This window comes from Strongylocentrotus purpuratus, unplaced genomic scaffold (genome assembly GCF_000002235.5).
Source record: "Strongylocentrotus purpuratus isolate Spur 01 unplaced genomic scaffold, Spur_5.0 spur5_contig_816, whole genome shotgun sequence".
Lineage (NCBI taxonomy): Eukaryota > Metazoa > Echinodermata > Echinoidea > Camarodonta > Strongylocentrotidae > Strongylocentrotus > Strongylocentrotus purpuratus.
Genome location: NW_022145520.1, coordinates 1,445,518 through 1,517,606, shown reverse-complemented (window position 1 = coordinate 1,517,606; position 72,089 = coordinate 1,445,518). Strand labels below are relative to the sequence as shown.

General features: G+C 37.1%; 1 protein-coding gene across 1 annotated transcript; it reads right to left on the bottom strand.

The window, feature by feature from the left end:
- Positions 1–16,869: 16,869 nt before the first annotated feature.
- On the bottom strand, positions 16,870–38,096 carry LOC586019 (calsyntenin-1). The gene is made up of 4 exons (XM_030979556.1): positions 37,741–38,096; positions 36,202–36,412; positions 19,364–19,368; positions 16,870–16,906 (listed from the first exon to the last, which is right to left on the bottom strand). Exons 1-4 carry the CDS (start codon positions 37,986–37,988, stop codon positions 16,885–16,887), a joined length of 486 nt encoding a protein of 161 aa, XP_030835416.1. The 5' UTR covers positions 37,989–38,096; the 3' UTR covers positions 16,870–16,884.
- Positions 38,097–72,089: the final 33,993 nt, after the last annotated feature.

Sequence of the window (72,089 nt, the reverse complement as noted above, 5' to 3'; positions counted from 1 at the left end):
TGCGAGATAATTAAGTGATGGCCCCTTGCTTTATTTCAAATGTGTTTTCTAATCAATGCTTTGCTCTGTAACATAGGGCATGATGAATCGGTGCTCGTTAACCCTCGAGCTTGTTTTATGAAAACATTAGCAAGGAGGACACACTTACGTCTCTAGGAAGAGATATTTTGGTAGTTGAACGGTGGGGGGCCTATTTTTATCACTGATCCTAGATTTCTTTTTCAATATGCATCCAGGAAATAGAAAGAATATTATTCAAATTTTAAAATATGTTTTCAATGCTTTGCTCGGCAACATAGGGCACTGTGAATCGGTGCTCGTTAACCCTCGAGCTTGTTTTATGAAAACATTAGCAAGGAGGACACGCACCTCTCTAGGAAAAGATATTTTGGTAGTTGAACGGTGGGGGGCCTATATTTATTACTGATCTTAGGTTTTTTTTTCAATATACATCCAGGAAATAGAGAAAATGATTCAATTTTAAGATTCATCATTCATAAAAGTATGAGCGGGGCTCGAGGGGGTAAGGTGGTATCTCCTTAAAACATACAAAAATCCTTCTGCATTGATGTAATCATGCAAAGATGTTTTACTCTTCTTCGTCACTTTTGTGATTTGAATGTTGAAACGGGAGAGTGACCTGTATATTAATGATAAGTCTGTTTTAATGAATTATTAAGTTATAATGACATATTAAACAATATATACTGCCAAGCAAGTGATGTGAAACATACATTTACAAAATCAATTTCAAACGTTTAGGAAAACATTTAACATACAAAATACATAAAGATCAGAAAATACATGAAGATAAGAAAGTACATTCCCTAAAACTTTAAAATTCACTTAAAGGTAAAGACCAGTATTGGTAACGCCCCAATTTCAAAAATGAAATGGAAGCTCTCATTACCAATCATGTGAAAGAATATGTTTTGACTAATACATGATGATAACAAATTTGCCGGGAAACCGCCTACTAATTCATATATTTGGTAAATTTATTTCTCTCATGGTCGTGTGAGAGAGATAGGGTAGTCCCATATACATCTTTCTGTGTATAGTGCTTGTAACTTTACGAAGAATGGGCCAAATTTCTTATCATTTTGATGATTCCAGAACCTTGCAGATGCTAGATGCTAGATGATCAACCTTTTCTGATCGATTCCACAACGTTTCTTTCACAATGCAATCGCATGACCATTACTGGTCTTTACCTTTAATCAATTGCTATTTGTTCTGTTTTTAACTAATTATTATTTGATTTCTGTTTCTGTTTTAAAAAATGGACAACCAATGAATAACCACTAAAATCTTTTAATTTGTCCAATTTTTAATGACATAATTAGCACAGTGAAACAAAAATTCAGTTTGTACGAATGCCATATACATGGTACAGGTATATGCACAATGCACATTAACTCTATGTATTTTATTGTGTGTCCTTAATGGACCGTCGTTAATGCTCTCTTAATTACGGTACATAAAGTTACATGTAATGTATTGCGAGGTAAGTAAACAAATGTAGACAGAAAAGATCATAAATTCATCCTTTCATAATTGCTTTTCACGGCTGTCCCTGACATTTTAACTTACATTGGCCTCGAGTCGTTAAGTACTCTCCCACATACATACTGTATGTATTGTCAGTTTGGAACCAGAAGGTCGTTAACTCATATAATTTGAACAGAGTTAACGCCCTTCTGACTTTGCAAGAACAGACGATATTCAAACAGAGGCTATGTGGCATGATAATTCACTGATGAACCACATTAAAAACAAGGACACAACATTGATTTCATGATCTACTGAACGAATGAGTACCCCGGTATACATGATCGGGAGTAGAAAGGCTTAAAAATTAATGGGCAAACATTGGTCGCGTACATGTAAAAGCTGGCAGGGATATATATAGAGCATTATGAAATACGGCTCATGAACACCAAGGTTCAGGATGTATGAGAAAAATCAATAGGTGTGTTGAGCCTTGGAGCGTAGTGGGAAATGTTCAATGTCATTGTTCGATGCATCAATTTAATATTTATCTTTTTACTACTTTCTCCTATAAGGGCACCAGTTGAGTATACCTCATGTTTGACAAACTACTTGGGAAGCTAACATGGCAGCTACAGTACAGCTGCATTTGGCATCAGAAAGTATACACTATATTATTATACTATCCTAAAATGTCAAAACTTGATGGATTAATAATCCAAGCAACAAGAATGGATCATAAATATGCATCCCTTTCTCAAGACAAAAATCATGTTTGATGCATCTAGCGCTAAACAGGTCTGAATTTCAAAGGTAAAAGGTCACACACGTCTAAAACGCTGCTATTCAGCGACGGCCAACTGTACGCATCCAGAAGTGTCGTTTGGGGATTGCAAACACATTACGAGAGCAACCGAAAAGCGCTAGCCATCATCATCACAATAATTGTCAAACTGCGATCACGACCTATATCTCATACCAAGAAAGCTTTTTCTAATGTACAATTTTAAAGGGCACTCCAGCCCTTTGTAATAGGTTTATATGTATGAAAGCGGAAATAACAGAATGAAGAATGTTTGAAATAAATTGGACTAATGACAAGAAAGTAATGAATGTTTGAAATATGAGATCAAGTCTATGCGAATCTCAAATTGGCATTTTGGTCGGTGGATTGGGACGTAGTTGTGGATAACTCTGTTTTTTGTGTACAAAATTAACATTAATTTTTGTTCTTTCTCCTGTGTCTTAGCATATTTTATAATGGGTCCTCTACAGAGAAAAGAACCTCTGAGTCATACACTTTTGAATACATGAAATTTTAGACATGTTGTGTGTTGGAACAAAAGGGAAAGTTGTTCGCCGCCACATCACAGAGACATTACCGTTTCAGCCAATTTGAAGAGCTAATACCTATAGTGATTACAGCTTTCACAAATTCATAACTTTCTCCTTTTTTTGTCCAATTTCGTTCAAACTTTTACCAGTCTATACTTCTCCTATTTTTCTCCTTTTCTCCAGAGTAGTTTGCTACCAACCTTTGGGGTTCCCCTTTAATAAACAAATGCAGTGGATTGCAATTAGGTCTGAAAATTAGTAGTATTAGAGCATGACTGATTTCATTTATACTAAACTTTTCCAAGCAGACAATATTGATAACCTACAAAGTGAAGTACATGTACTTTGTGTAATGCAAGATGAAACAAACCGATCCCAAACCCACCATCATGTATCTAGATCATCTCTTTGCCTCGAGCAAACGGCATCATTATCGTGTGGTTTCCAAGACAACGGATGATTTTCTCCAGCGTAAAAGGGCTTAACAGCATGTTTGTTCAAAGACTAGATTCCTGACTATGTACTTGCAGTATATTGGTGATAGTTTTGATGGTAATCTCAATAATGTTGTTGCATCTAAAAGCTTTGTTTCTTGATGATTATCTTTCCTCATCTAAATGTCAAGCTCTTTTAAAAATTTGTGGAGAATTTCAAAGAAGTTTAAATAGACACACTTCTTTATTTTAAAACCTTTGTCAATTCCTATCTTACTTTCATCTTCCTTTTCCCTACAATGTATACATTGCCTATAAATCAATTGTATGAATGCATGTTGGGACTTTATTCATCTCTTTTTGCCTGTTAATCATTTTTTTAATAAATTTATATTTCTATCATGTTTTCCTCGTTCCAAGTTTGTATTTGTAGCATGCATTTGTACATATATTTCTCTATCATCTCTATCTCTTTTTAATATAGCATTCTCCAAGAACGTCACAAAATCTATCACTCTCTCTTAGTTTGCTGAACTTTCCAAGAGCATAGAAAAGGAAAATAACACTGATTCTCCTCTGTGAGTGTTTTAACATTTATATTTTTTTCAACCTACCACGATTAAAAATTAAATACATCTGTATTCATTATTTCTTCTTCTGTTTTCACCCTTCTATTCTTCATAAATATTGCCTGTCTCCTTGTCAAAATTTAAACAAAACAGCATGGTGTTTAGAGAGAAGTAGCAGAGAAAAACAAGCACAGGTTGAACATTGAAATCAACATCATCATGGTTGAATATTGAAATCAACACCACCCATGGTTGAATATTGAAATCTACATCAACCATGGTTGAATGTTGAAATCAACATCCCTCATCACAGGCTCTCCTGAGAGACGGCGCAATGCATATTTCTTGATCATGAAATGCAATATCACACGGAACGCCTCCACCGGGGCACACATCACATTTGCAGGCGGAAATGCAGTTCTCGGCAAACCAATTAAACTGCAAAATCAGTGTTTTCAATCTTCGCGTCGCTTCATGCCTGGCCCATCACCAAATAGAATGTGGTGTGAAATGGTCGGCTCGTCGATTCGCTAATCGGGCGGGAAAGAAAATGTGGTTTAGCACCTTCGATCTCTTCGTTCATACATGAATGTCTGACTTGATAAACAAACTCACATACCCAAGTTGCACATACCTCTTGATTTAATTTACACGCTGTGATATGGATATGACAGCTAGTATTCAAAACCTTAAATCGGGGTAGCTTCTAAAACAGAGATCCTTGCATTGACTTCTTTTCCAATTGATAACATGTACTTTTTCGTTCTCAGTCAACATAAATGATAACATGAAAATTATATTGTTATCAAAGTTCCTTTGTTTTGAATTTTCATTCTTCTGCAGTGTAGTTAAGAGTAGGCTATCAGAAATACAGCTTCATCTTTCTTATATTATAATTGAGAGAGAGAGAGAGAGAGATAGAGAGAGAGAGAGAGAGAGAGAGAGAGAGAGAGAGAGACACACACACACACACACACACACACACACACACACACAGGGAGAGAGAATCGATGGACAGCTACCGGTAACCACATTTTCTACTACTACTTCTCTTGAGGCCATTTTCCTATAATATCCATGATATGTCAATCACAGCCTTAGACAATTGTCATCACATCAAAAATAGAAAGTCAATTATGTTCACATTTGAACAATTCCTTTCGAATATCAGTATGCTCCAATGAGCTCTTAAAAACAAAAAAAGTAATAAATATATCTATATATATATGCCCACTACAATATTTTACATAATTCTTGCTTTATCCTATTGTCCTGTCCTGACAGAACACCTGCTTAATTGTCACTTCATCTCTGAAAAGAAATATTCCGCTTGAGAGGCAGCAAACTTTTGACAAAGGGAAAAAAAACTTTTAGTATAACCCTCTGATTCCCATGCACAACCTGCAAAGGCGCAGAGAGAACAATGCTGACTTCTCCATGACCGCTCTTGGTGATCAAATCACTCATTTGCGACTGGCGACATAATGATAATTTCACCACCAATGTTCCACACCGCTGGGGCCATTATACTTCATTCATGGTGGACTTGTTTAGGGTTTTCCACCGACATGAATTCGAGTTTCATGCGTATCGCGGTGGAACCTCCAAACTTGGTTTAAATCGGTCGAATGCATGCAGGTTGTCCTAGAACCAGTTCACAATTTGAATTCAGTTTTATAACAAAATGAGCATAGTGAATTTTAAGTAATTAAAACAAGTAGGAACAACCGATAGCCTTCATACACTTACAGAAGCCCTATTAAGCTCTATTAATGGATGGGCATGGAAAACATTTAAATCCCTTAAATATGTAATTTTTTAATAAATTGAGCAAGGAAAATCTGGTCAAGAGCTGGAAGAATTCCTCACTCACCCAGAGGTGTATAGATGCCCCTAGTTCATTTAATTTAGTCTATCCAGTGCATTTTATCAGTACTTGTATATTTATTCAAATACTTTGAGCCAAATTACCATGACATTACATTACATGTATGCCAAATACTTTGCATTCACAGTTTGAAATGCAAGGATTAAGGTATATCCAGTTTTACTTCATTTTGTGGCGTTCTTCAAAGTTGTCAGAGGTTCAGAACTTTTATATTTGGCACGTTCACAGGTAGTGTCCTTTTTAGCATTTCAGAGCTTTGTTGTAAAAAATTAAAAGGGCTCCAGGATTATTGTTGGCAGTTTTAGTTACATCCCCATGGGGGCTACCTCCACTAGCTTAACAAAATGAAATTTAGTTTGATCCCTGCTCAAAATGGTCGCAATTTACAAATAATAAAGTGTAGATCTTCTTGAAATGTTTTTGACTCCCTCTCCTGTTGGAAGTTCAAACTCTTCTGTAACATTCCCCGACTACTTCCACTTTCTATACTTTTAAGAGATGACGTTATCACAATTACCAATGGGGAATAACCACTACAGATGGTGCATAGAAAGCTAGAATATCACTCTCAATTCAAATTGAAACTAACATTTGTTTTCCCTGGCAAAGACAAGATAAAACAGGAAGAGTTCTGATGATCAAAGTTCGTATTTCAGGAAGTTACAGCCAGAGCAGATGTTCAAAACAAAAAACTAATTTGACACATTAGGGAAATCCGGGTTTTCGTCAGACAATCTCAAAGTTAACTTCATCAAAATCCCCACGGAGAAGATTTATGAGCTATTTTAGCCAAGTTTACAAGTACTTGTTGAATTACAAAAAAAATAGCATGATCTATTCTTTTAGCTGTCAATTAAGTATGGTTTGATTCTGGCTTTTCATTTCCTTCAATATTTTATTTCGTCAACTGTATAAATAGCATATTGAACCAAGTACCTTCTTCTGTAAACATCATATGAATTGAACAACTTGCACCTCTTCCCCCCCCCCCCCTCTCTCTCTCTCTCTCTCTCTCTCTCTCTCTCTCTCTATCTATCTCCTTCTCTCTCTCTCTCTTTCTTTCTGTCTTTCTTTCTTACTTTCTTTCTTTCTCTCTCTCTCTCTCTCTCCCTCTCAATCTCCTTCTCTCTCTTAATCTGCTATAATTCATCAACGTGTACATTTCAGTCTATGTAAAGTGATGACTTTAAATCAATCTTTGTCTACTGAAGGATTAGATATCCCATTTTCTGGAAAATTGCTGATGTATATCGGCCAAGAAGCTTAGCGTGTAAGACAATGTGGAGAGATATCTTGCTGAATTTCTCATTGCTGAAAGAGATGGAATATAGGCTCATCAGGAAAGTCTGCAATTTCCTTCCAATCAATTCTTGCACCAAAAGAACAAATAACGTACACTCTCTTCCTTCATACAAACTTGAGATCTACACTGTATGTCTCTGCCAATAAGTTTAATAGTTACAACATCTTTGAGAGATTCCTTGCTGAATCTTGCTGAAACCAAAAGAGCAGTTAACACAGTCTTCCTTCAGACACATTTGAGATCTTCACTGAATATCTCTGTCAATAAGTTATGACAGCTTTGAGAGATTTCTTGCTGAATCTTCAGGTTTTGTGGACGATCGAAGGCCAACGCGAGGGTGTGAATGTTCCACTCGTGATCACCCATGTCTAGTCACAACAGGATCTCTGCTCTAGGAGCTGCACCAAGGTGGAATAAGCTTTCAGAACAGTCTTTAATACTTCCACACCCATTTTCTGCAATCCCTGTATATTTACATCAATTGCAAGGAATATTTATCCATATTCTATTCATGTCTAGTAAGAACCTCTGCTCCTAATCTATGATCTGATATAACACAGGCCCGCCCCCTGAACACTACAAAATGATGAAAGACTAAATATGGTTAAGTCACTTTATTTCACAAAGTGAACAAATCAATCATTCAATCCAATGATTTTCCAATCTTCAACTACTTTGACATCATCTCCAAACTTCATAAGGGATGTACAATAAATCATATTTCCATAAAATAACCAAACAACATATCAACCTAAATAGTCAAATCTGACTGAACGCCATTAAAAACAACCAACGACCAAATCAACCTACATGTAGACGACATGAAAGAACAAAAAAACAAAACATGACTTCTTCTCGGGAAAACAAGGGTATTTACTATTGATGTCAGATGAAACCCTCACTGTCTAAGGGGATTCCCCCAGGGTCCCCTCCCTATCAAATCTCAGACAGATATCAGATTGTAATCTTAATCCTGTACTCAAGCAGATTTCAGGCTCAGTAAAACTGGTAAAATGCTTCTAATCCTATTAAGTCCCATCAGGGAGAGTATCACCAACCCCTCAAATCAAAGCTTTGCCTCCCAAGTGAGATCCAGTTCTTGGCTTAATATATATTTCTGCAGAATTGTAAGACCTGCATGAGATGTATGTTGTATTGACGGCCTGCACATAAAATTATTGTTTAAGTTTTGTTACTCATATTTTGTCTTATATGTATGTACGTATTTATGTATGTTTGTCTGTCTGTCTCTCCTTTTCATTCTCTCTTGAAGATTTCCCATTCATTGAATATTTGCATCCCCCCCCCCCATTTTTTGAACAAATATTTCCCTTATTATATACAAATGTACATCTCCCCACTCTCTTCTTTCTGCTTCTTTTGTTCCAATTCTTTTGTTCCAATTCAATATTGCTTAAAAATTAGGAGTCTATAGAATTACAACAACTAGTTCTGATTTCTGTTACAGCTCCAATGCTGAAAACATCCAATATAAATCAGTAATACATACAGTTATTCTTTCTTCATCTTCTTTAATCTAATTGATTATGTAATGCATACACTATTATAGCCTTACACAATTCATCCATCTTCAATGCACATATCTCATTTCTTGCCAAATTGAATCAGTAAAACAATATCAAGTTTTTTTTTATTCCCCCCACAATCCATCAAGAAATCGAACACAAAACTTCCTTCAGCAAAGCTTTTACCAACTCCGCAAAAAAATAAATCAATTTACCCTAAATGAAAGTGTATCAGTATCACAAATATTCCATACAGATCGACCCATTTTGGCAGTATGAACTATTAGATTAAGAGCAAAATTTCGAGAGTTTTTTCGTCCTCAAATGCTGTAAAAAATAAGATGACAGGTGAAAATATAGACCAAGCTTTCCATCTAAGAAGAGAAGATATGGAAATAAAATGATGTGAGAATAGAAGTGACTAATGTATAGAGGATGTTTATATACCGGAAGGATATGGTATTCAATGGACTGTCAATCATTTTCAAGAGATGAATGATATCAAAGTGGCAAGTTAAGATATATTTTTGTGGGGGGAGGGGAGTGGAGACAAGTGTCTGTCAATTTTTGTTGTTGACAAGCACCCCCGATTGTTATTGAGATGAGAGAGATGCTGAAAGCAATTAAAGAAGGAATAAAGACCCACAAAATGAAACAAACAAATACTGGGTAAACAGCTTGCTTCACTAAAGATGGAAAAGGACACAGCAGCATATATAATCATGTGCTCTGCATGATTTGAAAGTGACTTTTTTCAAATAAGGTGCTTTAGAAAAAAGTTAATCCCCAAATTAACCCTTTTAATTCTTTTGATATTGTAGGAAAATTGTTGCAATATAATCTAGAACACTAGAACACAATAATTACAGGAATATTATGATTGAATGTCTTCAAATGAAGACAACTTTAAGCTGCTTTATCCACTAACAAAGAGTCAGCTAGTGCAACCTTTCCAGCACAAAATTGTATTTTCCGCAACTATTGTGACAAAGGGTTTGTCAAACTTTATATATCTTAAGTTGCAACCAAGTGTGTCCCACTTAATGCAGAATGATAAAAAAGCCAACCTTCAAATATTACTAGCATTCATGTACATCTACCCATGCAGCATCCAATATCTCTCCACGGTCGGTCGACTGACGAGAGGGTCAATCAAAACGAATCGGTCTCGGCCTTGAAATGGGGTCTCCAAATTGGATCATAGAGTGCTGTGCCACAAGAATCGTAATGTCTTTATGTGTGCATAAGCAATACCCATTTTCAATTGTCGATTGAACATCGCTAGAGGTGGGTCTCCATTTAATAGACCGAGCAAACTGAAGCTTGGGATATCAGCCATAGAAGCGCTTCAAGTTCAAGATGAAGGTGTTAGTTTGTAGTTCCCTGTTTCCACTAGCCTGAGTCAAGCACATCCCACTCACTTGAGGAATATTGCCTCGAGTTTCAGAGCATGCTGTTTGTTTGGAGCCACAAGAACATCGTATACGTCATCATCTGGAGTTGACGCTTTTGTATACTATCTCCCAAAAAAAGTGTCATGGTCCAAGAGTGTGTCACATGGCAAGTTTGCCTGCTAATTGGTTAAAACTATGCACTAAAAACCATAGGCCAATAGACATGAACAAGCTCTCGTTTGTATCGGATAATAGTTCATAATTTGCATCTTCAAATTAAGCTTGAGCCAATCGTGATCATTTCCAATGCACGCAGTACTCAGAATCAGGAGGGCTAATGAGGACAGACATCTGAAAGGAACGTGGAGAGGCCGATTGCGTGTCGTCGGGCGTACAAGATGGCGTTTGGCACCATGGCACAATAAAAAACGAAATTTGATCGGTATTGCTATGGCACTCATAACCTACATGTAGCACCTGACACGCTGGAGTTTAATCGGGAAGGGGATGAAGCAGAGTTCAGGAGGGGGGGGGGGGCAGGATGATTTCCAACACTTGAACTCTTGACACTGTGATGTACTGAAGTGGACATGCATTGGTGCAAAACAAAATTGTATTCCCTCGTTTGATGCACCTTACCAAAGATTATGGATTTATGAACATCATGTGTCATCTAAAGAGAGGATATCTATGCGCTGGATGCAGCAAATGTATTTGACCTGGATGCCATAGCTACTTATGAGGTAATCTGATCTGTGGTAGGTACGCACCACACCTGGACACCTGAACTCATACAGGTTAATCAGATGCAAGGGATGATATCAACAAGAGCAATTGTAGTCTTCCATTACAGGCTGCAGTAGATCTTGGGACATGCAACCACCAACACATGAGATGAAGTCTGGTTGATCTACATGTATATGTTTGTTCCATAAAGCTTACTTCAAGACATAACCCCAACATTTTGTACCAGTTTGAGTCTGGATTGGAATCTTAAAGCCCCACTGCACTAGTTTGGCAAGGGGGATTAGACCTCCCTGCAAGGAGATGGTTATCTCATCAAATCAGCTCTCAATTAACATAAGAAAAAGAGGATCATGGGAGACCAACGGATACCGCTTAGGCATTAATTGTTTGCTTATAGAGGGCGCAAGTAGCTATAAGTAGTGCAGTGGGGCTTTAAAAGGTTTAGGTGCAGTGGTCCCTTTCATACACTTCAATTTTGGGGTGCTGAGAGAATTAAGAGGGGCTGTGTGAACCAGACCAACAAGCATTGATCTGCAGTAGGTACCACCACACACCTGGACATCTGAACTCATACAGGTTAATCAGATGCAAGGGATATCAGCAAGAGCAAATGTAGTCTTCCATAACAGGCTGCAGTAGAACTTGGACATAGACCAATATATTATAGGACTGGTTGGTCTTGAAGCTTGACCATGGCATGGGTTTGTCTGAAATGTATCTGTGACTGTACATGTACTATATTATCAAGTGGTATTCTGTCAGGGTGCATCAACTTTTTCTTCCAAATTCCAATTCGGTAAAGATATGTATTGAGAAAACGATTGAAGCAAGAAATCAGCCATATATAGAAACAAGAACACATTGGTCTTATAAATCCTGGTACTGTACTTGCATGTATCCGAAATCAAGAAAATGTGGACCGATAAATATCAAATCAAGATAAGAGAAGGTTACAATGAGCAGATGCTTAGATTAGAATCATGAATAATAACCGTCAAAGATTGAATAAAAATGTTAATGAATACAGAAAATTTTCACACCACAAACAAATTTGCACACAAGATTGATGGGCATATTCGTGTGCAACGACTTTCATTGTATTCATGAATTATTGCACTGAGAGTTTGATAAGCATCTCAGTTGAATTGCAGGCAATGGAACACATTACTTGTAAGAGAAGGAAGGAGATTTCAATCTTGCAGCAATATTGGAAATTCTGAAGTATAGAATGATATACTGAGTGAGAGATGATTTCATTACACATCTGCATTGAGATCAGGAAAATCTTCTTGTATTCCAGCTATTACTAAGCAACAAATCAATTAATTATTATTATTATTATCATTATTAATAACGACCACAACAACAACGATGATGTGATGATGATGATGACGATTATTATTATCAAGTCCTTTGGACAAATTATCCTGGCTGAACTATCTATCTATCTGATTTGCTAATCTCAAGTTTCTTACATTCACCATAAATCTTGTGGTATTATTTTAATGGTTTTGCATTTTCGTCAAAACCAGAATTTGAAGACTGCCGGTTCTTGTTTTCAAACTGGCTTTGCGCATGCATACATGAATTCAAAATCAGTACATCTACGCTGTTACTTTCGATTTTAATTTGGTAACATGGCTTGAGTATGTTAGTCACGCACATTCGATTTCACTTGGGGGAGAGATCCATCAACAACAAAAAACAGAGACATGAACGATGGCTGAAACCACATTCAAGTCTAGAGCTAATAATCATTCAGTGCCATCATAACAGAGACAATCATCTACATCATAATATATGGACAGTGCTAAGTTTAGAGAGCTCTAAACTAATGAAATAACAAAACAGGAAGAGGGAGGGAGGGAGACAGACAGACAGAGAAAAAAATAGAGAGAAAAGAGCTTAATTACGGACTATTTTGACGACAGAGATGGAAAATAATCAAATGCCATCAACTATGTGGCATTTCTGTCTAAAAGGTGGGCTTCGATCAGGTTCATCTTTTATTTTATACTATGGCTGAATTATTACGTCCCTATTTTCACGAAATAACGGTAGTGAATTAAAATCGCATACAATTTGTGTGCGAATTTTCCTCATTACCATCACTTCGTGAAAACAGGAACGATTATGATTAAATGAAGAAGAAGAAAAACAACAACGTATAACCATTTGAATTGTAACTGCAATGAGCAGCATCATTTCACCATTTACAAAACAATGGCTACCTCATTTTTGTCCCTGTCTACATATCTCCCTAAAATTGTTAAGAAAGAAGATTTTATCACAAAATAGAATTACCTGACTTTTCATGTCTTACTGTTGGCATGTCATACATTTTCTACTTGGTAATATTTTTGACTATCATGCAGATAGGTAATAATTCCTTGTAATCCCATTCCCCCCCCCCCCTAAAACAAAAAAATCATCCCTCATTATCTATGTGGCATTTCTGTCAAAGGCAGTACAAATACAACTCTGAAGTTGATGGAAAACCCAATAAAGCCAGAAGTGACTAACATAACCAGCCTTTTGTAAAAAGCGCAAACCAAATAAACCAAAAGAAACATCCCAAAAGGTCAAATAGAGACTAGAAACAGGTAAGATAGACGTCGGTTTTTCCAAGTGCTGTTGGTGGACGAATTTGCATATATATTAGCGCAGCGCAGATCAATTACAGCCCTGTATCACAGCAGTGCTGGGTTAATTTCGGTGCAGTGAATACGTTGTCGCGCTGGGCCAAAGCACTTCAATATCAAAGCGGCCTGGATGACGATGCCCTATCACAAATTGTACCTCAGATGTATATTATAGATGTTCATTCTACCTGTATGACATGTTGCCAAGTTGAAGATCACAGCTGGAGAACACACTCGACCCTTACATGTACATTGAAACATTCATCGATTCGATTGTCTCTTTATATAAATATTACAATTATCTGGTGAACTATAGATTGTTTGACACTGATTGCTCTGGTGACAATTACTCCATGATCAATACACGAGATTAACTGAATTCCGAACCTCAACTTAATCCTAACCCTAAAACTTTCTTAAATCCAATTGAAACCTTAATCCTAACCCTAAATCTTTGATGAAATAAAAGCCAGAGCATTGCCATTTGATCCTATATATGGAAGCATTGATCTCTTAATGTTGATACTTGCCTATCCAGGAGTTTATAATCTAAAAATAGGAGTATATAATCTAAAAATAGGAGTTTATAATCTAAAAATTGCAGTTTATTTGAACAACATACCCAACTATTTAGATGTGAGAAAAATACTATCAAAGACAAAAATTTATTTGAACGTTTGACCTATTTTTCGATGACAACCGTCATAATTCCGCATCCGCAAGTATCTGAGTCACTCCACAATTTAAAGGAGTAGAGTTTCTTATTTGATCTTCACAAGAACCACAGCCTGAGGACCCAACAAATAGAACTTTGCAAACAAGGGTTTTGAAATCATTATTCACCTGCGTCTTGCCGGCGGGGACATCTTTCTCGCTTCTCTTCCGCAAGAATTGTTTTCCATATTTCAGAAGGGCGGTTGTGGTGCTCAACGCAGAGCTACATCAAGTTTAGCTCTGTTTTTATGTTATTGGTTATTTAGAATTTTTTCTTATACATGTAGATCAAGACCTGAGATTGTGAATATTTTTCTTGCTTGACTCCTATCCATGGATCTAACATATCATCTCATTTATAATTAATGATTCACAGAAATGCTCACCTAAGGAACTCAGCAAGCTTATTTGCATTATATCATCGATCCTACACACACATTCAGAGATAAACTTCAGCAGATGTTTCTACATGCATACTATATTTAGAGAACATCTACATTAAAGCCCCTCTGCTCTAGTTTGGCCAAGAGAAATTAGACCTCCCTGCATTTCAATTAACATAAGAAAAAGGGGACCACGGGGGACCAAATGGTCACCGTTTAGGCATTGTTTGCTATATAGAGGGCGCAAGTAGCTACAAGGAGTATAGTGGGGCTTTAAGTGAAATATGTCAAGTTTTCAACACACCCCCTCTCAATATATCTGATTAATAAGTACAGAGATTACAGAAGTCAAACATCAGCAAATATTTCAAATCCAATTTAGATTAAGGTGGCTTATCCCTTCCATGTTCAATGAAGTTGTCTTCCTCTCAACTACTCACAGGGTCAAACAAAGCCCTCGATGGTGAAGGTCGTACAGGGGGACTGTGACTCACGACCGACGCACAAATCTATGGATGGTACTGTCAGGCTCAATTTCTAATCTAATTCAACTCAAATTAGATAAGAGAGGATCTCACTTTTCTCTCATCACACCCAATAATCCCATGTTCTTGCCAGGAGAACATCTAGCTAGCCGTAACTTTCAGCGTTGGCTGCATTCGCTTTAAAAGTGATGAGAAAAATAACCTTGTTGTCGGCAACATTCTAATTGGAGTTGGCAAGGCATCAGGCCGAAAAATCAAATTTGACTAGATTAAACGACTGAGGCAAAGTACATGTGCCTAATTTACAAGAAAGTTGGGGAAACTGGACAGGGGATAGATTAAATTAAAAATGATTGACATCTCGTAGAAGTATCAGGTTTAACAATTACTACTCTCAATATATCAAAAATTAATACTGCTATCTATGTCCAATGATTAACAGCATATATGTTATATATACCCCACAGTATATCTTGTTTCAAGTCGTATCATCTGAATTAAATATATATACTTAATTCTTTCAGCATGATTCAAGCTATCATATATAATTCTTACTCATGGCTGAGACCAAGCAGTTGAGGGGGAGGGGCACCGCAGGGGGGGGGGGGGTGCACAGGATAGGGTCGATAAACAGTCATGCTTTGTTGCAGTTTCGATGAAGATTCGCTGCGAAGCGCAACTCTCTGTACCGTCAAACCACCAGAGTACCGGCTTATTATCTATACGATCCTTTCTCCTATCCATCCTTAATTTCCTGCTCATCTACCTCAATTTTGCCAAGCAGAAGGCATTTGATCGATATCGCGATAGATAACCTGTTTAAATGCCCTTTCTAAAAGCCATTTCTAAAGGTACATGTATATGTACACGCATGTATATTGTGTGGACTGGGTAACCTACTCCTTTCGTTGTTTCTACTGTATCATGTAGACCTTTACATCAAGAATAATGTTAAAAACATTTATACAAGTGAGAAGTGGTGTTGTAATTTAATATCATATTCATATTTTAAATACTCCTACCAATTGTCAAACCTTAATTTTAAATCAGCAAAGTCTTGATGGAGGTGTTTCTTTAGAAAAAATAATGCACTTTGATATTTTTCAAGGCGCTAACTTTAAAACCTGGGCATTATTTCACAAAACAGTCATAAGTACAAGTTCACCGACATCCCATTGTGTGAATGATTGAATTTTAATAATGTGATGTCAGCGAACTTGTATTTACGATGGTTTTGTGAAACGATGCCCAGATTTCAAGTGATCCCATGAGTTGTCCAGACTTGCAAGTTTATATATGAACAACAACATCAGATTTCTGCACCTCACGAATGTTCCCTTTGCTATGAAAACAGCTGTCGGTTAACAAAATTCACGAAAGTTCCGGTTACACCACAGGGAATAGAGAGGATGTTACAAGAGAGGAAAAGAAGGGGAAGAAGAGAAACACATGCTTCTTTAATATTTCATAACATACTTGATCTTCGGATGCGAATATCCTCGGGCCGCAGTATAAATTGGATAACTATTGATCAAACTGATTAGTCTACTGACCCCAAACACGTTATGAAAATTTGGAATCCTAAGGGCAGGAGCGATAAAAAGAAACACCTGCAAATCGATACTTGTGGATAAAATGGAATTAAGAATCGACACTGTCATGTAAGAGGGACACATACTTGATGTAGTAGTTCTACATGTAAGACTTCTCATTTCATTTTTTTTCTTATTAAAGTAAGAGACTAACGTTGGGGAGTGGGTTCAGTGATGAAGGCTGCGATATATAAATCATTGATACAATATAAAGACAAAATTTCCACTGCAATTCCGAATGTTTGCTTGAGATGCTTTTGTTTTGACACAAACCGTGAAAGGGGAGAAATCTGTTATTGTTCTTTCTTCTCAGAATACTGTGTCTATATGCGTACTCATCATCTGCTAAGCAAACTGAGAATTTCATTTTCCTTTCCAGCATCATGTTTTTGTGACGGCAGAAGTAGAAATAAGAGATCGAGGAGGCAAAGAAAAAGAGATATATTTCCACTTTCCAATAACCATAAATGTATGAAATAGATATTTGTAATATGAAACAAATGTCTATACTACCATTTGGGACAATGGAAGGTTTCAACTACTTGAAGTAGTCTGCACCTTGACAATTTAACATAAGAGCTTTTTATTTTTATTTTGATAACAAAATGATCCAGATTCCCATATCCAAACCTGCAAATCGTCCTTGTTTTCACGAAGTGACGGTAGTGAGGAAAATCGTAACGCAACGTGAATGCAATTTTTTTCACTACCATCACTTCGTGAAAACAGCGACGAAATGTACAATTGCATTTGATAAGATTTAAGGGTACCTGAATGAAAAAAGTGTTGGTTTAACAATGCTAAGAAATAAAACATATTTTCACAAACAGCTTGAAATATGACTGAAATGATCGTATTGTACAATGTGCATCTAGAAACTACATGTAATACTTTAAGATCCTAAGTTTCTTGTTGAAACCTCATGGTTTATCATAAGGGAAATTTCTAAGTGGAAAACGTAATTCTATTACAATATTACACAATGTCAAAATATCATATTCTACTCTTCATACAATCGAAGGGTTTTGTTCACAAAGTTCAAAAGTTTATACAAAGAAGAAATAATCTTTCCATCATTTATACACGACTTTGTTTCTTCTGACAAACGTCACTTATCATCTCATGAGACAAATTCTCATATTATTTTTCTACGAATTATACTTGAGTCACTTAAGCACCCCTTCCTTGTTTAAGGTATCCTTTTCAGGTATCCTTTTCATCTTTCTACTAGGCGAGGCGATCCCCCGAACTGACCATCTAACTCTCCCATCTTTCGTCACGTCTTACGTTTCCCAAATCTGTATTTTCATGCCAGAAAATCCCTTTTAGAAACCTCAGAGGGCCATTCCGTTCGGCTAACAAGGGCTACAGGCCCCATTCACATGGCTAACAAGGGCTACAGCCCCCATTCACACTCAGAGATATTCTTCTATCACTGAGCTAAATAGATATCTGTTCAATTTAGATAGGGATGTACCGCCCGTGTTGACTTGCCAGCTACAAAGTACTTATTACTCAAGGCTTCATTCAAACAGTTTAACTTCTTCCAGATTGATACAAACCATGCTACAACATCATCTCTTTAAAATAATCAAAAAGTTTAAGAAAACTACACTAGGAATGCTGGCTAGAGATAAGGAACAATATTATGTCTCCTTAAAATCATAAAGATATGAAAGCTTTTGTTTAAGTCCTGAATTATAAGCAAAACTATTTACATATCTTGATAACCTTGATGTACTCCTTGTGTAAAAGTATATTAAAGGGGAATAATTACATATCAATGATCTATATTTTTGGTGCCCAGTTGGAACCCAAATTTCTTCACGTGAAGACAGCAGAACTATCTACATATGGCAATAATCTTAATATACTCCCTGTGTAAGTGGGATTTACAAGAAAATTATAACACATTATATTTTTCGCTCCCCAGTCTGAACACAGATTTCTTCTTGTGAAGGGTTATTATATATATCAGTGGTGTTCACATAGAGTATGATTTAAGATCGCCTCTGCTACGCATTCAGTGAATTCTTTACCCGATGTGAACCTCTTCTTCATGCACCCGACGCACATACCATGGCATGAATTTTTGAGGATTTTGAAGACGGTCATTCGATACACATCGAAAAAAGTGCAAGAGGGCAGGCTGACAAAGGATGAAATGTACTTCCCCCGTGGCAAGGGATTTTACATCGGTGGAAAAACAGGCGGAGTAAAAAGCTAGCTGGCAAACGTAACATTTAGAACGTTTGACTGCTTCTCAAAATATGGGCTGGTTTGTGGGCCGGCTGGCTTTGGATTTGAAAAGAATATATATCCACATTGGTTTGATAATCCTTTGTGTAAAGCGAACGGAAAGAGATGGAAGTGGATGGAGAGAGAAGGAGATGGAGGAGAGAGTTGGAAATGGAGGGGGAGGGAGGGATGGAGGGAGATGGAGGGATAGAGAGAGGGAGGAATGGAGAGCAAAAGAGACAGAGATAGAAAAGGAGGGATGTATGGAGGGATGTAGAGAGAGGGGGGGGGGGGACAGACAAATGTATAAGGTGTAGGTCACAATCAGACCATCAGTAGTCCCTTAATCACCATTTTGTTAAACCTATTTTGTTAAACCTAAAATGTACATTACTTAAATATACCTATAAAAATGAGAAGTAGGTCCATGTTTTGCAACTTTAAATAAAGCAGAAGAATGACTCTCATCTCTAGTCCTCTCCACAAAGTCAAATACAAGAACAAAGGGACATCCAGAGGCTGAATTTCAATGCCATCCTCTCTCTCACGACAGAATCTTATCATCGTCGTCTCCATCTTCTCCATTCTTGTTTTCCTCTCTGCCAGCTCTTTCATGCCCTAGATGCGAGTCCTCCATATTGTGACACCGATCAATATATGTACAGCGACCCTCCCGGAACAGCTTGTAATGATTTCCCTTACAGACTTTTATCGGCATGCGTGTACCCTTCAATACTGAAGAACACTTTTGTCTGGTAGTGAGAAAAAGAATAAAAGGGGGCTGATCGATCGAGGAGGATATGATCCGAAAATCTAAAGAAGTGCCCTGGTAAAATGATTGAGGAGCCCCTGAAATATTCCTTTAAAAAAAATGATTTGCATACTCTTACTGGAGAACACTTTGTCTAGCAGTGAGAAAAGTTATGGCAAGGACTGAGGATGATATGACCCTGAAAATCCAAAAAAATGTCGGAGTAAAATTTTGATATCATTCTATCGTTAACCAGGAATCTGTATATATTGTAGTTCACAATAAAAACTTCTCATTTTGAAAAAAAAGTACACATATTTTCAACTTGTTTTCAATGAAACTAAAGTTCCAAAGCTGTGTACTATGCTTGAACAAAATACAAAATATTTGATTTCTATCTGACAGCCAGTTCCAAATGTATCTGATCTAATCTCAAGTATGTTATTCCAGAACTTGCTTCTAATCTAAAGATCTCAAATAAATTATTCCAAAACTGTTATCTGAACATCGAAGTTCTTCTTTCTTGTAAGTGCGAATCTATTAAGCAAAACACCACCCTGAACATTAAAGCAGAACGATGTACATGTAATCTGTGCATCAATAAACAAGTACTAGAGATTCGGTAAGATATCATTTCAGTGAAGAATCTCCAGCGACAGCAGGTGATGACACCGCAGCTGACCGCTCGTCGCCATGGCGACCCATCCCTCTAAGATGAGGGCTCCGCAATGCATCCAGCAGTTGCCTATCTTGCTCGGTCTCGTTGAATAATTTCTTGTCGAGTGCGCCATTTTCTCCCTCTTGAGGTTGTCCATGATAGTTTATCGGGGAGAGCCGAGCTAGTACGCGACTCTGACGCACGCACTGCGCGGTGCAGCGAGTGGGATGAGGGGTTTAATGCACTGAGCTCTAGTTTTAGGAGTGGAGGAGAGAGAGAGAGAGAGAGTGAGAGAGAGTGAGAGAGAGAGAGAGAGAGAGAGAGAGAGAGAGTGAGTGAGAGAGAGAAAGAGAGTAAAAGAGAGAGGGGGAGAGAGAGAGGGTGAGAGAGAGAGAGAGAGAGAGAGAGAGGGCAATGGTGAGAAGAGACAGGGAGAAAAACAGATAGTAAAAGAGAGAGTAAAAGAAAAAGAGAGAGATGGAGGGTTGGAGGGTTAGAGAGAGAGAGAGAGAGAGAGAGAGAGAGAGAGATTTAGGGGGAAATAGCTCTTTTAGTAGTTATAAACCTGAAGTTGAATGTGTGGTGTTTTCGTAGTAGACGAGCGTCCGTTAAACACTACTCAATATGTAGACAAAAGACTCCTGCTAAAAGCTATTTTTTACTTCAAAAGGTTTGTTAAAATCCATTTGAGGCCTCGATTCATTTAAAATTTACATGACTTCCATTACAGAAGAATGGCACCACCAAAATAAAAATACAATTTAAATAATTTGCATTGTCTACATGAAAAAGTGTAAATTCAGATGATATTGTGCACACTTCCTGGTAACAGAAACTGTGACACTTAATTTTTTTTAAATACTTACAAATTTTAGTTTATCACTCGAAATGTTATAGAAGGAATTCAAATTAGCTCTAAGTATGACCTAGTTTTGACACTATTGGTGGAAATGTTCTGTACTTGTCTTCTGCAAATTTGCTAGAACATGACATCATTTTTTCATATCTAGAAGGAAATGAACGATTTAACAACTAAATTAGGTTGGTCATGTGACCCCGTACATTTTCCCAGTCTAAGTTGGATTTTTCCTTTATATTCTATGAAAATTTCAATTAATATTGAGAAGAAGTCACAAGCCCTTTGCCAAGAAGTTCAAATACTATTCAGATTAGAAAACTGGTACTGTGCCTACATCAGAATACTTTATCAATCAATATTCACACTAATATATGGCACATTTGACATTGTTTGCTACACAATATTACCACAATATGTGGAAAGAATAACGCAAAGTGCGGCAAGAATAACGCAATGTGCGGCAAGAATAATGCAATATACGGCAAGAATAACACAATGCATAAATCAATGAAAACAAACCTCAGACACCTGTTATTAAACAAACAAGTGATAATTGCATGCATTGCCTACTTGTGTAAGTATTTATAATTGCTATATGCAAAGGCCCGTTAGCTTTTTATCGCCTTTTATTATCTCCTATAAAGGTGTTTGCACGCAGCGATGGTTGATTAATCACAATTTAAAACAAATAATTTTCATTGTGCTGTACACACAAATGCCACCTGCCGTTTCTAATCAATGGAAATCAATGGAAAGAAATTCAAAGATACAATTCAAATATTGTCGGCTAATATAAGCCATAAAGATGTTAGCTCCTATTAAGTTAAAGCCCCTACAAATAGCTCTTTCAAAATTATATTAGAGTTATTATTCTTGATATTTTTATAGAGTAATACATGGGTGTATTGGTATAACTAGTGTTCAAACAATTTCTCATGTCCTTTTCACTAAAGGCCTACCTGTACCTGCAAAAAATAACACAGTCCTAATAATTTAACAAAGAAAACAATTCATGATGCATTTGTATTTGTCACCGATCTGCCACTCAAAAGAAAAGAAGAAAGACTATCAATGACAAGTTTTATTGATGGCTTGGAATATAGTTTGCTTAATAGCCGAGGTGATGCATCACTGTCATTCCCCACCCCCCCCCCCCCGTACCAGCCCTAAGTGTTTACCCCCCCCCCCTCCCCCAGTAAAGGCAGAATTTCATTCATGAGGGCACTTTCATGCCAAAATGTACTTATTTGATTCATTGATGGAAATTATTTTTAGTCCCCTCCCATGACAGTGGCTAAAAAAACCATAAAGGCAAGTGACACTCAGCCCCTGTATAGTTTTGCCCCTGTCCCTCACCCCCCCCCCCCCCCCATGACACCACGGCTCATAAATCAACATTCATTGCACTTTGACACTTGGCATAAGCTGTCATCCATTGTATCCAAGAGATAACGAATGGGCTCACTCTTCATGTCAAGTTATTAGCCATTTACCTACGATGCCAATATTACTAATAAAAAGGAAATTACCCATACAATTTTTCTGGAAAGCCCTTGCATTTTAATTCCAAACAATTTCCAATTTTAATGTGTAGTTGATTGATGTCACTTCACATCCAGTTTTTTTTTAATGAACTTTGTCACCTCATTTTGTTTTTCAAAATTAAATCTATGAATAATTAGGTGAATACTTCTATCACTAATTGTTGTTGATGATTTAATTCAGACCTATTCAGGACAATGGATCAAAATTAATCGTATCTGATCAAAACTGAGACTTATTCAACTAAATAATAATTAATTTGGGAATTTTCATAAATTAAAAATGCTTGCATTTGTATACATTCATATTTTGATTGATTTAATCTCTAGCCACAGAAGACACAAAGGGTATAACAAAAATACATAAATTCCGAACTAAAATAAGGAAAAAAGAATGAGAGGAAAATCAGGAAATCATAGCTGAACAAAGAAGTTAATACTTGAGGTTTGTCAAAGGAATCCTCAACATTTCCAATACATGTAAGTCTATGTGTTTCTGTTCTCATTTAAATACAATCATTTTATTCTTTTTTTTAAACATTAAAAATATCCATCTAATACAATAATACAATGCAATTCTGAAAAGATCAATGTAATTCATCTGCTGACCAGCATGCTTCCCGAAACTAAACGAGACATAAATACACCTTTAAGCTCAGGTATAAATCTCTTGGGAACTTCCTACACAGACAGGGATGACATCATATGACAAACATCTCAAGTTCACTGAGTTTCAGTCCTCGGTTTTGAAGACTGCCTCATTTCCTCTGTTTCTTTATTTCCCTTCTCACGAGGTCTCAACCCAAATTTGAGCCGAGACAAACGTCTTTCAAGGAGATACTGGTATAGATTTGTCTACTGATAGAGAAACGATGAGCAACATGATTCACCTGACTCTGCAGGTATCTCTCAATCTCTTCTGGCAAATTAGATAATAGTTGTCTTTCCCTTAATTTACAAAAGAGCTTAACAAGCCTCAATGTCATATACACTGAATTCTAAAACCAAATCTACTCAATTGTTATTTCTCAAAATTAAATCTGTTTATTTATAATCAAACCTTTTAAATTGACACGACATCGCAAAAACATAATTTCTAATACTTCAATGAACAAGTAGAATACATTGTTATTGTTCAATATATTTTGATCAGATGTAGATGGGACACTTTGCAAAGTCAATGACTTAAATTCCTAAAATCTGGAACTAAAAATATTTACTCTTAAAGTATGACAATATTCAACTAAAACATACTGCCTGTCTCACAGTCTGATGTATGTCTAAACTTCTGCATCAAAAGTGGTTGATTATGAAAACACGGTGACTCATAGCTTCTACGTCTGGATAATTTATTGAGATATAATAAATCTGATATCAAGACTAAACAATGGCTTACAATTTTCCCATAATTCCTGCTGCTTCCCAAGATGCAGCCTTTGTTTTCTCTTCGGGCGACCCCAGTGACCCTTCTGGGTTGCCACTGACAACTTTAGCAAACCCCTGCTGTCATAAAATTCATCACCTGCGCTCATATTTCCCTGACATCGCAACCATGGCAACCAATATCTGGCTGCTTTTCTAGGATAAACATGCATTTTATGATTTCCTTTAGACCTACATCCTTTACAAGGCCGTACAGGAGCAAGAGCGAGAGCATATTGAGATAAGCATAAGTTTGATGCTAGCTTTTCAAACATTCACATTTTCACCTGTTTGTGTAGTAGTAGGCTCTCCTTGAATACAAGGTTTTTTTCAAGTCAGGAAATCATCAAAAAGATATTTTGATCCAATGTATTTCAAGCTGGGGCATCTATGAAGGCAGATAGTTCGATGGCAAGTTTTTGAGTGTTTTCATAGAAGAAATTTTCCCCTCTAACTTCCCCTTGACCTATATAAATACATGAAAATGAAAAAGAAAATGATGCTCAACTACGCCCCCCCCCCCCCCCCTCCGCCCACCATACACACTATTGCCAACTATTCCCCTCTCCCTATTAGCATTTAACTGTTTTGATAGCCCAATATAGCACTAGCCTCAGGAGGGATCTATTTTGAGGACAACTTTTTGACCTCATTCATGTGCAATGAAATCAGAGAGATAAACTTGAATTAAAAAGGTCAAATTGAAGCCTAACGAGAGAATACATCGTCCTACTGCTTCTAGTGTACACACAGTTTGTTCCTACTATGTAGCTCATTTCCAACTGTTCATGATAAACAAATTTCCAAAAGGTTAAACGCATGTATTTCTTTTGAACAGTCAAATTTCCTAAAAGTTGACTGCTTATGAAAGCTTGTGACCTTATGCAGCTGTTACTCTAGCCCCTTAAAATTTGAATATCATAATTATAAATAGAAATCATTTATAATTTGTTATCAACATACAACTCGCAACACACAAGAGTTCTATAACAAGGATTTTTTTCTTTTCTTCAAATAGCATGATGACTGTAGGCCTACATGTATTCGAAAAAATAAGATTTTTCAGTGATGACACCCCCCCCCCCCTAAACAAACAAAATAAAAATCAATTAAACATAGTTTAAACATGGGCATGGCAGACTAATTCAGAGTTGGTCAATCACAAAAGATGAAAGGCAAGCATTCTGTGTTCAAGTCTGATCTACATTGATGCAGAGTCATAACTACATACAGTATATAGTGATGTGATATACATTATATAATGTTCATGTATTTATGGGTGGATTCAAACTAGCTCATTTACTGCTCCATGCCAAGAAGAAATCATATTTATAGCTCATCAAAATTTGATATATCCTCCTACATGAAATGTATGTGCACGTGCTCTGGCCTCAAAAAGAGAAAAAAAAACCTGATAATAAACACATGGTTTGAGGAGAGGCAGAAGGGCATTATCTCCTATGTAAAATCATGTGACTTATAATGTCCTTCTGGATTTCAAAATAGACATGAGAGGAAAAGAGCAATTATTTGTTTTTTCCCCAACTTGCTGGGACTGAATGTCTTTCTGAATCTTAAAATAAGACACATGATAGGGAAAGAGCAATAATTTGCTTGTCCCCCAACTACCTGGGGTGACATAATCATTCTTGGCACTAACTGTAAGATTTTATTCTAGGTCTAACAAGTTGAGGTTACTGGATAAATGGGCAATGACATAGTTTTTGTTGGACTAAACGGTCAATGCCCTAGAAACCATAGGCGACATTAGAGATATCTGCCAGCTAAATTGAGATGCAAACAAATTCCAAATAAGAAAAATAAAGATGTGTAGCATGTAATGATATGTAATTAAATTCTGATTCACAACACGTTTAACCATTCAGATGTTAATGTCTTGAACCCACTGAAAATAGTTGATGTACATGTATTACTATTTTAGAAAAAAGAGACAACAAATAATGGATGCGAGGCTGTTTGAGTTAGAAATCCCTTATGATACTCGTGGAAAATGGGAAGTCTACACGTACATCAAAAACTCAAATCCACTCTTAGCCACAAAGAGTCGGAAAGAAAACAAATGTCACTATATTCACTTTCTCAATCCTAATGCACAATATTCCCTCAAGCTGAAGTCTTGAAGATGTAAAAAAAAAAACTTTTGATGTTTCATCTCAAAATCAAAAATGTTCCTGCGCCCTTTCCTCCCACTCATCTATCCCCCGCCTCCCGAAACCGTCGACTGTAGCAGGTGTTTTACGCGTCAATTGCAAACGCAACGCTTCAATCCGATAAAAGACAAGATACGGATGATTTAGTCATCTGTGTGTGTGACTTTCCACCACATTTCCTGATCAAAGGTTTTACAAGAAGTGCTTCCATTATGCTACGGTAGGCACGCATAAAAAAAAAACTTTTCTATCTTTGAGTTTACACGGTCTGAGCGAGGGAAATCTCTTTTAATGTGTTATGCTTGGGAGCTAATGCATGTGGTTTTCCATCCGTAAATATACAGAAACAAGAAACTGTTGTGCTTGCTTTCACAAAGTGTTATTGTTCCCACAAAAACAACGGTTTGTGAAACCGTTAGCTGTAGCTAAATGGAGCATTTTTTCTTCTTGTCAGGCTCATTTTTATAATATAGGCCTATGAGTATGTTCAAAAATAGTTTGCTGTAAAATAAAAGTAAAGAGATGAAATTGACACCTTTTGACAGATTTATAAAAACAAGCTTAGCTTATGTGGCAATCCTTCTTGATGATTATTTTATGTTAGCATTACAATATAACATGAAGAGATATAAATAAATCAAATCAAATCAAATCAAAAGTATGAATTGAAATATCTTCAGTAGTGGGCTAGTACGTGAGCTGCCTCGAACCACTTGTTATTCTACACGCAATGTCTTTTTAGCTAGAGATGCACTATATTTCTTGGAATATCGGAGAGAGAGCAGTCTCTTGTACAAAACAGAAAACCAGGTATTACTGAAAGGCTAGCAAATGTAATTTAGCTTGACATTTTCGATGCAATTCAATTGCGCTAGACCAACAACTATCCTCATAAAATATGAATTCAATCAATACTCAATATCTCTGACCTCTCGCATTGGAAGTGCAACTCATGCTACATGTATAAAAAGGCAATACTTGGCAACGGATATCTGATGTATTTCAAGAGAAAGAAGAAAAATTAAAGGTAAAGACCAGTTATGACCATGCGATTGCATTGTGAAAGAAACGTTGTGGAATCGATCAGAAAAGGTTGATCATCTAGCATCTAGCATCTGCAAGGTTCTGGAATCATCAAAATGATAAGAAATTTGGCCCATTCTTCGTAAAGTTACAAGCACTATACACAGAAAGATGTATATGGGACTACCCTATATCTCTCACAGACCATGAGAGAAACAAATTTACCGAATATATGAATTAGTAGGCGGTTTTCCGGCAAATTTTTTATCATCATGTATTAGTCAAAACATATTCTTTCACATGATTGGTAATGAGAGCTTCCATTTCATTTTTTGAAATTGGGGCGTTTCCAATACTGGTCTTTACCTTTAAGCCTCTGAGTTGGTAGATATGATCTGAAAGAGAGTTGAGATGATGCTAGTTCAAACGTGTATAGGTATATCATGTACTGCACATGTACAGGTATGCCTGAAAATTTGGGATTTATCCTGCATTCTATAATAATAGTAGAATAATGTGTACGTAAAAAACAGAAGCGTTTGAGAACTGTTAATGATGCCCCATGTCAGAGGCGAGAAACATTGATGAAGTTTACATTTTTGGTGTCGTAATATGATCATTTTGTGGGTTCAGGAGCAAATCTATGAAGAAAAAGAAAATCATGAAATTTTCCTTCTGGCTTTACGGTTCATACATAAATGTAAATCAAGTCTAGACTACTATCAAGCTTGCATCTTGTACATTTTTTACTTCAGGACTCAGGAGCCTACCATTTACACGTCTTAATATTATGCCCCATGTTGTTCATGTGATGCCTGCATTTACAATTGCATATAGGTTTAGAAAGGCCCACATGTATGTAGTTTAGTATACCTATAATAGATAGAAATAGGGAAATGCTGAACACCGAATGTACAAACATATTTCCATTTCCGTATGAAAATTGGCACTAACATGTAATTTCAATTTCCAACTATCATCCTGACACTCCCCTACAGCAGAAAACAAATCAAATTCAATTAAAAACATCAAAGCCACAAAAAAATAAAAGGGTGCACCTCTGCAGTCAACTGATATCAAGTGTATTACTTTGGCCATACCTCCAGCAGTAGGAACATACATATGGCTCAGGATTTACGATGATATGATACCATTTTTGACATATGACATACTGCCAGCTGTCACTGCGCTGAATGACATCATTTCATGCTCAATGAAAACAAGAAATATGAATTTGTTTCATCTTCCTCATATATATATCCAATGCCAGATATATCTTGTTTATCAAGCAGAGCTTGATCTAAGATCGGCAAGATGCACGCATCCTGACTTATTTGTTTACTAGTTTGTTCAGCCAGTCTTGTCTTTTTGTTGTGATAGCTGTTGTTTACTTGCAGAGAAAGAGTGAGAGAGATTGCACTGATAATACTAAGAACAAGAGCTGCATCTTTTTAGAGGCTGTTTATAAGATCTACATGCACTGTATTTCATACCATCATTTACTGATACTTCGTTTAGCTCGCGGAATCGACTTATCAACTGTTATCCAACTGACAGGATTTCCTGTGTTGTGTAAATGATGTCATTGAAATTCACACAGAAATATTAATACAAAAATATTAATAATAATCTGGATTTATATAGCGCTTGATAATTAATATAAAATACCGGCTCTAAGCACTTCACAGATTATATTTCCCTGGCCATCGGATTAATTCACACAGAATGTGCACCATTTTCACATTAGTGCTGTGTCAGGGATATTACCCACAACCTTTGAATTTCAATTCAAGTACTTAAACCACCCGACAACAACACCTCTACAAATGATGCATTAATTTGCTTCAATTCCTAAAGAATACAATTATTTCTATATTTTTTGTTATTCCTAGTAAATATCAAAAACACACAAATTATTGTGTTCCCTGGGCTCTCCTCGAGTGAGAGTCCCGCTGCGCCAGACTGGAAATCTACCCCAAAGTTTCACCCTGTCTGAGTCCCGCTTGAGGGTCTGTAATGAGGGAGGTGGGACACAGTTGATTCCAAGGGTGCAACTTTTTCAGTTTTCTTGATCCCCTTCTATTTTATTGACATCTTGGAACTCTTGTGTTGGAAACCACAGAGATTTATTTGATTTTATAAATGTCCTCAGGAAAGATGGAAAATGTGAAGAAAAAAACAAAATAAATCCTCAGATATAATTATTCATGTGTCTTGTTAATTTGCCTTGATATTGATATAGAATATTTACATGGTGTGTAGTGTATACCTACATTTTAAAGTGGTGTATATGAGTTATGAGGTACTTATCTATCCAAAAAGGTTGTTTGCGATAGACTACATCAAATAATATCAATAACATTAAGTAATAGGCAGATGCCAAAGGCAGTCTTAAGATCACAATTTCATTTTACTTTTTTTTTAGTGCCACTGTGATTGTGAAGATGCAAAACGTATTTTCATTCGGGCAGGGTGAAGGGTTATGGGCACCATGTAGAGTTGTTTCTACAAAGGAGAGTTCACATATGAAATGAAATCACCCAAAGTTCTGTTGCTTATGTAACTTGGTCAGGACTTTGCAGAAGGATTGCCGGATACAGCAACCCTATCCAAAACAGTATCTTGACAAGGTAAATCCCCCCCCCCCAAAAAGAAAACCGCAATAACTAATGACATCTGGATTATTTTCATAAATGTAAGCACCTTTAGGGACCTTCTACATATGGTATACTAATGTTCCAGAGTGCATGTAGTCCTCTAGAACCTTTCTAAATATCATTGACATGATGTGCTGGATAATGAAATAATAACAAGTTAATAATCACGAATGAAATCAAATTTGAAACAATTATGACAACTGGATGCTTTTCGTGAAGATAGGCTTACGTGTAATCCCAATCAGTGGCCTTCCACATATGCTCACTAAAGTTCTACACCCTGTCTAGGTACCCCTAATCAAATAAGTGTTCCATGTCAATTCTACATCCTTGACATGTTGTCCTGAATAATGAAATAATAACAAATGAATAAAGTTTTGAAACAATTATGACAACTATAAAGATAGGCTTACAGCTAAGCCCAATCAGGGGCCTTCCACATATGGCTATACCAAAGTTGCTCTACGCCCTGTCTAGGTACCCCTAATCAAATAAGTGTTCCATGTCAAGTCTACATCCTTGACATGTTGTCCTGAATAATGAAATAATAACAGAACTAGGTCTCCCAACCACCAGGTGAGCCAGAGAACGCCCAGGGATATCTAGGTCGTTAAAATTAATGTTTCATGAATGCGTTCAAACAAACGTGTCTTGTGTTCAGCAGTAGCTAAAAGTACTACGTGAAAATGTCGAGAAATTAAGAAAAAATGACTGGTTCTTTTGTCTTTGCATTACGGTTAAGAAGAATGGGACAGTGAAGACCGAAACGGTCAAAGAAAGTTAAACAATGAACATACCTCATTAAAACTTTATAGATTTATTAGGCCACTATATTGGAGCTCGTTGCTTCTTTGGAAATTTCGGGAAGATGTCTGTTCGGAACTAGAAAGACATTAGAGTACATTTTTGATGAAATAAAGCCTAGACGTCACCAGAGCAAATGTTGGAAAACCTAAATTTCATGACACTGTTAATTCTTCAAAGGAAGCTACGAAGCTTATCACTCTTTCAACACCATATGACACACATCATTACAACCATTGCAATCGTTTCCGTTGGTTTGGGAGTCAATTGAAATTACGAGCAATCAGGCTGCAGAAAACTGGACAAACGCAAAAGGATGTCTCGATGCCTTTGGTAGCGACTTATTAAAAAAAATAATAGCCTTGTGAGTCACCTATTGAAATGTGCGAACTTAACAAAGACATATTATGCAATCGGAACATGATATCTATCGGGCATTATAACAATAGGGTACTGACTTTCGAAAATATTTGCGATTGTGTTTCATGAACTATGTTGGAAGCAAATAGACAAGATGCTGAACTTTCATCGCACTTGCAGGTAACTTCAAAAAGTTGCTGAAGTATACTTGCTTCCTTCTGCCAATAACGACTGCCTCTGTCAGTGGAAGTCATGCTTAACAGTGACAATTAAATTAATTTAGGGCAGGAAGGGATCAAGTAGAGTTCTGTCATCAAATCAACAAGTTCAGAGATTTGAAGTTTTTCAAAATTATTAAATGGACCAACCCTGCATGACCAATCCTAAAAGAAAATCCCAAGTTTCAAGTCAAGGAGCTCGGCTATTCTCAGGTCGGGCTCAATCGCAACTCTCCGGTCTGTAAGTAACGAGGTTTTCTCATTTCCTTTTATTAAAACGGTGGAATTGGGGCTAATTAGCAAAGCCTCAGGGGCTTTCCTCTGAGAAATTAAAGCTTTCTGCTCGACTGATTGACCCCATGTGGTTCTTACTCCTGCATGGTATTGTTGCGGAACGTTTCTGCGTGATTTGCATTTTCAAAGGCCATGACCAAACTTTCACACCGGTTGATCCAATATGCTCCAGGTATTTACTTCAAAGATAGGATTGACAATTTGACATACCTGACAACCTTTCAAAGCAAATATTAGGAATCCCTCATGGGAAAATTAGGAATACAGTAATTTTGTATACCAAAATAGGAATGGTTGGCAGCTATGGAATAATATTGAGAATTTAAAGACAGTCAAACCTACTTTAGTGACTACCTGTCTACAAAGGCCACATTTGTTGCTTCCCTCGAAAATGGTTTCTCATTGAATCGTGTACTAAAGGAACCTGTCTACAAAGGCCACTTTTTGTGTTTCCCTTGGGTGGTCGCTACAGACAAGTTTGACTGTATCTATGTATCAGACCAACAGGACACCAAATTTGTATAGAGTACATACGTTTTCTTTTCCATATTTACGCCTACGTCTTAAACTAATCTTGCAATATCACAAGAATGAAGAAACGTCTGAAAAATTATTTGAAAATTCATATCGACATGACATGAATATTTCAGAAGTCCTCTGGGTTACAATCCCTGAATCGATACGACAGCATCTGTCAATACTGATGCCGAGAGTTGACGTAACCATGGTTATTCGACGTTCCATTCATTCAAGATGAGAGATGAGCACCCGTGAAAATGCGGGGTCTTAATCAGTACGTGAGTGCGATAATCTATTCGAGTCGAGATCGGATTCACGGGGGAAGATTTATCGGACGGGAGCAGGACAGCAGTCGTAGGGGAAGGGTCTCAGTTTTAACTGCCACCCTAATCAGGTTGAATCTACGTCAAGAGACTTGACGTTACCAGGGGCCAGTTCACACACAAATGTAGTGGATTTTTGAAATGATTTGCAAATCTCACTAGAGTGTGTGTGAACAAAGCTGAAATGTGACTAATTTATGAGGTTCTAATCACGATTCTGATTGTACTCATGGTGCATTTGGGTGAATAGTTCAGATAACTTGCTGCATGATTTTTATTTTAAACAAGAGCAGGCAGAAGAGGGCCCTTGGTTATAACCATGCAAAGTCAGCAGAAAAGAGATAAGGAAATGTTCTTTAACTGGTACAAAAAAGATCATATTTGAATAATTGCTAAATTTAACTTCTTTTCTCATGTGTGAATGCTCAATTTATCTTTTCTTGTGTGTGAATGCTCAATTTAACTTCTTTTCTCATGTGTGAATGCTCAATTTAACTTCTTTTCTCATGTGTGAATGCTCAATTTAACTACCATTACTCTTCTTGAGTGTGAATGCTCAATATAACTACTGTTACTCTTCTTGTGTGTGCATGAATGCTCAATTTAACTTCGTTTCTTGAGTATGAATGGCACCTTTAGAAACATCCTTGTTCACACTGGGTATAGAGCAGGACATAGGATATTGGCAAAGGGATTGCACATGAATATTTGGTGGAAATGAGATGCAGGTCCACTGCAAGAGCCATCAGTATCAGTTTGGGGAAATCATCTTGCCAATATCCTATCTGCTAATATAAATAGTTATATGTCAGTCTTTGTTAGATCTATAATTACAAAAATAATTCTAAAATTATCCTTACCAAATGTAGTTCAAGGTTTTATGTCTGAGATGACACTTGATTTTAATTTACAATTTCAAAAAGAGAAGAGTGTAGGTGGAGATTGTGCACACAGTGTGTGTTGGCAAGTATTGAATCCAATGGCCTGGGTAATAGTATATCTGTAAAGTGCTTATAACTTAGAGACATTTGTTGAGTGCTATATAAATTTTAATGTAGGCAACACGATACAATATATAAATAGCAAAGTACATCAACAAACAAATATATATAGCACCCGCCTTAATTCCCTCTCAATTTCAACTTTACATCGCCTCTTAATTGCAGACACCCTACATGCAAGTTTATTCAGTTGAAGGTTTCCATACTTGTAGCTGCTTTGAGGGGGAAGGGGGGGGGGGAGATACGTGGAGCTGTTGATGATTTTTCTTCTGGATGGGCGAAGTGGAAGAAAGAGGTCAACAACTTGCTACAGTATCTACATGTGCAGACTACAGACTATCCAATCACATCTAACCACTACTCGTGCTCCAAATTTCCTTTGCCACCGTATCTCTCTCTCTTCCTTTCCCTTCCGTGTTCAACTGAAACTCTAACCCCGCGTTCAGACTATAGGAAATTTATACCCGAAATCGTAGAAAGAAACGTAAAGAGAAACATCAGAAATCAAAAAGGAGCATTCAGATTAGAAAACAATACCGGATAAAGAAATGTTGTATAAAGTAACTAACTTCATACAAAGAGGTTAATTGATATATTGTAGATCGCTAATCATCAGAGAGCGCTCAGAGTAAGCCCCGCCCAGTTATAACGATTATGGTACGATATGACGATAAGACCAGAACATGGCCATGATTCTTTAGCGAGTCTTTGTTTGAAATGATGCTCATCAAATAAGCGTTTCGCTAAACGATGTTTCTTTATACGATACATTCTGGTAGTCTAAATAGGGGCTAACTCCATCTCTCTCTTCCTCTCTCTTCAATTTTGAGCTCTAAATCTTGACATTCATGCTAAGTCAGCACTGTAATGGAAGCCCCCACGAGAGGCAACATGAGCGATATTAGATTTGCCCCGGTGTTCGTTACAACATGATTCGAAGAGCTCTGCAAGTGGATGGATGCTGTAGGCTAGAGATAACCGTGTACAGAATTCTGTCAAGCATTTAGGGTATAATTGGGGGTAATTCTAAGAGGAAAACCACGGCTAAACTTGTCTTTTTCGCCGAAAAAACACCTCGGCCGAATTTAGTATCCACCAAATCTGTCAGAAATACACTTTTCTTGAGGACATATTGAAATGCATGTGACTTGTTTTAATGCTCTTTTATCCCCATAGAACCAGAGCAACTTGCTTTCAATCTTGGTCACTCAGAGACTAAATGTGGATATCAAATAGAACGCAGCACTCATTTCCTGCAGAAAATCTTTGATTTGCAATAATCAATTCTAGATTAGGCTTATGTAATTGATTCTAAATTCACTAATCCCATATCGTCAGATACAGATACATAAGCCTTCATGTCAAATTGAGAGTTTTTTTAAAAAAATTCTAGAGATCCAGTCATATTCAGTATATCAATATGCTCTAAACCATGAAAGAGCATTTCTTTTTTACAAAAGTGCATTATCAACATTTCATTCTGATAATGGTCTCTAATTTCAGCATTACATGCCTACTTGTTTATGTACAACAAGACTGTGAATGTAGTAGCCAATTTCCCCCACTCCATTCAGCTTGAGTTCCAGCTTCCAACAACTGCACAGATTTACAAAAGACAGATGCTTTCATTCTGCACCCATACCCGACAATCAACATTAGCTTTGCCCCCTATGCCCGCTCACAAAGCTGCATGTTCCTGTAAAATTATGCACACTTTAAACTGTCGCAGACTTCCTTAACAATTCCAGACGTTTTTATCGTTTGAGCGAATTACAAATAGAATTTCTATACTATCCTTTTTTTATCGGAAAAACTAACCAAGTTTGGTGATTCATCACTGCACTGAAACATTTTCTCTCTTGATCTTTCTCATGAATTCAAAAGAAAAGGGAGTGTTTTTCAAAGCTTCAGAAGTTCAGATCTTTCTTGCAAATCTTTACTTTGAGAAAAGCAGGGCAAAAGACGTTTATTGTTATTTCTATGTGGGGGAAAGATTTAATCTTTTTGTGGATGAAACCCGACCCGGTTGAAGCCCAGTACTTTACTCAATAAATACTAGCACAATGGTTGAAATGTACATTTTGATTTCAAAGTGCCCCTACAAATAAAGTGAATGCACTGTAGACTCAAACACACTTACAAGTTCAATGCTGGCATAATCAAATAGGTGAAAACTGCAAGTGTTTGATACACCTTGAATGATGATTTCTTTTGACTTTTATCCTAAATTGTTAACTTTTAAATATTTTTTCTGGTTATTTCAAGTACAATAGAGGTGCTAAAATCTCATGAAACTTTCAGTGTAATTTATTGATGAGCTATATTACTTGACTTAAGACTTTAAGTAAAAGTAAGTATAATTGTAGATACGCAATTAGAGATACAGTATCTGTGACTGTAATGTCCTATCTGAGAGAAACATTTGAATACCTACAATTTTTATTTTGATGTCGATATTAAATTTCAATTGGCACCATGACCCCCTAAATGGAGAAAAAGGAAAAGGGATAACATATCAGGATCAGCTCATATTTTTATCAATTCCCAATTCCATTGACACATTCAATAACAACAATCAATCAACAAGACAATCACAAACAACACAAATGGAAAATGAAAGACATATTCCACATCGAACAGACAACCATCCAAAACACAAAATAATAATAATAATCTTTTCAAAATGAACAAATCTTTGAATTTCATCTCGACTATTTTGCAAATGAAAATAATGCCTAACAGACATGAACAGACACTTTTTTTACCAAAATAATGAACAAAGATTTGTTCATTTTGAAAAGATATCCTGTAATTTGAAATCGAATCTAAGATCTCTGGAAATGAAAAGAGGGTCCTCTTACCTTTGATGTCAATTTTAAAGGGCATTCCCGGGGTCATAATGTCGTAGCTGCAGATCGTGGAAAATCCAGGCGAGCAGTCGTCGTCGACCGCTTGAATCTGGAGAAATTTATGAGGCACCGTGCCTTCTTCTACCGTCGCTTCGTACGAATTTTGTAAGAAGCGTGGCTTGTTATTATTTGGGTCGCGCATGACGATATGAACTTGCGCTCTGTGGAAAATGAATGCATAGAGACACATTTGAAATATTAAAATTCAATCCCACTTTAACATTAAGAAGGATCAAACTTTCCTGCAAGTTGACCAGTTTTAGCGAAATTTCATGCATGTGTTTAAAAAAAAAACAGTATTATCCTGTCTTCTTTTATAATTGTTATCTCATTAGCATTGTAAAGATTTCTTGATAGCTGCACCTATATTTGGTATGATATTAATTGGATGTAGCGTTTTCTAGTCATAGTCATTTTTTGCTTTCTTTCATCTTTGTAGCAGGGTTGGTAATGTTTTATATTTAAGACAAAATTGTGAATAAAATAAGATATTCAAATTAAATTGATCAACAGAATGTTCTAAAATCACTGACTTCAAATCAGTAATTTCTGATTTCTCTTTTTGCCCAACCTTTGATTCTAGTCATAAACTTCAAAATGAAATCTGAACTTGTCATCGCTATTTGGAATCCCTTTGTTTATCTCATCTATGCATGCCAGAGTGACAAAGGACTAAAGGGGATAATATCGATGGGCCTTCTCAAAATGAATGAATAAGACGTCCTGGAAAACATGACCTCAGCATCGATTCATAATATTCTAGTAGCAGATCTTTGAAGTATCATTCTAATTTCTTTGGAGTTGTTAAACAGTTTTATTTCATGATTTCCTTTTTCTTGAATTGACAGGCTTGCGCCATCATAACTTTTCTTCCTACGTCAAGCTGGAAGACAAACGATAACAATTCATTTGAACAGCAGATTTATCAATTGTTCTGAAAGAAATGCTGACGAACGGAGCAAGGACAGATGATGCACTTAAAGGATTTAAGTGTTTACAGTTAAAAACGACATAACGTCAGTGACTATCTAGACGATAATATCCGCTACTTAAGAACAAGCTATGACGTGAGATCAGAAACAAAGAAGCACTTAAGGGAATATTTTCTTTCCGTTTAACTTTATATCTAAACAACATTGATATGATACTCTATCTCTCATAATTCTTTGAATTTGAAGCCTTTTTTTAAATTTCGGAAATACCATTTGTATAAAGTCATAAATTTGTGGTTTTATGTGGGCAACCTGAAAAGGACTGTTGGGTTTGAAAAGTGATACAAAAAAGAAGTGCCCGTAAAATGGCCACTGGCCGGAATGCTCCCCAGGGAGTGGAGAATGTGCATTCATTGTGTGCGGGTAAGCCTGAATCCGATGATCGAGGTAATAATATATCTGTAGAGCGCTTTAATAAACACATCACTGTATCAATGTATTGGGCGCTATATAAAAGCGGAATATTATTATTATAAAAATGAAAATTTTAGACTTACGTTGGGGAGGGGAGAGAGGGCGTGCCGCAGTCGGACGCCTGAATATGAAATTTCCACTCCCTATTTTCGTCGCAGTCTTTGACCGCCGCGTTGATGGCGCCGCTGACCGCCTCGATGGTCCCTGCCCCGCCCGTCGCTCCGGCCTGCACGCTGGCAGTAAATGGTACGCTTTCTAAGATGTTAAAATGACAGATTTTTCCATTGGCGCCCTCGTCATGATCGTGGGCGACCAGGGCTGGGGGAAGCATCTCCAGCCTCCCGTGTTCGTTGATCTCCCCTCTGAAGATCTCGTCCTCCCAGAATGGCGCATGATTTGATGTGTCTGTAAAGAGGAGAACAACAAGCAAAATGGAAATTAATTCATCATTTATTTTATTTATTTATTTATCATTTATTCGGCACTTTCAAGAAATATGACAATAAAACAATATAATCATGGTGATTACAAAATTAGAATGACAAAAATTTGCTTTGAACATGTATTTATGATCAACAAAACTTCAAAAACATGCATAGGTTGTTGTAATGCAGAAGAATGATGCTATTTTTATATTTGGAATGTGCTTAGGTCATAATGGCCGTTGAGTACAGTGTATCTTTCTGTTTGCTGATTTTAAGGGACTAATTCATGTCTGCAGATTAAAAAGTATAACTATATTTTTAAGGTCTATGCATTCAAAATATGTTCAAGACAAGTTACATCTAGGATGAATTCACTTCACAAAATAACAAAGACAACAACAACAACAAAACCTAATGCAGAAGCCAGAAATACTACAGGATAAAACGCACATCAGGAAAAAAAAATCTGATATATCACTTTAAAACCCTTTTTTGATTGTGTCATACATTTCATGAACAGATCCATGAAACATAACACTATGGACCTGTGGACTTCTAACAACATAAAATGTTATTTATATATAATTTAAGATGGGTGCAACTGCAAGGTATATTTCAGCACTTGACACCCTAGAACAGTACTGTTTCTATAACCTGATATTCAAGAATGTTTTCTAGAAATCACGCTAAATGTAAAAAAAATATGCTACCTACAGCACAGACATTTCAAACATCATCATGTTCTCTGCTCAATGTGACTTCTTATTAAAGAAGGTGGGTCTCGTTGGTAATCGAATTACTGTCAGTAAACCTATCACGAGTCTCATAAAGGGAGACATTCAATTCAAGGCATGATTGGCGCTCCATTCACACTACCAAATAAATTGTATGGCTATACGATAAGTAATTTAATACAATACAACTTGTTTTTGCGACTCTTGTTTTTTAACACTAATAGATACAAACTCTTTCAAATGGCCAAAATATAAATATTTAAATTTATTCAGGTTCAGGTTTCAGACCATCAGTTTAAATATCAAACCAAAACAGAGACACCAATGAATGTATGATGGACAATAAACCTATAAATAAGATCTTATCTTTCTAAGTTCCTATGAGAGGTATCATATTTAATACATAGGTATACATTCCAGATTTGTTCTCCACTTGTTGTGTAAACAGGTATCGTTGAAAGAAGGAAAAAAAAAATGAAAATTTTCGAGTGAATCATTGTGTATGAAATACAATCCTGCCGATCATTTTACACTGACAATTTGATAAAGTCATTGCAAAATTTCGTTTTGAACGGAAGATATAAAATCATAGTTCACGGCAATCGTAGAATAGAAAGTGCATGTTTTTAAAAGTCATTATTATAAATAGTGTACGTGTGTAGGGGTATAAACAGGTACAAATCACTGGGTTTGGTAATTTTGCATCAAACACCCAAGTTTATATCTTGAAACTAAACATAAAAACATATCCTACATGTCTTCAAATGTTAATTTTACTAAAGACACCAAACTGCAATAACAGCAAAAGGTGAAATGTACTGTACATCAATTAACCATATTTATATTTGAGGGATGACATTTAATACTCTACAATGTAATTAAAACAGGTTTGTCCTGCTAGTATCTCCCTGCCATTTTAACAAAAAAAGACACGCAAGAGAAGAATATGACAGGCAATATCACTTCAGGAGATGCAATTGATCTCTATTTTTAATACTTTATTTTTTCTTGTGGAAAGGAATAGAGAACTGAATAAAAGTCAATACACTGTTTCATTATCATGGATACCTCGTTTGTTTTTCCTGGTACGATGATGAATTGGATTTGATACCGCACGAAGAGTCAACAACTTGTTTCATCATCGTGAGGGCCTTGCAATAAGCGACCTCTTCATCAAATGAGAATATTGATTTTAACTGTGAGAAGAGCAACACCGACGGATTAATCACGGAGTATGAATCATCTTTTCATCCTCTTCTCCTAGCGACACTAATTCTCTCATCATCACCCCTCCCCCCCCCACACACACACACTCACCACCACCATCATCATCCCTAGCACCTCCATGACCATCATCATCTGCCCCCTCCCCACCCACACACACTCTGTTCCTACCAACACCACTTCTCTCACCATCATCTCTCCCAACACACACACTCACCACTACCAGCACCCCTCCCCCCCCCCCCCCCCCCCGCCACGACCATCATCATTTGCCGCCTCCCCTCCTCCCACCCACACACCAACATTACCATCATCACCCCCTATCCTCCCTACCCTTACCATCTCTCAAACACATAGAACATTCTCATCATCCCCTAACCCCCCCCCCCCCACTAGCAGTTACCATCACCACCACCACCATCCTCACCCCTTCTATGACCATCATCATCTGCCCCCTCCCTACCCACACACAACACCAAAATTACCATCATCACCCCCTATCCTCCCTACCCTAACCATCTCTCAAACACATAGAACATTCTCCTCATCCCCTGACCCCCCCCCAACCAGCAAAGTTACCATCACCACCAACATCATCAAACACTCTCCCGATCCCCCCCCCCCCCTTCCCCCTCCAGCACCACTACCATCATCACACAATCATAATACGATCTCTGCACGTCTTCATCTCATTCTCTCTCTCTCTCTCTCTCTCTCTCTCTCTCTCTCTCTCGCTCTCTCTCTCTCTCACCATCCACACAGTATCAGTATTGTGATTGCTCTGATACACAAAGGCATTATATGCATTTCGCACACTGGCGCAAGGGGCTCTGCATCGTCATTTGCATGCATAATGAGAATTTAGTGCGGCTCACATACGCATACACAGGTATTTATTAGTGCGCTCATCTCATGTTATGCTTATATACAGTGTATACACCTATGCGATGGTATTCTAATCTACTCTACTTCATTATCTTGTGTATGTATACATGTACATGTAAGTGAGGCATTGCGTTTGCGTGGCTCTCATGAAATCTTTTCTGACAACAGTAATTAATCCTATTTGTAAAATACCTACTGGATGTCTGGGTAATTTTGTAGTGATATCAACAGTATCATCACTTCAGACATTATTTTCATTCATTAAGTGAAACATTGTATTTATCCTTCTACCTTTTCACTGAAACATTATCTGTTGCCATTCAATGATATACAATCAAATCACTGTTAAAAAACAAAAACAGAAATGTGACATTCTTTCAATTATATCTGCAACTGCAATGATATTTTCCATGATTTAAGTAGAAAAAATGGTATATCAAAACATTGATAAATAATGTTGAAATTAAAGATTGGAGGAATGTGAATGATGTCTATGCTTCAAGGCAGTATAAATCTAGAGTCTCAGCAAAGACTAGTGAACCGGCCTCCATCTTTGTTTGAGATGAGTCATCTCATATTATCTCCATGGAGGCCACTCTCTCTCTCTAGTCGCTCGCTTCATCCTCTAGCCATCACGCAATATTACTTTCTCCTGTCTCTACTCTGGATCAATTCATTTTCATCCTCTATAAATAATTTCATCTCTTACTCTCATAGAGTACACAAAGGCATCTCTCTCTCTTCCTCTCTCTCTCTCTCTCTTAATCTCCTGCTACTGTCTCTTAAAAACAGATCCTATATCTATCTTGCTCTCTTTTTGTTTTTATCCATCTCAATAAATAACATCTCTTTCCTTCTCATTATGTACATTTCTCTTCTTCCGTCCATCTTCCTTTCCCTCTTTCTCTTTCTTTCTTTCCCTCCCCGTCTCACTGTCTATCCCTTCTCTCTTCTTCCACTCTCTCTTTCTCTCTCTCTTTCTCATTCCCCCTTCCTCTCCCTCCTCCTCCCTCACATTCCATACACATAGATCCAACATGTGGGAGCCACCAGCAGTATTCCTCCACTCTCTCCCCTTCTAACCACTGATGGATATCCACAACCTTGCATGCCTCCCCCACATACATTATCCAAGTATGACCTCATCAATTTCACCTACACAGCTCTCTACATGGTGTACATTGGCGTACTGATAATACAGAGCTTCATACAGTTCTGTCTACAGCTCCCATGCATTGGCCTTATGAGATGTGTGCAGATGTACATTTGAGAATGGATGATAAAAGTATACAGAATGTATGGAAATATTTTCAACCTTAACACAGTCAAACCTGTCAATAGCGACTGCCCAAGGGTAAACACAAAAGTGGTCTTTGTAGACAAATTCCTTTAGTACATGTTTCAATGAGAAACCATTTTCAAAGGGAACCAATAATGTGGCCTTTGTAGACAGGTGGTCACTAAAGCAGGTTTGACTGTAGCTATATTCATCCCCTGATTATACTTATTACAATGTGAAAAGGAGGATAATTTGAGTGCTGTATCAGTATGTCTACATCTACCATAGATCACCTTCTTATCATATTATATACAAAGTTTAGTGTCATAGTTTTACCAGAGGTGAATCGCGCTCTTAATTTTGAGATTTGAAAAGAATTGTTGATATTACAACGTGAATAGTTGCATATTTTACAATGGAACATCTACATCTACTATAGATAGTTTTCTAAACCATTCAACAAGGAAATGTTACAAATATCAACAAATTGTGTCGACAACTTTACCAAAGACAACTTAAAAATGTCAGTTTCTCAATTTGAAAAAAAAAGGTGTTTGAAATATGGATAACAGGGCAATCTAATTGAAAACCACAAAGGTATATCTTCATCTACCATTGATAATTCGCAATGTTAACTAAATTGTTAAGCATTATATGATGAATAAGTGTCGGTTCCATAATTCGACATACACACCGTAATTGATAACGATGTGAATGGAGATATCATAACAATGTGAAAAAGACTATAGATTTTAGACCCCAAAAAGGTACCAGAAAATATGACAATGACTTGTTTTCATTTTATTGGCGTTATTATGAACCAACGAATCAGTTTAAATATTACAGCACGGATTCATTGTTCATGAAAACGCTAAAGGCAATAGTACAGTAGTTAAACATTTTTGTATGTTTATTTTCTACTTTATTTATTGTATTTTGGGGAGGCTTATCAATGATTTGTCAGTGATTTGTTAGGTGTTTTTTTTACCAACCACAGCTCTGACAGGTTCACTTAATATACAATTCTCTACCTGCCTGTGCCATCCATCTCCCAATGTTTGAACAACATGACAGTACAGTTTTCATATCACGAACAAAAAAAAACATAACCAACATGAATTATCCACCGGTTATATTTCATGCATGTATGCCAGAATCCCTAACCACATGCAGACAAGGTATACAAGCCACACCTAGAAAACGGTTTGAACAACCTGCCAAGATACGGAAATCTCAAGCATGAGAAAGTCGAGGAGCGCTTGGCTCCTGCCATTATAAAGCTAACATGTAGCTACAGACTATGTTTACTGTAAAGGGGCAAGTGTGAGGTCCATGTACATGTCAACATTTTATCAATTATTATCAAATTATATCAAAGCCCCACTGCACTACTTATAGCTACTTGTGCCCTCTATATAGCAAACAATGCCTAATCAGTGACCGTTGGTTCCCCATGATCCCCTTTTTTTAATGTTAATTGAGAGCTGAGTTGATGAGATAACCCCCTGTCAGTGACTATGCACAGAGGTCTAATCCCTGCTGGCCAAACTAGTGAGGATAGGCTTTAATTTAACAAAAACAACATCATTTATTGTTTTGTTGTTTTGTCTTGATACAATCATCAGATGTTCAAGTATCCTGAACGTTTGGATGTGGTCTTTGACGTACATGTATGTAACACAATAGTACAGCAAAATGACTTCTTCGCAACAATCCAATAATTTTGAATTGCAGAGGATCAATACCTTTGGCACAGAACACACAACAGCGACTACAAACCCTTTGATCAATATATTCACAGCACGGCCAGCTGCACGTAGGCCACCCAACTAATTGAATTATCACCATGACGATACTCGATATCATTGCTAACGAGGTTCACCACTGACCCATAATTATCAAAGATAATGCAGGTATCTTCAACACAATGCCAGTGGTGCTTCAAACGTAATGTCCAATTTAAAGTCAATTGATACTGCCATTAAGATGACAAACAACGCAAACTCCTCTGCCTGTGACTTTCTACAAAAGGCTTTTAAGCATAGCTGCGGGCAAGTTTCTTGCCATGGTACACAACATGATATTTACTGGTGCCAACGTGCAAATTTGATGTCGAAATCTGACATTTCAGTCATCCTATTCATAAGGTCTAACTTAAGCTGGCTAAAATGCAGAAGAAAAAGGAAAGGAGAAGTAAAAAGAAAACAGTGAATTTAGTTACAACCAGTATAGAAACACTGCATGTCAATAAAGACCAATCTTTTTTGTTTCCCTTGAAACTGGTTTCAAATTGATACACACATGCTAAAGGAACCTGCACATTGAGACCACCTGTCTATAAAGACCACATTTCTTGTTTCCCTTGAACAGTCTTTATACACAGGATTCAGTGACTCTGAAATGAAGATCAACTATTCCTGTACATGCGGTTTTATGGGCAGGTTTGTTTCAATACGGGATTCATGCTTCAATTAGGTGCATTGCTTGAAAAGAAACAAGAAAATGTGATTCTCAGAGACCAGAGGTCTTTCTGTACAGGTGGTCACAAACACCAAGTTTGACTGTCATCTAATAAATGCCAATGACAAATTTGGCAAATGGAACATCTGGTGACTCCCTATATACAAACAGAGGGAGGGGAATTTTTGCTAAAAACCCCATTTATACCTGACCAGGTGTGAAGCCTTTATTAACCCACTTGGTGGGGGCTGACTTCCTTTTGAATAATTGGACATGAGCAAATTATACTCTTGTTTGCTCTCCACACGACAGAACACCTTGAATCTGTCACGCTATAACCCCTCCAAAGTTTAATTATGCAGGCGTCCCACTAGGATCAGCAGAAACATACAGCTACATGCCAAGAGTTTGCCGCCTTTAACCCTTACCTTCCATACTCCCCAAAATTACTAAATACATTTACATGAAGGTTCTACGACATAAATAAATGTAGAGGTGCTGTGGTCTAGTGGATAAGACTCAGGACTGTGAACCACAAGGTACGAGCTTCAAATCCTGCCAAGGCACCAATGTCCTTTGACATTAATCTACATTTGCCACACTCAACCCAGGTGCAGGAAGTGAGGAACCTGGTATGATTTATTCCTTAAATGCACCAAGTGATACATTTGCCAGAGTTAAAGCCAGGGAAATAATATCCAAAGCCCTTTGGAGGCGCTTAGAGACGTTACACCATAATGAGATATATGCGCTATACAAGAACGGCAAATTATTAGTGGTTGATTTCTTACACTAACCAAGCGCCTTACTTCAACACAGGACCCAACATCAAGTTTCCTCACACAGGTCTTGTTTAAGAAGTCAGTGGTTTAAAACAAACCAGGTGTTATCTTGCCCCCAAAACTGAAATCTTGGCAAGGTGTTCAATTGAATATTTGTGGGTTGTTCAAAGGATGAAATAATTAAGACCTCAAATCTTTAGGTTGCAGGCCCAAGTAAGGCTAATTACATGTGGTTCAAAATATGGTGCAGGTCTCCAAATTAATGCAGATTTTTGTTTATTTCCTGTCTTTTCCCAAAACAGAGATCATAATCGAATTCAAAGGCATTTGGCATGTATTTCTATCATGTGTGTACATGGCACAACCTCTGAAGATTTAAGATAAAGCATTTTCTCAGTTTAATCAAAGGTTTTCCTAGAATGAGGCCAGCAAACTGTTAAAAAAAAACCTCAGCAAATTCAAATGAGGTGCCTAGAACTCATTACTGAACTGCGTACTACAAGTCAGGGGGCTACTACCTCCTCTTTCTCTCTCTCCCTCGCTTTCCTCTCTCTCTCTCTCTCTTTCTGAAGTGTCTTAGTTGAGTGGTTTAAGCACTCGACTTGAAATTCAAAGGTCTTGGTTCGATCCCTGATACAGCACTAATGTCCTTCGACAAGGCATTAATCCTCATTTGTCACACTCGACCCAGGTGAGGTTAATAGGTACCTGGCAGGAATTAATTCCCTGAAATGCTAGAGCGCTGTAAAGACAGCTATAGGCTACAGCCGGGGTAACAATTAGTGCGCCTCAGAATAGAATTTCTAGATAGACGGCGCTACAGAAATGCCTGTAATAATAATATTAATAATTTCTCTGTCCCTCTCTCTTTCCCTCCTCAGCTTTAACCATCTCCCCCCTCTCTCTCTCTCTCTCTCTCTCTCTCTCTCTCTCTCTCTCTCTTTTCACAGACAGTAAATTAAATTATGATCATCATTTGCGGGAAAATCCATGGCTGAAATTCCTTTTAATCATCTGGCAGACAATGAGCTGATGATGGCCCTATTTCCAAGCATGTGGCTCAAGATTTAAGATTTGCATCCTCACGAAATAAAGATTGTTGGCCAAATTAGCCCATCCCTACTGTCCTCATCACATCCAGATATTTTATGTCTGAGCTCCCAAACTGTAATGAGAATTTGGAAATAGTTTCAGGGAGTCATATTGGCCGTTATTTCATATCAATATCATTTCGTTCAAATCCTTTTTGAGCCCCATAAGAGTGCAAGGAAAATTAAATTTTTTTCAAGCATTTATAGCCCATAAATTGATATTCTAATAAATGAAAAGATGATTAGTACTACAAAATCAGAGAATAGTGTTGAAGAGAGCCATAACTAAAGCTTTTTGACTTGCACTCATCAGAGTAAAACGCAAGAATGAAACAGAAAGCCGAAATTGATCAATATAAACGGAAACTAAAAGGAACAATATACAAATATATGAGCGCTGATTGGCTAAAAAGCCACCGTCTTGAACTGAAATAATGCATTAAGAATTGGAAGCTTATACATGTAAATATATATTGGACTCCTGTATGAAGTCAGATTTTTCATAAAGGTACCTGCAGAAAATACATTTATTTCCCAGTTTGTAAATTTTAACTGAAGCTCCTTCAACAGCCCAGGCCATAAATAATAGTGCCAACATATTGTCATAAATAACAGCTTTTCTTAGAAAAGCTAAAACAGCTTTCTCCGCCTACTTTCTACAGTGCACAGAATAGATACTGGTATATATCCGATACTTGCATACAGCCAACCATTAAAAAGATAACTACCTAATAACTTTCACTTCTTTCTGTTGTTGGTTAATGGCCCAGATAATTTCTCTTTTGTTGCCTGTACCTACATTTAGAAACAATAGCGCAACAAAAATGCACAACTTAAAATCTCTTTACTGAGTAGACCACTTAAGTGTACATTATAGAGTGTTATTGACCACTTTCTATTGTAAGTAAATTACGATGGATGACACAATAAAACCATTATGAATAAAGACACAATAAGAGGATTAGATGAGATTTGATGGGATTAGCGAAGCTATTATCTGATGTCTTATTGTGAATAAACTTGAGAATGGCACATATTCTGAAGGTGTAAAGTAGCATGTAGCTGAGGGTAATTAGTAGTTGTATGGTGTTAATAAGCCCTTAATAGTATTTCATTTTATTGGACCCTTAAGTGTGAAAGTCATACAATGGAGTAAATTCTCAGTGATCCTTTGAGTTTGAAGGCATGCAGTTTACAAAGTACATTGTACATGTACACTTGTAGGCCAGCAAGTGGGTTGTCGATACCAAACATGGGCTGTACAAACTCATTTAAAAGTTTACTTCAGATAGCAAACTCCAGCATTAGAGTGTAAACCATAAATAATGTACAGTTGTTCACATCTCCATTGCTTCTACGATTCCCAGTTTGGTCAATTGTCAATCAATTCAAAAAAAGAATTGACCGCTCAGTGCTTTCATATCAGAACAAGATAACCCCTTGATCATAAATATCCCCAAAACAAACTTAAAGCCCATCTGCACTAGTTTGGCCAGGGGGATTAGACCTCCCTGCAAGGTCACAGACACATGATTATCTCATCAAATCAGCTCTCAATTAACATAAGAAAAAGGGATAATTGGGGACCAACAGGCACCAATTAGGCATTTTTTGCTATATAGAGGGCGCAAGTAGCTATAAGTAGTGCAGTGGGGCTTTAACATGTAGCTCTGTTTGATTGGTAATACACACATGATAAGAGTAGGAGATAAATCAGAAAAAGGGACCATATTATGGGTCCATAAAATCCAGGATTCCCCATCTCTTTAATTATCCTAAACACGACCCATGTTGTCATCATCATCACTGTCACTCTCATTACTCACTGCATGTGCAGAGATTGACAAAGGAGAGTAATTAATTACCAAAAGTGTCATGTTGCCCAGAAAATCCTGGAATTTCTCCCACCTAACTTATGATAATTACCATCCATGTTTTGGCCATCACTGTCAAACTCATCATTCACTTAGCACTGTCACATTCAGGGGGCCAGATCCAAATCACAGTCCAACACTCATTAACTTGCCCCTTAAGCACTAGTCTCCCACTCTCAGACCCACTTCTCATGACATCTCCAACTCGAAACGAGGGAAAAAATACACAGGGGCTTGGGCAAATTAGCCTCAGAAATGCCCAAAAGAGCCCCCGAAAGTCATAAAATAGCCCCCCCCCCCCCCCCCCAAAAAAAAAAAAAAAAAAAAAAAAAAAAAATTGCATAGAGTTCAATGCAAAACAAATCAAGATTGATATTTTCATGCAAGCAAGCTCGAAAAGTAGCCCTCCATTTTTTTAAAATATTTTGTTTCTTGCTCAAAACTGCTACTGTTGGTTTGTTTGTTTAACCTGATTGCTAAGAAAGCATGGGTATGCTTGTAAGTAACCAACCAGAAGACTGAGGGCTTCAAGTCCTCTCAGAAGGACTTGGTAATGAAGATTAATGCCTTACCAAAGGGCATTACCGCATCAACTTGGTTTTGAACCCAGGACCTTCAAGCTACGAGAGAACAACTGCTCTACCACTGAGTCATCGCACCTCCTGCGCAAAACTTCCCTGTACTCTTTACATATCGTGTATAAAGAGTTGTGAATCACAAGCATGTTCATGTAGCCGCAAACTGGTACCAAGCATATCGTTAAAAGTATAGCTTCTGTTTTTGTCAGTATCCTTATTGCACGATTTCGAGGGATAGAAAAAAACAGGTGCCGATCAAACAGCAGTGACCAATAGTATTGGTGATCTCATCGCAGAATCCCCATCACATCATTTTCAAATATCGGATCACCATCATAGGGCCTACAGCATGTCTGACACTCTGTACCTCTCAACACCTCTAAGATCTCAAAATTCAATTAACAAAAGTTCTTATACATTTGTACACAATTCTCCAATTATATAACAGCAATTAAGAACAGAGGCCTACTCAGGAACCACTCAGAGATCAATACAGAATATTTCTGTTGTTTTGTTTTTCAAGCAAAATCGCATTGGGCATCATCCCTATGTATTTTAGTATTGTAGTATGTATGTGGAAAGCGAAATGTGTGTAACCATATATTGAAATATAAATATTTAGCATCTGTACACAACTTTCCAATTATATAAAGGCAATAAATAAAAGAAAGATACTCAGGGGCTATTTGGAAATCAATACAGAATATTTCTGTTGTGTTTTTTAAAGCAAAATCGCATTGGGCCCTATCCTCAAGTATTTTAGTATGATAGTACAAATGTGGAAAGCGAAACGTGTGTAACCATAATATTGAAATACATGTAGCTTGCGTGTGTAGCACACTCAAGTGTAAGATACAGATGGACATTTGCATGGAGGACCTCTCCCTCGAACGATGATGATGATGAGGAACTCGGTGAGTAAGAGATGGAGGAGAAGGAGAGGTTTAGTCATCAAGATGGAATACCCAAGATGCCACCGACGATGTGGGGAATCACTTTTGTTTGATTTCCCATCCTTACAGGTCTCAATGCATACCATCTTAAAGGGGTAAACCTTAAAGATAAAGACCAGTTATGGTCATGCGATTGCATTGTGAAAGAAACGTTGTAGAATCAATCAGTTCTAAAAGGTAGATCATCTAGCATATAAGTATTGGTGTGTACTGCAAGGTTCTGGAATCATCAAAATGATAAGAAATTTGGCCCATTTTTTGTAAAGTTACAAGCACTGTACACATAAAGATGGGACTACATGAACATGTGATGTTACATGCCATATTTAAAAATATGAAAGCATTTGAAGAGCCATGCTTTTCAGGGAACATGTTTTATCTGATGTTCTTCCACACTTGCATAATAACAATGATAACGCTCACAAATTATTTTTCACCTCTTCCCAGAACTCAACCTTCTCTTTAAAGGGATAAACCTTAAAATTCTCTGGAGTTTAACTATCGCGTTGAGAGATTTTGTGCAGCATTACAACTCATCAACAGAATGCTTTTAATCAATTTTTATTTTCAAAATAAAAAAACGAAGGATTTGCAATCCAGTGGCGTTTCTAGCAGACGATGAGGTGACTCACTTTTGATGTCCCATCCCTTCAGGTCTCAATGCAAACCCTCTTAAAGGAATAAATCATCTTACCAAGGTAAAAAAATTACCTTCTAGTCAAACTATATGATGTACAGGTATTTCGTTCAAAAATGTATGCATTATTACATGTAGCTGAATCTCTTTTTTCCCCCTCATTTGAAGAGGATTTTCTAAGGGTTCACAGAGTTTCTATTTTTCTCTGCATCTTACTGATTTTTATAAGATTTCAAAATGATGTCGATTAATATCAAGTGCGCACTGCAGAGTACGTAAACAAAACCCCTCTGAATGGACAGTTTTCTTGAAACTGTCACTTTCTAATATGTCAATCCAAATCAGAGACAAAAGAAAGACACTCACTTTATAGGTTAAAGTCAGGTATCAAATCTAAATTAAGACTGAAATATCCATTAGAGTCAATAGTTGATAGAAATCAGTGCAAAATTCTTCAAGGAATAATGTTAAACAATACACAGGTACAAGTATGTACATGTAAATCATATAATTAAAAAGACTCATTTTACTTCTAAACGTTTCCTTTGGATATGAGCAAAGCTTAATATTTTTAATGCTTTCATACTGATGGCACTACCCATAGGAAAATTCATCAAACACATAATGCTCAGCTTTACTGTAGATACCTGTAATTTGGCCCTTCAAAATGAATGAATTGATTACTATTCATTCGAAATGCGCTCTAAGTCGTAACTATGGCAACAATAATGAAAGCATTACTCAAGTACTGTACATCCCTAGCTGCTGAAAGGCACATGAATATTCCAATTGGTGCTTCATCGTTTCATAGAGAGTCCTTAGTATGATGGCATACTCCGCAATTGATGGTGGCATTGTTAAATCCCCTTCCGATTTGGGGGTGGATTCATCAATATTTCAAGGTTCATTAAGTATTTTTTGACTCTCTTTCAAAAAAGTAATAATGCTAGTGTAGTATCTCTGGTCAATTTGAAGCTATTTTTTCTTTGAGTGTAAAAAATTATCACTAAAATTCAATACAAATTCTCCTCCAAATATTGTAGGATACCACAAAATGTACCTAGGACTTACAACTTACACTTCACATACAACTGTATAATATGATGAAGCATTGGAATTCATAACTACAAAATGAAGAGATACATGTAACATATATTCTAAACCTTTGCCTAATTTCACTTTTGGAATCACTCTTGCCCCCTCCCAGCCCTGCAAGAACCCGGGCAAGAAGAATAAGGGGTATTATTTAGTCATTAGTACATGTAGGTTCATATTTGAGGTAACAATAATTAGAGTTGAAACAATCCTGAAAATAAATACATTGTACATGTAGGTTGAACCATATGCTATAATCACAGTACAGTACAGTGCTTGTTACTTTACCAAGACTGGGCCAAATTTCTTATTATTTTGATGATTCCAGAACCTTGCTGTACACACCAATACATATGCTATATGTACTGTAGATGATCAACCTTTTCTGATCGATTCCACAAAGTTTCATTCACAATGCAATCGCATGACCACTGAACTCAACTTTATCTTTTAGTGATGAACAATCAGCTCACAACAAAAGTCAAATTCATCTTCATTAGCCACGGTAATCTCTTGAATTAAATCATGGACTGACCTCAGCATCTAATACTTTCCTGGCGCTTAGAACGACCCCACCCACTACGAAGTGACAGGTCGGGTGTCCCCCGCCCAACTGACCAACTGTCATGGAAGGAAAAGTCATGGAGAACGGTTACGCCCAAGAGGTACTGTACATGTTGGCCCAAAAGTAGCTGTGGGAAATGGGGTTTCATTAGAGGTAGCAAGCTGCCAGCAGAATTCAAAATACACTACACAGGACCTAACTAAGGGTGGAACTGCCCAAAAATAATAAGAGTATTAGTGAGCATTTATAATGCATTATGACGTCAAAAATGACACTCCTGCCGCAGTTCTGTGAAAATTGTATAATTGTATAAAGATAATGAAGAAGAAAAAAGCCTATGTACATGTAGTCTTTAAGACATAATTTTCTTTGTACTGTATGGCACAAAGGTTCTTATTTAAATGCTAAAAGAGCCCCCAGTATATTCAATATTTTCAAGGGGACATTTGTTTCCTAATTCATTGAAGGAGGCTTTTCTAAGAGTTAAAAGGGTATATTATGCTTCAGCCATTTTTATTATTTTATTTCTGACATGATATAAGTGAAATTAGTGATTGATGGGACTAGGTAAATGTACATTGAGCATATGAAAGTGGGCGTTGTTGCATAAAAGTTTAAATCAAATGCCAGTAAAATTTCCAGATTTGCAAAATAGAAAATAGGCCAATAATCAGTTCTGTACATTATGTAAATGATTAATTGAAGGTCCAAATGTTGTGGTGTTGACATGTTCCAGCCCCTAAATCAAATTTTAATCTCCAAAATTAATGCAATAGGAATATTGTCAATTTGCCAAGCAGTGTTGACAAACGCAAATACTTTTCACAGTCCCACCCTATTAAAAGTAAGTTGGCATTAACAAAATGCCTTATCACCGTTCCTGCATGTTCATATACATCTGTGTTGGTTTCCCTTTCTAACCAGTGAAAAAAATACACGGAGGCTCAGGGCGAATTTGCCCCCTGAAAATCACAAAAGAGCCCCTGTAAATTTGGATAGAGTTCAATGCAAAACAAATTTTAGAGTGTTATTTTTACGCAGGCAAGCTTGAAAAGTAGCCCGCGAAAAATAAATAATAACTTTTTCCCTGTTTCGAACTGCGGCACAGCACGGCATTGCAAGACCGTTAATCATTTCCTCGCTGCGTCGTCAAAATTAAAATTTTGTTTACCCCGCTTCCTGTGAGGCGCTAATGATTGCCGTGACGACAAAGGGATGTGAAAGATGAGATTAATACACAATGATGGGTGAGATAAACGAGGAAGACAATGAGGCCTGTCTTCACCAGCTCGAGATCGCCAAATAACCCGCTATTTTAACAATCCCAATCGCAAATTATCCAGCTGATTTGCGTCTTCATCAGCCCACAGTTGCAATGAGCAGGATATTAGGTCGAGATAATCATCCCAAGATATCTTGGGCTAGTTTGCAAAATATCCCGCTATTTGTCCAGTGCAGCCTGAAGACTCGCACTATGCGCGAACGCTGAGCGAAATATGTTGAGCTCGAGTTTTGAGTTTCAAGGTCGAGTCTCGAGCTGATGAAGACGCTATGTGTAACTTCGGGCCTATTTCCTAAATCAGAAATAGTTGGCTATTTGGCAATCTCGAGCTGATGAAGACATACCCAATGAGGCTCCTTAGGAAGTGATTGCATACAGTACAGTACATCAGCAGAGAGCTTATTAGAGGAAAGTGTTAATTAGCAGTTACTATGGCATGGCCTTCTTATGCTACTGTTGAAGCAGTCGGATCTTATTTAGGGCACCCCAAGAAAATCTATTTTTGTGCCACGTTAAAAAGAGATTTGGTTCAATAATCAGTTTCATGTACATAAGGGGATATGTTTTACATGCACTAAGCCTGATATCTGGAGAAGTGATTACATGTAATGATTAAAAAAACATGGCAGTGCGATATCACTTTCTCACTACTGTAATTAAACAGGTCTGATCTTAAGACACAAAATTAATTAACCAAGCAATCTCCTCTCCCAAAGTGACTAAAATTATGTGAGATATGGATTAATGAGAAATATTCAAGATTCAAAGTCCCAAAATACTTAACAGATATAAAAAAAACACTGACTGAAGGCTGTCTATTATAATCCCAAACATAGGTTTATTTTAATGAAAACACATGCTGCAAGTGCAAGAAAGTCAGCAAATACACTAAAAATAAAATATCCTTTGTCATTTTGCCAAATATACAAGGGCAAATAATTAAGGAAGCCGAAATACCCTTTATATCGTCGATGCTACATGATGTGAAAATGTTTAAGATTACAACATATTAATAACTACATATACATGTACATGTAGTAAGTCAATTAAAATGTTGCAAGATGCATTATAATTTGGTTAGTCAAAATATAGACCTACATGTACTTATAGAAGTAAGAATAAATAAAGCTCTGCAGCTGTTGACGAAAAAAGACAAGTGAAGAAGAAATAATGAAACAACCATTGGAGATACAAAATATACTAATTTTTGGCTTAAAGCCTTTGTCGAGTAATGGCAACAACATGAATACAAGTACATGTAAATATACACCTTTATAGGTACCCCATTCAGTATCCATTATGTCTGCAGTGTTGGCATTCATGTGTTCATGAGCTACAAACAATGTACATACATACATGTACAGTACATGAAATGTAATAGGGAAAGGTGAAGGCCTATTAAAAGGCACTATCTGTTAATGTCATTAATCACTTTTTTTCCAAAGAAATTATTACTCGATTGAGAATTTAGAATAAAAGATTTCCTTTCCAAATGCAGTTTTATTGCAAGTAGACAATAGTCAAGATTATATTTAAAATGTACCATGCATAAATCTTAATCATGTACTTAAAAGAATCCCCTCAATATGTATGTACATGTATGGGTACATGTATATTTAGTTTGTGTACATGTGACTTTCATATTCATCTTCAGTTTTAACTCTTAACCTAAATCCATGTACATGAAGTTATTTCATAAAAAAAATATCAACTCCAGTTCATATATAAACATTTGACATGACGTTACATAAATAGAGAGCAAGCGACTAATCTGTCCTTTCCATGGCCTCAGTATATCATTTTCTATGTGTCACATGAACTCTTCCGTCTATGTACTGTCATGTGACTTATTCCGTGCAGGAAGTTTAAGGTGATAATGTCAAAGCCTCAAAGGACGTCCAAAGGTCTTCTTTTTCTACAAATATACAACCTCTTCCTCACTTTATCTTTGTTTTTTCCGTTTTGATATGTCTCACTCTCAAGATGCATAAATCGGGACACGTCAATTTTTCCCATACTTAAAATTAAAAATTTGGTGGGGGAATGATAATTTAGTTGTTAACTGTACATATGTAAATATATCTACATGTATGTAGAAGTTAAAGCCCCACTGCACGACTTATAGCTACTTGCGCACTCTACATAGCAAACAATACCTAATCGGTGCCCGTTGGTCCCCCATGATCCCCTTTTTTCTTAGGTTAATTGAGAGCTGATTTGATAAGATAACCATCTGTCAGTGACCTTGCAGGGAGGTCTAATTCCCCCCTCACCAAACTAGTGCAGACAGGATTTAAAACCACCTTTCTTTTCAATATTCACCCTTCAAGCCATGAACAAGAAGGAACAAATCAGAAAGTAAATATCAAAATCACACAAAATTGCTTACTGTGGTACCAAAGACGAAGCAGGAGGTAACACTAAATTTAGAAATTTATTCTCGTACACCCTGTACTGTAGTATCCAAACAAAGCAGCAGGTAACACTAAATGAAGAAATTTCTTCTCGTACACCCTGTACTGTTGTACCAAAAACAAAGCAGCAAGTAAGTTAACACTAAATGTAGAAATTTATTCTTGTACACCCTGTACTGTCGTACCAAAAAGAAAGCAGCAGGTCACCCTAAATGCAGAAATTTATTCTCGTACACCCTGTACTGTAGAATGCAAAGATGCACTTAATTATATGTACCCAGCGAATGTAATAGAAACCCAAGCTTGGATGTAGCGGATCTCTACTGCATTTTATTCATCTGACCTATCGATCAGTAGACGGAGGGTGATGATGTCATCCTAGCGATGACACGCCAGAAGATCTCTCGCAGTCTCGATCATCCCACCACCATCCGAGTTGATGTACTGTTAAAACACATGCTACTGATCGCCTCTTAAATGCCGGCATACCATGTGATGTGTATAGATATATGAAGGCCTACATGTGTTGATTATTTACTACGTAAGCCACAGGCATGTTCATGTATGTATGAGTTTATGAGGTGATAAGAGGCATACATTAAAGATAAACATTAAATGTGGACTTATTAAAACAGTTGAAAAGATATAAATCCTCTGTTCGAGCAATGGTATTATAAAGTAATAGTGCATGTTTTGTATTCGATTTCGATTTGTTACAAAGTATGTTCCCATGATTTAAGTGCCAGATGATATTTTGTTATGCCATACAAATATGTGATAAGTCATGTCTTGAAATTCAAGTCGCCTAAACAGAATTTGAAATTCTAAATCCCTAAATTCTCACCAAGAGATAAATACACAGTTTGTATTGTATGAATAACACTCAAGTCATTAGCATGCCAGCTAATATTCTCGATTGCAGTTCCTGTAGTATGACAAAATGAAACTGTCATAGATAATATTCCCCCAAACATTCCCGCCATCCGGCCCCTACTGCTGCTCCTGCTGTGTTTAGTGCATACACCAGATAGATATCTTTGCATGAAAGAAGATTCATAAGTGATGCTTGAATGCACTCGTTATGTTAGCTGTATGAAGATATGGGGCTTGCTTGGGCTGGATGGTTATAGTATTTACTGTAGATGGCTTGGGGCATGAGGAGAGTGAGCTGGAAATAATTGATATACTAGTATATGAACACATAATTATGTTTTATATGTTCATATATGTTTTATATGTTCATATATTATGTTTCATATGTGAACATATTATATGCTTTTATGTTCATATATGTTTTATATATATGTTCACATGTTTATGCTTTATATATGATCCTATATGTTTTATATATGTTCATATCATATATGTTTTATACATTATATGAACATACATGTACATGCTTCATACATGTAAATGATCATATATGTTTTTTTATCCAGTTAAATACTGTTACATTTTCATGAATCACACAATAAGTTTGAATCCAAGAATTCTATGTCCATGTACATGTAATCAGTGATGGGTTTGCAAAGGTGTTTATTTGAGATAAAATCCAGTAAAAGATGTAGTCTCCCAATGCAAGCAGCAAACATACATTAACATGTTCCTTTTGTATACTGTGCAAGTTTGACTAGTACTACAATGCAAGCGATCATGAAAGGAGAAGTTATGTGCATAATTTCAAAGCAAACATGGTTTTTAAAAAGCCTTTAGGCCTTTCATATTTTAGAAAATTTAAAATCACATAAACTACATTCCTGTCTACAGCACAACCAAGCTCAAAGCTATAACCTATCTAGTTTTATGATGGAAGTTTTATGATGGAAATTTGATAAAAGGCAGTCAAGTAAATGCATTCAAGTATTAATGCATTTGAATTTTTTGTTATTGAGACCCAAAGTCTGTGGTGACAGCTAAGTGCTACCCTCACTTTAGCATGGATTTATTGACACTTGAGGTACAATCTAAGGGCACTTAAGTTGGTGCAGGTTTGAACTAGTGCTGTAGCCGAACCGCCGAACCGAACGGAAGTTCGCCGAACATGGCACTTCCGAACCGAACCGAACCGAACCGAACACAAAGGCCTGGTTCAGATGTTCGGCAGAAAAATGTAAACGTTTTTGCAAGCTAATAAACTTGTCATTTTTGTACCTAATTTTCATGTCATGATTGCTCATTTTATATTTACTTTTTCCCAATTTTCTGCCTTTGTGATTTATGCCTATCCAGTGGTGGGCGCGACTTCACTGGCGCCATTTAAATCCCAAATCCTGACCACGCTACGTCGCGATCGCAAGCCATAAACAAGAATACATGTGGCATGTTCGTGATCAAAACAAGTTCAGCTCAAACCCATTCAAATTAATATTTTAATTGTAACAATATCGGACAAATTTTACAATATAAATAATGAAATAAATATTCAATTCAGTATGGGATTTATTTATTCAGGAAAAATAGGGATTTTATATTTTTCCTATTGAAAATAAAATCTTATAAAAAAACGGGTTATTGACGTGCCTAAATTCTCTATTCCAGATGGCAGCTTTCATGACTCTAACATTAGACAACAACCGTGTCGGAAAATCTTTAAAAATATCATTTATTGACAAATTGAAAACATGATTCTTTTAAAATTGAAAATAAAACACGATTCAAGACGGAAATACGAATGTAAGTAGTATTTTTCTTCACAAATAATTACATTTAGAGCAGTTTTTTAATGTGAAATTCGTGCTGGTCGGTGGCAGTGTGCAGAAGTCCTCCGTGCTGGTCGGGCCCGGCAGGCCGGGCGGCCCGCCCAGTGCCGACCGCCGTGGATATAACGCTGCTTGCTATTATATTACCGAACCCCGAACCGAACCAAGTTCGGGTGAAATATTGCCGAACTCTGCCGAACCGAACCGAACACGAACATAGCGTCTGACTTACAGCACTAGTTTGAACATCAAGTGGATTCTCCGTACCTGTATAATACTTTTTAATCCAAGATCATATTGTGAGAGAAGGTATTTCGATGTAAAATGCAATATAATATTCAGCTTCTCATTCAGTGTCACCATTTTAATGAAATGAAATAGACTGCAGGGAGCTAGAAATTTGCAAGGTATTGACTTCAATCACTTTATATAGATTTCAGAAACATGTTGACCTGTTAACCGCACCTGAAACCAATGTTAACATGGGGAAAAATCTAAGAATTATGTATTCTTTACTCTAAATCATATACCGGTATTCATTTAAATTCATAAAGACTGCGGTGAAAGAAGAAGGGATGTTACTGATGTCAATGGTGTTATATCTTCACTGAACAATGAACATGCTACCATTAGTGGTATTCTGTTGTCGTTTTTTTTGTTTGGGGGTAGGGTCGCATCTTGTCAAAAACCCACTTCACTGTGCTACTGCATGCGTCAGTCTCAATAGATTTACATGGCATATGTGCCAATGAACTCTGTATTGGGGCTGTTTGGAAACAGCAAATTAAGGGGCAAAGTATGGAATGAAATGGAGAGAGGGAGAGAGTGAAAGAGAGAGAGGGGGAGGAGAGCAACGATAGAGATGGGAGGGGGTGGGGAAGGAAGGGGGCAGATAGATATAGAGAGGAGAGAAGAGCAGAGATAGACAGGGAGAGAAAGAGAGAGAGAGAGACAGAGAGAGAGAGAGAGAGTGAGACAGAGAGAGGGGGAGAGGAGAAAGAAAGAGAAAGAAAGAGAGAGAAAGAGAGAAAGAGAAAGAGAAAGAGAAAGAAAGAGAAAGAAAGAGAAGGAGAAGGAGAAGGAGAAGGAGAAGGAGAAGGAGAGAGAGATTGGGATGCTGAGCTAAAGACTCAAGCAGGATGCATTATCTGCATTATTAATGCCATCAACGTTTTATTGGAGAGCCGATATCCAATCAAGACGCAAGATAAACAACGCTTACGTGCATGCAATACGTAGGCTCCCCAACTCCGGGATTTTATCTCCTTTCCCCTCCTAACGAAAAACCAGGTTACTTCGGGGAATACAGTGGGAGTCTGCAAGGAGGAATTTAGGTTTCCCATGCCAACAACAGATTTTAACATCGCTTTCTCAAGGAAAACAAGATTTTAGTGATTCAGGAAGAATGAGCTTGACGTCATTTCATCAAGAGATAAATCTGCTGACAAACTGACTAAGATGAAGTGAAATATTAGAGGCACTGTTCCTAAAGTTTTGCCACCCTGTAAATGGCAGGATAAATGATGTATGGACTTGTTTTCGAAACAAAGCTTATGTTTTCTTAGCACTTTCTTTAAAATAGCTACTTTGGCTAGAAACCTGTTTTTGTGATGTATGGGTGATAGAGAGAAAAATATGGAGGGTGAGGAAGACAGATAGATGGAGAGGAAGAGAGTGGGGTCAGAAAGAACAGGAGCAAGATAGAGAGAGAGAGAGAGAGAGAGAGAGAGAGAGACCACTGAGAGACAAACAAAGATAAAGACAGTATCAGAAAAATGGGGGTATGGGGGAGGGAATCTGAGACAGGGAGGAGAACAAAACAACTTAATGAAAAAGAGAGAGGGAGAAAGAGGGAGGGAGAGAGGGAGAGAGAGAGAGGAGGGAGAAAAAGGGAGGGAGAGAGAGAGAGAGGAGGGAGAAAAAAAGAAGAAACAGAGAAAGCAGGAGGAACAAAAGCAAATGAACATAACTATAAATAGAGGGAGGGAGAGAGGGAAGAGAGGGAGAGAGGGAAGAGAGGGAAAGAGAGAGAGAGAGAGAGAGGGAGAGGGAGAAAGAGAGAGAGAGAGAGAGAGAGAGAGAAAGAAAGAGAGAAAGAGAAAGCAAGGGCAAGAGAAAGAGATATACAGAGAGAAAGACAAACATATGCTCCTAACATAGCCATCAATCATAACGGAGAGAAATGTCACGAATTGTACAGTTTGATTTATCATCGCATTCACAAGGAGTTTTAAAATGCACTGCCTACTTGAGCATGAGCTACCAAGACAGAATATATTAATGTTCCGAGGGGCCTCCGTGCATTCACAAAGATAGCAAACCCATAACTAATCCGGCGAAGATTGGAAGAGACCGGTTCACTAACACACTCAAATTTATGGATGTTTCTTTCCTGGGGCCCAGTGACAGGCTATTCCATTAAACGTTTATTAATGAATGAACCACAATTACCGGAATCCATTTTGCATACATTGTTTGTTGCTATTTCGGGCAAACCTCAGACTGTCAAGAAGAACCTTTGTTTAAAAAGTATGCATAACATTTGAGTAGACTGGTCTATTGGGAGAGTAGTGGGGCACCTGTGAAACAAACCTTTTTTTGCCTCTCCAGTCTCGATCCCACCAATTATTTCTATTTTTTGAAGGATGATAGTATTTAGGGTGGGGCATGCAGTATATAAGCCCCTATCTTCCTCTAGCTACCCAAAACACAACTTGCCGAAATCACAAAAAGATGATGCATATCTATCTACGTAAAACAATGCCTCTGAACTCATGTGCAAAACTGCAATTTACTACAGAGCATTGTGCACTTGAAATTTACGCTAGTTCGCGAGAAGTCAAGAAACCATTTTATAAAATGATTGATGACTTTTCGTTTGGTTCAATATCACCAGCTGGAGAGCATCCATGTTTGTAAATATTTGATACAGCGGGGCGCTGGTACCAAACTGTAGATCACATGACTTTCACATCAACAATTTCAATGGATTCATGTCATGAAAAGATATATGAGAGCCTTAAAACGGCAATCTGACCCCCCCCCCCCCCCCCCCCATTTAGACTTACAACAATTATTGTATAAGTATACAAACCATAAAGCTATTTAGATAAGTGATCTTTTTGCAGGTTGAAAAATCATAGAGTGAAGCAGGCTTACACTATATGGTATAAGCTGACCTCCCGAAAATAGGTTATTGAAGACATTCTTTTACATGACATAATTGAAATTCTTATCCTGAGTGTACATGTATGCTTCTTTTACTCAACAATGACTATTTCACAAAAATAATTTAATTCAAGTTTTGATTAAATCTCCTCTCGTGTGAATGTCCCATACATCACGATCTTGTATAGCCAGGTCTACGCTCATTGAAAAGTTAATAGGAGAAAGGGGAATGGTCCCTTCAAGTATGCCATATCCACGACGGAAAAGCAATCATTACGAGATTAATGACAGAGTCGCTTACTATTACCCGCCAATGAGTTGTTTACTATTCAAGGGGTAGAACCGCAAGTGATTTGCCGTTTGCCGGACAATAAAAATGCACTTTCATTACTCGGTCTGGTAATCATGTTACAGTACAATGGCATGTCATCGTTTCACGACAAATAATTTCAATTTGCAGGACGAGAAAATTAGACTTGTAATTTGGAAATTGAATGACCATAAGAATTGATTGCTGAACAATAGTGAGAAAACAGATGAAATGTTCTGAGTACATGAACTTCTGTCAACTTGGAAACAAATGTTTACACTACCGGTACTTCGACTAAAATCTGTGAACAATATTTAGACGTTCCGGTGTTATTTGTGCAACTTTTATTTTCATTCAAATTGGACATTTGCATAAGACCCAAGGTACAATATCAATCTATAGATTTATTTGTCTTTGAACAATATCAATTATCAAGCCAATCTTTTTTTCTTGTTTTTTCACCCATGGAAAATCCATGCTTAACCTAAAAAAACTCTATGCAGTCACATTTTAGTTGTATGGATTATTTCAACATGCGTCCGTGCAGTTCCTTGTGTTTTCTCATTAAGCCGGCAGGGCATGTTTAGCGCCATTATAGAGCCTGTCATTTAAGAAAATATGGAAAACACTTATTCTGGTAACATTATCTTCAGCGCATTCTTATTTTTTTTCTTCTTTTTAATATGACTACTTGGTCTTAACCTTTACTTCTAACATGTCCTCTGTGTCATTTTTCCTCCCAATACCCCTTCAGAGACTTTGATTTCACGTAACAAATACCAGCCCTGCCCCGTCTCGATTGCAGATTTCATGATTCCTGCGCGTAACCTTGCCAGAGAGGGCCTCTCGGATTACCAATTTTGGAAATTAGAAATGGGACTTCTGTCCTATTTATGTTTTGGAATGCAAGGAGTGTTGCTTGTGTCTTGGGTGGGTGGGGTTTCAACTCGACTTGTCTCGGAATCGACTCCCGGCGTTGTCATTGGATATTTCCTACTCGTGAACGCTAATGAATTTCTGTGCTTGAACATAATTCTTGCAGCCTGCTTAGATTGATAAAAACATTTGATATACGGGCAGGAGTTACAGATCGAGAAGGAGAAGAACAAGCTGAAGAGTTGGGAAGTAGGGTAGAGTTCAGTATCAAAGTTGAAGAAGTTTATTTGCCTGAGGGTACCCCATATAGCTATAGAATTTGTAGACCGTCTTCCTATTTTATGTTGCTACAGTACAAGTACCGGTACATTGATTGAAGAAAAAGGGAAAAAGAACATAAAACAACCTGTATACGTCCCCCTCAGACTCGGATTGATTCTAAAAACACACAATGAATAACTGTTAGTTTGGACAGAATGTTAACAAGAATTTACATTTATAATCCCAAAAGAAGACTATGTATTGAACTTCGAACGTCACTAACTACTGAGTAAACTTTTAAAATGTATCTGCTTCTAAAGCTTTCCTTATTGAAATGCAGATTAATGTTCATCATCGTTTGGTCATATTTGCCTATCACACCAAAAAGTTATTTGGGATTGTGCCAACGCAATGAATAAATATTCCATACATGGATACAATACAACCATGCTACTGTTAATAACATGACAGTCTTGCCTCGTGAGAAGCGAAAACAGCTAACCGTGAAATTGAAACTCCATTGATCACCAACGTCCGATAAATATCATCTGAATGCAAATAGGTGTGGTTTGTGATCAGTTTTCCATTATTCATCCAATGCAATACCACATATTCCTATCTAAATTGCAATAACCAATTTCATTTACAGAACGGTTATGACGAGCGCGGCGCTGATGTGGCTACAACGACAATTAAAACGAGCGTCGTTGATGCTCATGCCAAACACGAACTCCATCTTGGAGCCTGTGTCGTGAGACAAAAAATGAAATCGCCTTCGGGGCAAAAGAAATTATTCCACAGTCAATAATCTCATAAGATACGCTGCATGCCGTGAAGTGATCTGGGATCGGAAGTAGGGGTATTTGTTACTCTGGAAATATTGATATTGTTTCATGAAATGAAAAGGATTTGTTTACTTCTCAAGGCTGTTATTTTTGTGATGATGCTGGTAAAAATTGTATTTTAAAAACAATCGATATGACTTTGCATGATCTCTCTTTGTTAAGATTTTAGTTGAAATGTTGTTTTACTTCAGTGTATGTATTTAGAACAACCCCAAATTTACATGTGATTGAATAATATAATGAATAGAAGTATGGTAGAATGAAAATATCTCATGAAATGAAATCAAAATTGTATATCTTCTGATTGAATGTGTCTTATAATAAATATTCTAACACATTCATCCTGAGATTCTCCACACAAAGGATGACATGAAAAGCAGCAAAGCAAAATCCACCCTGTAGGCGATCTGAAAATTTTCTCCTCAGTTAGATAGGCATGTAGATGAAGGCCTTTATACTGTACATGTATGTCTTTATCATAAACACAGAATTGTAGATCGGTCATTACATGCAAGGCTTCAGACAATTCCTCCAGGGAAAGCAAGACAAGAACGTGACAATAACTATCATTTGTTGTGCATAACAGTGCCTGAGTTGTGAGACTATGCCGACGGGACAATGCATACATGTAGGCTCTGTACTTTAGCTGCACAGCCAGTGACTGACAGAGCCACATGTACATGCAGTCTCTCCTCAAGGCTTGAGGAATTGTCGATTTAAAGCCTGTGCCTCTAGACTAACAAACAAAAGCAATGGGCCTACATTAGGTTTGACTCAATGGCAATCTATGAACATGCTCACATGCACGTTCCGTAAGTGAATATTCATTTAGGTCTGTATGCCAGAGACTACTAACATGTTTGTCACCTCTGACATTTGTAGTAAGACTGATTCTGATGCTATGACACCTTTCTCTCGTATCCCATACAGTCGATAAGCCGCTCAGAGCGTGCACACTCACCTCGGCTGAAGGGCAACCTTCAGCTCGTGAATTAACCATGATTAATTCAGTCAAAAATTTCTTTAAAAGGAATACTTTGAAAGAAAAATGTCTTGAACTTTATCGGTTCAACGTGTAAAATGTAACACAGCCACCTGGGCACTGTTCCATAAAATTTGTTATCCATAACAAATGCTAAATTTCTATGACAAATTTGCTCTCAGCCAATCAAATGCCACGATTTCAGTAGCATATAACAGTAGTTGTAACTTGTGATTGATAACAAGTTTTATGAAGCAGGGATACTTTTAAAAAAATATTTCTACAACTTCATTGGTTCATCCCTTGAAATGTAACATAACACAGCCACCTGGGCCCTGTTTCATAAAACTCGCTATCAATTACAAATTTTCTAAATTTCTATGACAAATTTGCTCTCAGCCAATCAAATGCCACGATTTCAGTAGCTTATAACAGTAATTGTGACTTGTGATTGATAACATGTTTAATGAAAGGGGGCTCTGGAGAGGAAGGGAGTCTAAACAGCTAGAGTATCAGTATCCAAGTATCACTGGGAGAAAAAGGTCTTTCAGGTACCGTAAATCTCCGTGTATAGGGCGCACTTTTTTGCCGCCGAAAAAATTTGAAAGTCGGGGGGTGCGCCTTATACACAGGTACAGAAAAAAAAGTGTTTTTTTTTTTTTTTTTATTTTTTTTTTTATAGTTTTTTTTTAGTTTCAATTTATGGCGCTATGCCTGGCAATGTCTCCCAGCTCAGTAATCAGTGTGTTGACTCACCACTCGGAAACTACAACAACACTCAAATTTGTCTGTCATCTTGCAGTTTGAAAGTAATCTTTCTAATAGATTTCAATACCGGTACATGTACATACATGCCAACATTTGAAAATCAGAAATCTGTACAAATTATGCTATTTAAAAAAAAAAGAGGAACAATCCTAACTCTCCTATTCAATACTACAGACAAATTTGTACAGGAAGAGGAACACCTGCATTAAAATGATAATTATCTTCTCCCAAAAAGAGGAATGTTCCTCTTTAATCTGAACAGTTGGCATGTATGCAAATGTATAAACTTATGAAATGCAATTTTGTAATGAATCTATCCACTTCTAATATTGCTTCTTTATTTGATTCAGCAAGAAACTGTAAAATACAAGTACACTACGCTCTACCAAAAATATTTTATTCATCTCAACTCAGTACCGTACATGTATTTGTAGGTCTATATAAAATCTAAAATCTCATCCTGTGACAGCACTCAGAGTGAATGACATACATGTAAACTACAGGCACAAAGAACATCCCGTTAAACTTATGCTTGAAGTTCCTATTTAAAAACCAAAACAAATCTACTACATTGTCTAAAAAACCACACCCAGATGTGGAAACCTCAAGATAAACCTCAGGAAAAAATCAATTCTATTTTCACTCGTACTTCGAAGGATCTGTCTCTCACTCCACAGAAAATCAGACAGATTGCAAGAACCACTGTCTAGATTTCCCTAGACAGCCCATTGTGTTCTTTACACTTACATGTTATAAGGCCTGTCTTCATCAGGTTGAGATTGCCAAATATCCCACTATTTGAACTATCCCCATCGCAAATTATCCCATTAATTTGCGTCTTCATCAGCCCAAATTTGCATTTAGCGGGATATTTGGTCGAGATAATCATCCCAAGATATCTTTGGCTAGTTTCCAAAATGTTCCACTATTTGCCTGGTGAGTCTTCACCAACTCGAAGACTCGCACTATGCGCAAATACTGAGCAAAATATCTTGAGCTCAAGTTTCAAGTTTCGAGGTAAAGTCTCGAGCTGATGAAGACGCGATTTGTAACTTCAGGATTATTTCCTAAATCAGAAATAGCGGGCTAGGCAATCTCGAGCTGATGAAGACAGGCCTATAGACTTGAACTTCTCTGCTTCTTCCAACCGATCCCAAATTCAATTTAGTTTAGGGTATAGTAAGTGACTGAGGTTTAGATCACAATTTACAATGATTACAATGTTTGAGGTACGCTTCGATACATCGTAATGGGCCTGGTAAACAGCAGGTGAAGAAAGGGAACAAAAGTGTTCCATGCTGTTACCGATTCAAAAGAATCAAGGAGAATCTCTGAGGCACAGGACCAGCAAAGCTTGCCACCGCAGCTTCAGGGTTCGGAAGTTCCAGGACAATGGAAGAAATCAGTCTGGGTGCGATCCTTAGAAATGCGGATTCCCCTAATTATTCTGGAGATTCCCATGCTTGTATTGTTTGCTTTCCTTTATCAAAATAACATCACTTAGGGATGTTGATGGTATGCGAAGATGTTAATGGATTTACATTTGTATCTGAGCTATTTTGATACATTTCTTAGTAAGCCTTTCTTAGGAAGATTTCTAGACCGGATATTCATCCAGAAAAATAATTCAATCAATTGAAGAGCCTCTTCCCGAAGGCATGTGCATGGTTATGTAAATGTTAAGCCATTGTATTTAATATTTGCTTCCATACAGGAGTTAATGTTGGTGCGTTCATTTAAAAAACCTGTCTTCTCATTTTATTGTAGAAAGCCATAAATGAGTTTTCCTACAGAGCACAGGTCTAAAGGCTATATGCCTAAAATACATGTACATACAAGGGAAGAGCTACATGTAATTCTGAAATGTAATAATCCCTTATGCTTTCATATTCTCCAAGAAAAACCCTTCAGGGGGGAAATGTTGACATGGATTCTTCCCTGCACAAAGAATATTTCAACAAAGACATTCCTTGAACATGATTTATAGGCCTACAATGTGCAGGTATCTATGTAATTACATTCTACGTCTAGGTATGCAAGAACCTGTATAGCTGTACTTTACAGGTTTCCATGGACTTTGGTCACATTAATATCCGAATGTAATCCCATGTATAGACTTTTGTGTCCAATTCCAGACAGGATAAGCAAGCAGACAAGAAAAGGGGGATTAGAGAGAGGGTATAACTGTTGCCACTTGAGGTAGGAGGGGATCAAAGGAGGGGTGGATTAAGGGTGTTAATCTGGTTTGATGCTGATGGGGTAACAGTACTTCCTTTATACAAAACCATGATAATAGAATACATCATGGTACCAGTGGAGACACTCTTTGAATGTAAGGGGCCAATGTCCTGTAGTGCTTTATCTATTTCTTCATTTGTAACATACTAGAGACCCCCTGTAATGTATGACTCACACATTTTGCTGTTGTTCTTGTTCTATTGTAATGTATGCACAGTATGTTCTTTTGAAGTACAGCTAGTATATAGTCATCAGCACATTTTCAAACATAAAAGAAATACCAGTGAAAAAGTCTGAGAATTGAAGAATGAATAAAGAGAAGACAATGAAAGTCTAAACAAATTGTAGACTTGGAAATTGAAATCTACATTGTATCCTATGCAGGAGAGATAGAAGACAAAAACTTATGAAAAAAGAAAGGGGAAGAGAGATATATTAGCAAGTAGTGCTGACAGAAAAAAGGTTTAGAAAAAGAGAGAAACTTCCATTAGTAAAAGACAAAGTTTGAAAGTAAATGTAAAAAGTGAAAGAAAAGATGGGGTAGGGATAGTGATAAAGAGGGGAAGAAAGAGAGAGAGAGAGAGAGAGAGAGAGAGAGAGAGAGAGAATGAATATGTACCGGTTTATACAGTATGACAAGCGAAAAAAGAAAAATGAATAAAAAAACAATCAAATACTGTATTAAAGCAACAGGAAGACGAGACAGGAATTAAGCCAGGAATTCAGCATGTAGTAATTACAGACACGTAGACAGACAAGAAAATATACAAAATATGATGGCTGGCAGTATAACCCATCAACAGAAAGCAAAAGAAGTAATACAGTCTGCCAAACTTTTGACAGACTCACACAGGATAGGAAGTGACATGGTTGCTGTATGAACCTTGAAGAATAGACACAAAATAAGCCGGTGGCTAGCAAAGTGGAAATGAAGGAAAATAAGGGGAAATTACTCGCAGGCTAGCGAGCAAATTAGTCCGCTACTGCCCCTGCGTTACGGTCAATTTCCATACATTAAGCTGCGTAATGTTGCAATGATTTAGTTGAAGTCTCAATAAAACCATATGTTTGGAATATTTGTCTCCAAATAAGGCCAATTATTCATTGCTAGAAGTCTAATATAAACAGTGGCAAAAAAAAAGGTGCAATGGAGTCTTATTCACATTGGTCGAGATGCAAGAACATGCATCATAAATGGTCTGAGAAACACTTACATGTACAGTGTAAGTTGAAAAAGCGAGATTATAAAACAAAAGGTTTATGCTTTATATAAAAATTATATCTTTCACATGATATCCCATGGATAGAAGAAAAACAATTTGACGAAGGCTAGAGAACGACATAAAAGTGCACAAGTGGGAGGCAGGCAGGTTGAGCGACAGCTACATACAGTAGTAGCTGGAAACAAGGTGACAAGGTGACCACATTGTCATAGAAACATATGGCCGACAGATTATGCGTTTCCGAGAAATGATTGATGCATGTCCACAGCATTTGACAACTTGATATGTTGGTTTCTGCATTGGCTACAGGATGAAATGGCAGGTATACATGAACAGGTATACTGTACAGTATTACAAGCCTGGTTCCATGCACATTAACTAGGGTAATGTGTTAAGTGACCATTTTCACTGATTTGGCACCGACTCAAAAAGCACTGCATAACAGGAATTAAGGCTAAAGGTTTTAATGTTACATGTATCTGCACTTTTCCCTGAATATCTTGCCCTTTATCAAACATGTTCCCTATTTTTTTTCATACAATCCAATGTCAACATGTTCTAGAAAGGTATTTTGAATATATACATGTGTCATTCAGGGCTTTAACGATACCTTATCCCACTTTCTTTGAAACATGGCTGGACTTTAATGTAATTCTTTACTATGAAAACATAGTTAAAAACCCCATGATCAGGGACCAAACCAAGTTTAATACCATTCTTTATCTTACAGTTTCGTCCGAAAAGTAAACATTTTGAAACATAATGACAGAAAGCTAGTAATAACCTTTTTTTATTCATGTTGACCTTTACATGAAAACCGTTCTAGATTCTAACTCATAATTTTTTTTGTTGCTACATGTACGTACAGTATAGCCTGGTTACATACATGTACCAAATTACATGATACATAATCAGAATTTTCCTGTAGACATCCACTGTATGTCATATTAAACTGTCATATCACTAACTCGGCGGGACATCAGAGGCCAGCTCCCCTATTGTCCGAAAACTCCTGTCAGAAACATCCTGCATCCAAGGCGAGCGATGTTGATTTCAAAACAATTTCATTTCCATCCATTCATAATTTCAACCATCACTCAAACTGAACCAGCATGGCATTTGGCAGTACTCAACTAATTCACCATAAAATTTGACTTTTTTTTCCTTCTCCTTCATAATTTACACTGACCTGAATAGGATTTGGCAGCACTCAATATATGTAATTTCACAAGTTACACAAATTGGAAGTGTGATTTTTCGGTCATCATTCTTACTAACCTGACATAGCATTTGGCAGTACTTACTAAACAATTTCACAAGTCACAAGTACAACAAAGTTAAGAAGTCCATTTTATCTCTATATTGACCCAACATAGCATTTGGCAGTACTCAAGAGCTCCACAAATTAATGACAGAAAAATTGAAGGTTGTTAAACTTTTCTGTCTATCATGGCATGGCATTTGGCAGTACTCAATAACTTGACAAATTATTACAAAAATAAGGCTTTTCTTAAATAATTAAGTAAAAAATCAGCGGACAATGACACGCTTCAGACATGTCTAGGGACGAAGACTTATCGAACTTGACGGGACGTTGAGCCAATTGGAAGTTCAGGGATTTTTACCTGATTTCCTGTCCAAAGCCAGCCAGAATTCTACTAAAGACACTGAGGATTATCATCAATCAACGGTTGAATGTCTGGACAAGAAAAGCAGGTGTTTTACACCCTTGCGAAAAAATAAATAAAAGAATGAATTTGCAGCTCAGACAGCCAGACACCCCACCCCAAAAAAATAAAGAAATAAAGATTATTACAAAGATCGGGGTGCTGTTTTATTTCTAAGCTTGGAAACTTTGCTCAAATATAACAACTTCACTTTTTTAACAAGTAGATTCAGGAGTCCAAGGCTCCTTTTTCACTTTTATTTTGTCCACAGGGGGGGGGGGGCCTGAAATAATGTTTTAAGATGTGTATAAATGGGCTTATTAATAATGTTAACTTTGGGGTGTCTAGAGTTAAACAAATAATTGGGAGGGGGACCATGTGGCACCACATACACTCCTAAGGTGTTTATAAAGTCAGGCCCTGTTATCATGGATAAATTTATTCATGATTCAACATTTTAGAACTGTTGATGAATCAAAAGTTCTCAATCAAAGTCCCATTAGAAACTTAAATTGCTTATCAACCACGCCACATTCGAATTATAAGGATTAAGCAACCCGAATATAGAGCACATTCCCTCACAAAATCAAGTGTAATTGATTAACAGCATGCAGAAGGCTTGGCCATGTAACATCTCTATTTCCACAATCCGATAAAGACTGAAGTTGAAGGTCGAAAGTTGCTATTTCCTCTTAAGGAAACTGACCGTTCCGCGCCTCTTAATTGTTTCTCCACTCCCCTCATTTACCCATATGACTCCCACATGTTGCGATGTGACCAACGAGAACTCCATCGCAAGGGCGAAGACGAAAATAAAAATCTGTTTTTTGTTGGTTCACGCCGTGCATCTGACCTTGGGGCGATGCTCGAGTCAGTCGGTTGGAAGCCGGTTTCATCATGGGACTAATCAAATCGGGGGACCCGGCCTCGCAGCCATATGGTGCCCATTCGCTGCGTGGAATGACTAATTAATTTCTTGTTTTTGGTGGTTAAAGAGGTGGAAGTGTGTTCGGCATGTTTGAGGGTTGTAACCAATACCACTATAGGTTGCCTGTGAAAATACAAGCTGATTTCTCAGGGTTAACTTTTAAGCAAAGTTTTTAAAAGTTTGGGCAGT

Coding starts and splice junctions, on each gene's coding strand:
- LOC586019 (XM_030979556.1), bottom strand. CDS start 37,988: ATGCTTCCCCCAGCCCTGGTCGCCCACGATCATGACGAGGGCGCCAAT. Junction 36,413..37,740: donor CCCTCTCTCCCCTCCCCAAC/GTAAGTCTAAAA, acceptor CATTTTCCACAG/AGCGCAAGTTCATATCGTCA.